This window comes from Carya illinoinensis, chromosome 16 (genome assembly GCF_018687715.1).
Source record: "Carya illinoinensis cultivar Pawnee chromosome 16, C.illinoinensisPawnee_v1, whole genome shotgun sequence".
Taxonomy (NCBI): domain Eukaryota; kingdom Viridiplantae; phylum Streptophyta; class Magnoliopsida; order Fagales; family Juglandaceae; genus Carya; species Carya illinoinensis.
In genome coordinates, this window is record NC_056767.1 from 4,468,504 (window position 1) to 4,540,592 (window position 72,089).

The 72,089-nt window shown below is 37.0% G+C and overlaps 3 protein-coding genes across 4 annotated transcripts; all 3 read left to right on the plus strand.

Moving 5' to 3' along the window:
• Positions 1–37,894: 37,894 nt before the first annotated feature.
• LOC122299553 (zinc transporter 4, chloroplastic-like) lies at positions 37,895–40,392 on the plus strand. The gene is made up of 4 exons (XM_043109924.1): positions 37,895–38,372; positions 38,475–38,532; positions 38,800–39,485; positions 39,602–40,392. The coding sequence occupies exons 1-4, from the start codon at positions 38,358–38,360 to the stop codon at positions 40,055–40,057; spliced, it is 1,215 nt and encodes a 404-aa protein (XP_042965858.1). The 5' UTR covers positions 37,895–38,357; the 3' UTR covers positions 40,058–40,392.
• A 5,715-nt stretch (positions 40,393–46,107) lies between these two features.
• LOC122299506 (putative GATA transcription factor 22) lies at positions 46,108–48,237 on the plus strand. Of its 2 annotated transcripts, none has more exons than XM_043109857.1 (3): positions 46,108–46,510; positions 46,980–47,330; positions 47,624–48,237. In XM_043109857.1, the coding sequence occupies exons 1-3, from the start codon at positions 46,295–46,297 to the stop codon at positions 48,026–48,028; spliced, it is 972 nt and encodes a 323-aa protein (XP_042965791.1). In that variant the 5' UTR covers positions 46,108–46,294; the 3' UTR covers positions 48,029–48,237. The 2 variants fall into 2 exon arrangements, with proteins under 2 accessions (XP_042965791.1, XP_042965792.1); XM_043109858.1 differs by having other exon boundaries at positions 46,119–46,510; positions 47,648–48,237.
• A 22,494-nt stretch (positions 48,238–70,731) lies between these two features.
• Positions 70,732–71,502, plus strand: LOC122298719. Its single transcript, XM_043108587.1, has one exon. The coding sequence runs from the start codon at positions 70,732–70,734 to the stop codon at positions 71,500–71,502; it is 771 nt and encodes a 256-aa protein (XP_042964521.1).
• Positions 71,503–72,089: the final 587 nt, after the last annotated feature.

Sequence of the window (72,089 nt, forward strand, 5' to 3'; positions counted from 1 at the left end):
ACTAATTGAACTCAATCAAGATAATACAACCTTATTTTATTCCAACTAGTAATTAGGTCCAAAAAATAAGAGCAAGAAATAAAGAATAAATTGACATGAGACTAAAGAATTTATACGAGAGAAAGAATAATTACAAGACAAGATATCCAAAATCCTCAATTTTCAGATTGCAAGTATTTCAAACAACTATACCAAATATCCTTTTCTTTCCCTTCCATTTTGTTTTTTCTTTTTTTGTTTTGTTTTGTTTTTTTTTTTTGAATTTTTCATTCCTTTCCTTCTCTTTTCTTTTCCTTTATTTTCTTTTCACACTAATTCAATCACAAACAATTGAATTCAAATACATAAAAATTGACAATGAAATAGAAGGTAATCAATAAAACGGCACTCTAAGTAATTGATAAACTTAGAGATGGAAGATATCCTAGGATTTAGAAACCCAAGACATGCAATTTTTCAGCCCCTAATCAATATGGCAGGCCAAGACTAAAACACAAATAACCCTAACGATAGAGTAATTCGGCAGCCCTAGAAATAAGGAAATTTCTACACTTTTTATTTTTATTTTTATTTTGCAACCCTAGAATAATGAAATCCTAAAATTAAATTTAAAGATGCAAGAATTAAAAGATAGAATCAGACCTGATTGGAAACTTTACTCTGAATATCAAATGATATGAACCCGCAAAACTGGAATCCTTTGAACCCACAATCAATTTAAAAATTCACCCAAGAAAGACAAAATCAAGTCAATGGATGGAAGAATCTAGACCCGTTGAGGAACACGTTTCAAGAACCTAGATTATATCAAAATCTATACCCATTGAAAAACTTGTCTTAAGAACCTAGATTACAAAGGAGGAACGCCACAAAGGTTGTGATTTACTTTTGATAAGTTCAAAAGTTCATTTAAGAACAAGAGGAAATAAACTCAACTCACAATGAATAAAATTCATCAATTTTCATAAACTTTCATAAACTTCAAGATGAGGCAATAAAGAGTATTTAAACTAAAATTTCATAAAACTCTAGGTAAAATAAAGTCTCATCTTCCAAAAATGCCCCTGAGTAAATAGTACTACGGCTATAGTACCACGCTACAACAACTTGGCTACAATGACCCTTTTGAAACCCTAGCTCTACAAAATAATAACTTTTCCAACATGCCCTTGAGTCATTTTCATAATAAATCTAATTATTCTAAACTAATAAAATAAGTCCTTTAAACGAATTAAATAAGTTGAAAATCTTCAAGTGCCCAAAGCCTTTAAATCATGTTGTTGCACTCTTCCATAGCTTGTATTAAATGAATCAAAATTAAATCTTCATCCTTCACACCTATCTTGAATGTTGGGCTCTTGCTAGACACGTTCTAAGTGGATTGCACTAATCCTTGCATTACTTCATTTATTGCTTCATTTCTCTTCTTAGGTCTCGATTTTCTCATTTGAAACTTGTAAATGATCTTTAAGACTTGGTCCACCTTAGTGCCCATCAAATTTCATGAACATGACCAACTTGTAATAATTTGAGAATGGGGAAACTTATCTCGTGTCCACCAAAATTTATATAACTTTATATCCATAAAATGGTTAAAATATCTAACGTCATAACAATACAAAATATAGTTATACAGTTGAAGTTATGAACATAAACAACATGAACAGTCTACAATGTCTTCTGCCATTTCTTAATAGTGAAAATGCAACAGTCTATTTCTTTCATCAATCATTGAGAGGGCCATGATATGCGAAGTTAAACTATTTTGTAAAAATCATGCAAAACTTGGCATTAGTTGTTCAAAATATAGACAAAATGGAATATTATTTAACATTTACCTAAGAAATAACACTTTTTGGTGTACCAGGCAATCCCGAAACAACACTTTGTGGTGTGCCATTCAGTATTACTGAATCTGTGGGATTTAATACATCATCTGTACTTGATGTTGCCTACATTTGAATACATTAACAAATTACATAACTTAACATTTTCTCTCTGTAGCTTGCCAACAGCTTTTTTGTTTTTGCTTTGCAACTTCCTTATTGTAGATTGTCTTTTCTTTGATCAGGGCCTCCCTTTACCTCTAACAACATGAGGACTCAGCACTTTTTTTCGAACTTCCAATCTTGGCATGAATGGAAGTTTGAGTACTAGCAACTGTGGTCTGGGGTTTCGATTTAGTGTAAATCAAATTCATTTCCTTTTGCTTCTGTGTCATATCTGAGGAATTATCTTCGCTTTCTGCTGCATTTGTAGCTACTTCATAACATAATTTTACCAAACTAGAGTACCGACTAGCAGCTGGTTTACCACTCAAGTCATCGTAACTGCATTGAATGAGAGTATATCTATGTTTAATGTCCTTTCTTCACCTATCTATAATGTACTTTTTCAACAATACTTGGACATCCCTTGCGGATAGGGCTATTCATCCGAGCCAAATTTTGTCAGGCCCGGCTTGGGACCCGAATAACTGGATTTCTGGTTACAAGTTTGTTACGGGTTCTGGTTCAGAATATATCCGGGCCAGTACCCATATGACTAAAACTGGTTTTATATGGTCTGGGTACCAGATTTTTAATCCAAAACCCGGATTTAACATCCGGTACCTGGGTTTTTTTTTAAACCTGTATAAAAAAGACATTGCCAAAATCCGCAAGGCTTGAAACCTTTCAGATTTCAGATTCTTAGGATTCCCACTCCTTCATATCTCTTTCTCTCTCTGTGCAACTTGCGCTAATGTCCTCTCTCACTCTCACTCTCACACTGAAACCCTAGCCTCCTTTCGCTCCGTCGTCTCCATCTCTCTCTCTCGGGTCATCAAGATTATGTGACCAGGTGAGGAAAATTTTTGTATTTTTTATCATGGGTTTGAGTTTTGGACTGTTAAGTGCCGAAACCATAGTCTTCCTCTACCGAGTGCCGAAACCCTAATACTCTTAGATCTAAGACGGGGCTTTGAGTTATTTTTGCTTTTTTATTCTAGATCTACTCTTAGATTTGATCCCATAATTTGCATTATATTTTCTATTTATTTGTAAATTTTAGAATCCTTGATGTGCTTTGATAACTAGGTTGTTTTTTTTTTTTGGGTTGTTTTTTAAATCATGGAGATCTGATATATGATTTTGATGCTCCTAGAAAATCAGTTTCTTGCATTATTTCGTGGAGATATGCTTTTCAAACAAAAAAACATAGTTTAAGAACATATGAATATGGGTTTTTGTTTTCAGTGCTAGCATTTTTCTGTTTATGAAGTCCATGAGTTTAAGTTCTTTGCCCTCTTGGTGCTGTCAAGATCTTGAGTTTCAGAAGGATGCCTCAAATGAATTGCAGCTTCTACTTATACATTTTTTATGCATCATAAAATTCATGTTGTATAAGCCCTTAAAAACAATGTAGTTGTAGTCCTCAAAACATATGTGGAGAGCTGCAAAGACAAGAAAATTGTGGTGCAGAGCCCATAACTCACCTCTGTTTGCTACCTTTTCATACATCCACTAGTGTTTTCTCTTATTTTTTTCTATTGGAATGTAACAACTTTGCCCTTCAGTTGGTGTTATCTTGTTCTTTAACAATAGCTATTATTTACTAGTAGTACCACTTTGTTGTGCTCTAAATTACTAATCTCGATGAAATTGTGGCTATAGCAAGCACCTTTTCTAATTTTCAGATTAAAATAGGATTTTTTGTTAATTTGCTTTAGGCATGGGATATATTAGTAAGACTAGTTTTGGTTCCACATGGTGCATGCAGCCTTTCGGCCACTTTGGTGGTAAGTCTTAGTAGCAGGAAGCATTTTTATAATATTTATTCTGTTTACATCCGTTGCATGTCATCCTCTATTTTTTCAACTTTTATGCAAACAAGTTGTGTGTGTTATCTTTTATAATAGATTTGTGCATACATTGGGCGGTGATGAGTAAACTTTTAAGATGCTTATTCATGAGGCTCTTTTTCAATCAGCACCGCTATGTCCAGTCAGGAATGGGAGACGGCGTGCAATCATTTGATTCAAGCATCAATGTTAATGAAAAAAAAAAAAAGCAAAACAAGAAGATTGAAGAAGAAGCACGATGAGATGTAGTTTCGGCAAAAAAATTGGATTCCAATTCTCCCAGATTTAGACTTTCTCCTAGTTTGGTTTAGAAACACTTTCTTCCAGATCTCTCTTGGTTCACAAACCCAATTTTAGTTCTCCCAAACCCACTTCGCAACTTTCTCCCAAGTTTCAGTTTACAAATACTTCGACTAATTTGCAAATCCATACACTTTCTTCCAATTCCAGTTTCAGAGTCAACATGCAATACACATTCAAGATTTCCATTTGTGGATAGCTGAAGATAAGATACCACTATGTCATCTTATGGAATCTGGCTTCTAATTTAACTCATAAAAATTAGGCTTACAAGATTGTGAAGATTGACAAGAAGCTGCTATAATTTCTCTTTCTGTAGTTTTAGAAAAAACAAACGGAAAATTTCTAGTAAAATACTAAACACATTATAAATATGAGCATGAATTGAAAAATATAGACAAATATTTACAAGAAAAAAATTGTTTTCAGGAACACAATTGCAAATTTCAAAAATGAAAATTTGAAAAACCATCAAAGTCAAACTTTGGCAAACACAGGAGAACACACTTGTGGGGTTAGTGGAGAGTGGGACTAAGTGTTAAGAGGTTATGGTACGGGACATACAATTACAACTGAAATAGAAATGAGAAAGAATAAAAGAAATAATAAGGAACTCTAATTGTAGAAAAATTTCACTTATAGCAAAAGGATTACAAGAATTTCTCTCTTGAATAAGGAGAGCACAATTGACACTACTCTCTCTTATAAAAGGAGAAAAATACACTCTTTCTTATAAAAAGAAAGACAATATTTAGGAGAAACCTCACTATTTTTCTCTCTAAAACTCTCTCTCTTTCTCTATATTTTTCTTTTCAAAATAGGATAGGTTTTTAAGAGTAAAAACATGTATTTATAGGAGTTAAAAGAGGTGGTAGATGGCGGCTTGGAAATGTGAACGCAAGCTTGATATAGGTTGTCACTTAGCCACCATTTTTGACCCATAAAGGTGGCTTTGGCGGTGGAAGATGGTGAAAGCAAATGTGAACGCAAGCTTGATGTAGGTTGTCAACTAGCCACCATTTTTAACCCATATAAGTCCATAAAAGTGGCTTTACCACTACATATCTCCAACTTAAAGTCACTTTTGTAATCCTTCTATCTTTTCTATACTTTCCATCTCCATGCCGCTTACATATTTGCTAGGCCTAAGGAGGATCGACACCAGATAAACTTGTCATTATTAATTGGCTTTGTTAATATATCTGCTAGGTTGTCTTTTGTATGGATTTTTTGTATATTCACACTTCTTTCTTCCACCTTCTCATGAACGAAGTGATACTGAACTCGTATGTGCTTTGTCCTTGAATGAAATGCTGGATTTTTTGCCAGATGCAAAGCGCTCTGACTATCACAAAATAAATCAACCTTCTCTTGTACTTGTCCGAGCTCTTCCAGTAGCATTTGCAACCATATTGCCTCTTTGCTAGCTTGTGTAGCTGCGACATATTCTGCCTTCGTTGTAGAAGTAGCCACGATAGACTGCAATTTTGAAACCCAGCTTACAGCTCCTCCAGCAAGAGTAAACACATAACCTGAGGTGGACTTGCTCTTGTCAAGATCACTTGCATAATCTGAATCAACATAGCCTCTGACAGTAAAGTCTGATCCTTCATAACATAATGCGACATTTGAGGTACCCTTGACATATCTCAGGATCCTCTTTACAGCACTCCAATGCTCTTTACCAGGATTCGCCATGTATCGACTAACCACTCCCACTGATTGTGCAATGTCCTGTCTTGTACAAACCATAGCGAACATTAAGCTACCCACTGCTGATGCATACGGTACTCAAGACGTTTTCATCCTCTCTGCTTCATTGCTAGGACTCATACTTGTGGATAACTTGAAATTAATAGGAAGAGGGATAGAAATTGGCTTACAATCTTGCATGTTGAAGCGTCGCAAGATTTTCTTCAAATAATTTTTCTGAGAAAGCCATATCTTCCTATTATTTCTGTCTCGGTAAATTTGCATCCCTAGAATCTTGTTTGCTGGTCCCAAGTCCTTCATTTTAAACTCCCTAGCCAACTATGCCTTTAAGTCTGTAATACGATCTTTGTTGGGGCATGCTACCAACATGTCGTCAACATACAACAACAGAATAATGAAATTACCATCACCAAATCTCTTGTAGTAAACACAAGGATCTGAACTATGTCTGTTGTATCCAAGGCTCATGATAAAGGAATCAAATCTCTTATACCAACATCTCGGCGCCTGTTTTAGATCGTATAGAGATTTGTTCAACCTGCAAACCAAGTTCTCTTTTTCTTTTTCTTCAAAACCTTCTGGTTGGAGCATGTAAATCTCTTTTTCAATTTCTCCATGAAGAAATGCAGTTTTCACATCCAGTTGTTCTAAGTACAAGTCAAATGTAGCACACATCGCAAGGACTGCTCGAATCGTTGAGAGTCGAACAACAGGAGAGAATATTTCGTTGAAGTCTATGCCTTCTTTCTGAGCAAATCCTTTCATCACCAATCTAGCACGATACCAATCCACTTGATCATTGCCATTTCATTTGATCTTGTAAACCCATTTGTTTCCGATTGCCTTCCTTCCTTGTGGTAGTGGTACAAGATCCCATGTTTTGTTTTTATGGAGAGCTTCAATTTCTTCTTGCATTGCAACCATCCACAGAGAAGCTTCTTGACTATTTGTAGCCTCATGGAAATTTGACTGTTCTCCATCTTCTGTTAGTAGACAGTATGTGACATTTCCCTCCATGATGTACTCTGAGTGCCAAGCTGGTTCTCTTCTTTCCCAAGTTGACCGTCAAACTTGTGGAATTGCACACTCAGCTTGTTCTTGTTCTTCGTGCTCTGATATTGCTTCAGAAGAATTTGGAACTTCTAATTCTTGTCTTTCTTCAACTTGAACTGTAGTAGTCTCTGGTTTCTCTTTTGAAGCGCTATCATTTTCTTTTTCTTGTACCTTATCTTCTACAAATACAACATCGCTGCTGATTAGCACCTTGCGGGCAGTGGGATCCCACAGGCGATACCCCTTGACTCCATCAGCATATCCTAAGAAAATACATTTTCTAGATTTTGGATCTAGCTTTGATGTTTCTTGGGTATTGTACATAACATAAACAGGACTTCTAAATGTATGTAAGTGAGAATAATCAACTGGCTTATCAGTCCACATCTCTATCGGTGTTTTCAGATCAATTACGGTTGATGGTGACCGATTGATCACATAACAGGCAGTCTTGACTGCTTCTGCCCAAAATGACTTGGCCATTCCCACAGTTCTCAACATCACTCTTGTTCGTTCTAACAAGGTTCTATTCATTCGCTCTGCTACTCCATTTTGTTGTGGAGTGTATGCCACTGTGAGCTGTCTTTTGATACCTTCTTGTTGACAGAAGCTATCAAATTCACTACCAATATATTCTCCTCCATTATCTATCCTTAAACACTTGATCTTCTTTTCAAATTCAAGCTCAACTCGCGCTTTGAATATTTTGAAAACTGGAAATACATCTGCTTTATTTTTTATTGGATACACCCAACATCTCCTAGAGTAATCGTCAATAAATGACACAAAGTATTTTGCTCCTCCTAGGAACAAAACTGGTGCTTGCCAAACATCAGAATGGATTAGTTTTAAGATAGCTTTACTTCTAGCAGAGGAACTACTGAATTTCAATCTGTGCTGCTTACTAGTAACACAATGCTCACAAAAGGGTAATGAAACCTTTTTGAGTCCTGGAAGAAGCTTTCGTTCAGCAAGAATCTTCAAACTTCGTTCCGACACGTGGCCAAGCTTACGGTGCCACATCATTGTTAATTCTTCTGTCGAACTTGTCAACGCAGTGGATGCTTCTCCTTCTTGTTGTGTTTCTCCTTTAAGCATGTACAAATTTGCAACTATCTTTTCCACTTTCATCATTACAAGCGCGCCTTTAACTATTTTCATGATCCCATCTTGAATATGGGTTTTACACTTGAATATAGGTTTTACACCCATTATTATCTAATTGTCCTAAAGACAATAGATTTTTCTTCAGGCCTTTCACATGTCGTACCTCCTGAATGGTGTGAACTGTACCGTCACACATCTTTAATTTGATGGTACCAATACCAGCAATCTCCAAGGCATGATCGTCTCCCATGAACACAGATCCTCCTGAGATAGGTTCATATTGATGAAACCATTCTCTCCGGGGAGTCATATGCCATGTTGCTCCTGAGTCAATAAGCCATACATCAGCGAATCTTCTTCTACCTTCAGTAACTATTGTTACCTCACTGTATAAAATTTCACCATCATCTGAGGTGCTTGCTACACAACCCTGAGATTTTGACAACTCAGGGCCTTTTCCTTTGGCTTCTTCGTTCTTCTTGAGATGCCAACACTCCTTTTTGTAGTGCCCGTTCTTGCCACAGTGATGACACTTGACATTCTTCTTACTTCTGGATTTTGATCTACTCTGATTTTGACTCCCACTGGGGCCATGTTCCATTGATCTCCCTCTCGTCATTACCAAAGCTTCGGCTTGTTATGAACCTCTTGGTTTATCTTTTTTGCTTTTGCGTCGACTTTCTTCTTTAAGAACCGCAGCTGCAATATCATCGAAGACTAGAACTTCAATGTTGTTGGTTAAGTTGATGATGAGTTGATCATATGAATTAGGTAGACTTTGAAGTAGAATTTCAGCACGTTCACCCGTCTCTATGTTATGCCCCATTGCTGTGAGCTGTGAAAATAAAGTGTTGAGGGTGTTGATGTGGTCTGTCACCATAGTTGACTCCATCATCCGAAGGGTGTAGAGTTTTCTTCTCAAGAAAATTTTGTTGTATAGTGATTTGGCCTTGTACAATTTTGTCAGAGTATCCCATATCTCTTTTGTTGTCTTTTTCTCCGCCACACTTGACAATGCTCCATCAGCTAGTGCTAGGTGTAGATTAGCAATAGCATTGCCATCCATCTCGTTCCACTTGCCGTCGTCAGTGATCTCATCGGGCCTATCTCCAATTGCCGTCAAGCAATTATCTTTCCTCAAAATTGCTTTTATTCTCATTTTCCACAATGAGAAACTACTCCCATTGAACTTCTCTATTTCCTACTTCATTGTCATTATTGAAGATGCTTCCTTTCCACTAACTGGATCTAATTATAGCACGAAAACCGGCTATAAACCAGATGCTCTGATACCACTGTTAGGAGGTTGTGGTACGGGGCATACAATTACAACTGAAGTAGAAATGAGAACGAATAAAAGAAATAATAAGGATCTCCAATTGTAGAAGAATTTCACTTATAGCAAAAGGATTACAAGAATTTCTTTCTTGAATAAGGAGAACACAATTGACAATACTCTCTCTTATAAAAGGAGAAAAATACACTCTTTCTTATAAAAGGAAAGACAATATTTAGGAGAAACCTCACTATTTTTCTCTCTAAAACTCTCTCTTTTTCTCTATATTTTTCTTTTCAAAATGGGATAGGTTTTTAAGAGTAAAAACATGTATTTATAGGAGTTAAAGGAAGTGGAAGATGGCGGCTTGGAAATGTGAATGTAAGCTTGATATAGGTTGTCACTTAGCCACCATTTTTTACCATAAAGGTGGCTTTGGCGGTGGAAGATGGCGGAAGTAAATGTGAACGCAAGCTTAATATAGGTTGTCAACTAGCCACCATTTTTGACCCATAAAAGTCCATAAAAGTGACTTTACCGCTACACTAAGCAGGCTAGGAAGACTGAAAGCTGAGAAGGAGAGGGAGTTTCAGCTCTAGTGGCACTGTTGATGATGATCCTCAATGGGTTTGTGGGATTCAGCCTTGGCACCCTTGACAAGTGAAAATTTTCATGATTATTGCTCACACATTTTATTGAAACACTACATAAATCAAGGAGAAATGAGATAGTTGGAGCTTAAGAGTTTATGTTGACTGAGATGAAGAGGGAGAGAGGTTGAAGGAGAAGGGGGAGGGGGCTTATACGGGAAGTAAAATTTGTCCAAAACAACGTGTTTAATCTTTTCATCCAAAAAAAAAATGTTATTTTTTTATTTATGAAATGGGATGGTTTTATTAAAGTCACGTGGGACCTTGACTACACCACGGTTGCAAAGAGCGACTGCATTTAGCTTCTTCTTTTTTTCAATTAACCATGTTTCCATTTAAAATGACTAGCTATGTGATGGTGTTGAATTTGTTGATGAGGATAATGAGTCTGCTAACTTTTGTTCTAGTTCACCATACAACATATGTACTCCCAATTTTCAATATATTTAATAACCTTCTACAGACTCGCTTCTCTTGGGGGACTACTTTTTTTGTGATTAGCAACATCTCAGTCCTTTTGCATTTGTCGACATTGTTTTGGTGACATACTTCTGATTGTTCGCCACTGGATGAGCTAATTTTTTTTTTCAATAATATATAAAAATTAGAAATGAGGTAAAGATCTTGTACATCATTGTCGGATGGTTTGCCAATTGAGAGTGGTTTTTTTCTTTAAATTATTATTAGTATTATTATGATCGTCGTGCTCTAAGAGTGGGATATTGAGTGAACTTTATATTGAGTATAACTAAAAGTTTCATGTGATGTTTATTAGGTGAGTTGATACTTTGACTATGAAGATCCAAATGGAGCAGGGAAGGAGAACTGGATCTGGCAGAGTAGTGCAATAGCTCTTTCTGACCGAATTGATGATAATACAATGGCTTTGTAATTTTGTATTTTATAATGGAATTAAATACCAAATAATGTAATATGAAGTGGGTTGTATTATGTGATGCAAGCATTTTATATTATAAATACTGAATTTCTATTTTTTAGATGCATTTAGTTAAAAAGATAATTAGTTTTCTATATAAAAAAATAAAATAAAATAAAAAGAGAAAATTTTTTCAAATGTAATAGAATATAGGCTTTAGATTTTTTTTTTTTTAAATTGCTTTACAACATCTTTTTCTGGAACAAAATTTAATAGTATATAGCCTTTGTAGTAAAAAAAAAAGAAAAAAAAAAAAGAAAAAAAGAAAAAGAAAAGGGTACAACCCGGAACCCAAATTCATCTGGATTTCAGATCGGGTGATAACCCGGGTATATCTGAGTCGGAACCCAGCCTAGTTTTGGAATTTAGGTTTTGGGTCGGGTATACCCGGATACCTGATCTGAAACCTAGATGAACAGTCTTACTTGCAGGAAAAATTGAAAGAATGTGCCTACATATAATTCCTCTCATATCAAATAGTCCACACATGCACTTTGCCTCACACTCTTCTTCATTGAAGTATGCCTACAAAGTTGAATGTTTAATGCCGTCTTCAACTTCCCTTTGGTCATTAACTTGATATTTTGTAATCGCCCCTTCCGTTTTTATGAGAACATAATGAAAATAGATAATTTCCATAACTTCTAACTGCATTTCCTTAAATTTAGAATTCGTGTACACTTCTTGAAATTTTTTCTTCACGGGTAAATGAGATATACAATGGATTGTGCAATTGAATGAGTGGAAATCCGATGCCATCTCATTCTCTACCTTCTTCCCTAATGCATTATCAAATTGATCGATGAATTCTTTCAATGTAATCTCTGAATGTACAAATCCGTAAAAAAAGACATTCATGCTCTCACTTTTCTTAGTTGTGCTCATCCCGACCCAAAATATATCTTTCAAGTATAAAGAAACCCAATACATTTGCTCACTATAGAGACTCTGAAACCATGCATTTTCATGCAAATTGTAAGTGTCAATAAACACATCCCAAGACTTCTCAAACTCATCCAAAGATTGAGAATCATAAACACATCTCTACAATTCACTTTTCAAACCACACTTAAATTAATTTAGCATATGAGTTCAACTTCTCTGGGAGCTTCCTCATTAAGTGCCACAAACAGTATCTATGCCGGGTATTTGGAAAAACTATTGCAATAGCATTTTTCATGACTCTATCTTGATCATTTATAATAGCTTTTGGCTCTCTCTCATCCATACATTTTAACTAAGTCTCAAAGAACCAAACAAATGTTTTAGTATTTTCACTTGATATGAAGCCTGCTCCTAAAAGCATTGACTGTCTATGATGGTTAACACCAACAAATGGGGTAAATGGCATGCCATATCTATTTGTTAGGTATGTTATATCAAATGTCACTACATCCCCAAAATATCCATATGCTGCTCTGCTACGTGCATCGACCCAAAAGATATTTTTTAATCGTATATCATCATCCAAATTCATCGATGAGTAAAACACATCATTCTTATACTGCATCCTCTCAAAATAACCATGAAGTGCATCAGCACCTCCTTTGCCAAGTCTAAGGTATCGAGTTTTGTCAATATAATTCCTTACATCTTTCTCAATAAATGGAATTTAATCAAAGCCACTAGCCTTGACAACCAATGTGTAAAAATTTTGGCCATACCAATGCCTGTCTTGTTGGGAATATCTAACTGTCTCTTCACAGAATCATGAATTGCACAATTACATCTAAAAAATCTTGCCTTTTATGGAATTAACCTATGGTTGTGTGCATTATAGACAGTAATTACGCACAAGACATCATCAATCAAAATTACATTAATTATCACCTTACAATCAGTCTTCGTTGTCGGGCGTGGTTTAGAAAGGTTGGTAATACGTTTCCTTTCCTTACTACTACAAGCACAACCAAGTGTTACATATCTAATACTTCCACCATCTTCCATTTTACTTCTTTGGGTCATTATGCCGAGTCTAGTTTGCCTCCCATATTGCTTGTAATAGTAAATGAGTTTTTTCTCAGTTTTAAAAAACTTCTCGGCATTGGTTATGAAACCCCATCATCGTCATTTTTTGGCATTGGCTCTGAAACCTCCTCCTCATCATTTCTCGACATTGGCTCTAAAACTACATCATCATCATCATTCTCCAGCACTAGACCATGATCATCAATTACTTCCTCATCATCTCTCACATTTGGGCTATCCATATAACTACTGATTTCTAAAAAAAATAGTGATCGCCTAGTGGATACGCTTTCTTCCCCTTTCTCCATCAAGAACAATCTTGATAACAACATAAAAGTAATAAAAAAGTTATACAAGTACTCAAGTTAGGCAAGGAAAAGACAACTTTTTTACCCAACATTCGAAATCATAGGCTTCCCTATATTTGGTTCAAGCAATATGATATGCAAACCAGTTTACTAATTAAAAGAGAAAAAATTGTCCCAAGTGCCTTTCTTTCCTTATGACATAGTTTTGTTTTCTCACTAACCAAATAGGAGATAATCTCAAAGGGAAAAAAGAAGAAGAATAAAAGTTTGGGACCAAAATATTAGAGCATAAAGCACAGCATTTGAATAATACTTTTAAGCAGAAAGCATCATCTTTGCAATTAATTTGGATTTTTTATATTTCAAAATCAAAAAGTCAGGAGTTTTCAATGACTTTTAATCATTTAATCCTTCCCACTAGTTTTGAGTTTGAGTTCAAGCAACCAAGCAACGCATTAGAATTATTATATGTAAGTCACATTTTTTCTACGACATGAAACATCACCAAGGCATGCAGCCATTTAGGCCTTCCCTACCAAACTAGAACTGTGTCAAGTGATCTAGGAGAACTTAGCAAACTCAAGCAAATGATTTGCAATAGGATGGCCACTATCCTCGGGTCCAACTCTTGAGATCTTAGTATCGATCTCCCTCCTTATTTCCTAGAAAACAAGAATTGCAAACGACCAAATAGAAGAAAGTGAGGTAGAGCTAGAGAGCTAAAACCTTGTTATACCATATTAGGAAAGGGGAAGAAAACAAACAGCATGTAGGAAAACAAGAATAGAGAGGAGAATCACCTTTCAATGGAAGCTGTGCTCTGCGCCAATGGTGGACAATGAGGTTGTCGGCTATGGAGTATGTGACTCCATCAATGGTGGAGGAGATTGGGTTGGGGTGGTCGACGATGGTGGAGATTGGGTCAGGGGGTGTGGCAGAGGCGAAAATAAATTTTTTGCAATTTCAAATGTTTTGGATTTAGGTTGTAGAGGAAAGATGGGTAATGTAGTCAATTCAAGCCTAAAAATGGGGACAATTTGGTCATTTCATACATTGGGATTCCAATATAGTCCTCTTAGGGGTAATGTTGGTTAGGTGGATATTGTAGTGTAAGGCTTCTTTGTAGCATTTCTCTTAAATTAATAGTATTATGTAAAACAATGTTATTTTTGACAATGCTACTAATTTAAAACATGGTTGTCATGTAAAGAGTTGTTAAAAATGGTTGCATGTGTATCATTTTCCTATATATATGTATAAATATTATTTGAATTTTGTCTTGAATGATACTAGATACAGTTTTAAATTGTACAACCTCCAGGCACTTTCTTTGAAAAAAAGCAAGATCTTTCATTAAAAAAATAATTTTTACATGTGAGTCCCACATTTTTCTATTGCGAACGGAGTGCACGAGACTTGTACATTTTAAAACTACAAATATCATTTCTTTTTCTTTTTCTTCTTGATGAGTTTACACGCTATTTTATAAGAAATTATTTGTATAATTTTAAACAAGTCTCATGTAATCATTTTTTAAAAAAGTTAGTAAACATGGAACAATATTAAAAAATATCTAATTTTTACATTAGGTTCTATTTAAAAAAATAAAATTTATATATCATAAAACTTAAAATTATATATAGTATTACTTTATATTATATAATAAAATTATTTAATTTATGTAAAATAAATATGACATTTCACGTAGAAGTCAATATTCAAAGATAACAACACATCGTGTTCTCTTTTTGAGTGTTAAGGAGCAGATTGTCACCACAGCAAAAGAATCACAGCCAAAGGATTTTAGTAGAATCACGTAACGGCTTCACCTTCTCTGAATGAGTAGTGTGCATGTCATCCTTCTTGTAACAAACCCTACCTAGGCTACAATATTCTCTGTACAAAAACTTCTCTCTCATCGTAGCTATGCCTATAAAAAGGCATCACTGTAATGCTTTCTTATATACAAGAAAATACATGTTTGAAGCAGAGTTCATTTTCTTAAGCATGGTATCAAGAGCCTAAAAAGGACTAACGTCCATGGCCCCTCCCAAGCCTCAGAATTGTAATCCTTCCCTCGCCATTTCTGTCAAACTCACCCAAGAAAATTATCTTTTATGGAAAGTGCAGCTTGTGCCTTATCTTCATGGCCAACGCTTGTGCAAATACGTAGATGGCTCCTGCTCTGCCCCTAAAACTCAGCTTGACAATGGTGCTCCCAACCCTGAATATGATACTTGGATTGAGCAGGATCAACTAGTGATGTAAGTGCTCATCTCCTCCTTATCAGAACCTATCATGGCTGAAGTTGTGAGCTGTACTTCTGCTCGTGAAGTCTGGCTCACTCTCGAGTCAACACATGCCTCTCAATCTCGAATCCTCCAGACCCAACTCAAACTAGCCTCCCTCAAGAAAGGAACCGATACAGTCTCAATTTATTTTTGTAATGCTAAGATTTTAGCAAATACCATGGCTGCCGCGGGACGTCCTTTACCTCCCGAAGATTTTGTTCCTTATCTTCTTGCTAGTCTTGGACTTGAATATGATGGTCTTGTCACCTCTGTTACTTCTCGCGTCACTCCTATTTCTCCAAGTGAAATTCTTAGCCACCTGCTTGCCCATGAAGCTTGAATGATAGGCCACAATGCAAACAGCCTCTTTCCCACTGAAGCATCTGCTCAATACACGGCCAAAAATCAATGTGGTCAAGGCCAACGATGGGGTCGTAACAACCGTAGGCGTGGTCGTGAACCACCTGGAGGTAATTGTGGTAGCACTCAATTTTCACCTACTGACACTCGTTTGGTGTGCTAGGTTTATAACCACCAAGGGCACTCTGCCCTCACCTGCATTTACTGGTTCAACCAGACGTACACTTCCTCATCACCAACTTTTGCAAACTATACCTCCAACTATTCTTTAGATTCCAACTCGTATCCTGACACAACAGCAACGCACCATATCACAAGTGACTTGTCTAACTTGAATCTGCAGGCTTCCGAGTACCATGGTGATGATTCCTTGCGTGTTGGCGATGGATCCACAATTCCCATATCTCATTCCGGTTTTGCCTCATTTTCGTTCCCTACTTCTAGTTTTCTTTTAAACAAAATTCTTTGTGTTCCATCTTTTCAGAAAAACCTTGTCTCCGTTCGTCAATTTTGTCTTGACAATGATGTTTTTTTTGAATTCTTTGCTGATGCTTTTTTTTTTTTTTTGTTAAGGAAAGAACAACGGGGAAGCCTCTACTTCGCAAAACCTAACATAATGGGCTTTACTCCTTCACGCCTCCGCTGCCGCCTTCAGCTCATACAACTTCTCTCTCAATTCCAAGATGGCATTCAAGACTCGGGCATCCCTCCACTAAACTTGTCCATTCCATTTTACAGCATTATAATCTTCCTTATGATCCTTTAATACTGCCATCCTTTTGTAATGCATGTGCTCAAGGAAAGTCCCATAGACAGCCTGCACTCACTAGGCGTCACAAGTCTATCTCCCCCTTTCAACTTGTGTTTTCTGATCTATGGGGTCCTTCCCCACATGTATCTCATGATGGACATAAATATTATATCAGTTTTATGGATGATTATTCCCGTTACACTTGACTATTCCCTCTCAAAACTAAATCTCAAGCTCTCGATACTTTCATTAAATTTAAAACTCAGGTTGAACTTCAATTTCAAACAAAAATTAAACAATTTCAATCTGATTGGGGTGGTGAATTCCAAACCTTCTCTCAATACTTAGCAACTCATGGAATCATACATCGAATAAGATGCCCTCATACTCACACACAAAATGGCATTATTGAACGGAAACACTGTCACATTGTGGATACGAGCTTGGCCCTTCTAGCGCATGCTTCAATTCCACTCTATTTCTGGCCTTTTTCATTCGCGCACGCCGTTTATTTAATCAACATTTTACCCTCCCCATCTCTTAGTAATTCATCCCCTTATTTTCTACTTCATAAAAAACATCCAGATTAGAAAGCCCTTCGTGTGTTTGGTTTGGAATGCTGGCCACTTACCTCCCCTTATAACTCTCACAAATTTAATTACCGATCCATTCCATGTGTTTATCTTGGTCTCAGCCCATCTCACAAGGGGTTCATCTGTTATAATTTGTCTATGGGTCGCACGTTTACATCCATTGATGTTCAAATTAATGAGACAATTTTTCCCTTTGCAAATACTAAACCCAAGCCCATTTCTCCTCCAACACACGGACCTCTCTCTTTTTCACTCAAATACTTCTCCAACTGAATTTGTACCTAATTCCTCCTCCATCTTGGTCCCACCTCCATCATCCTCTACCTCTCATTCATCTCGTTCATCACTAAGCATGCAGGACTCTCGTTCATTTGCTACGCCGCAGCCTGCACATCCAATGATCACAAGGTCATGCACCAATGCTCTCCGCCCACGTCAGTACACCGATGGAACGATCAAGTGGCCACCTCCTCATGCTCTCATTTCCATCTCCTCTGATATTCCAAAAACACCAACCAGCTATACGGTTGCTCAGCAGCATCATGAGTGGTGGGAAGCCATGGCCCAAGAGTTTAATGCTCTTCTTGCCAATCGAACGTGGTCCTTAGTCCCATCAACCGAAGCGTCCAACATTGTTACCTGTAAATGGGTTTTTTGAACAAAACGGCATGCCGATGGATCTCTTCAACGACAGAAAGCCCGCCTTGTTCAACAGTCAGGCACTGATTTTGACGAGACTTTCAGCCCTGTCATGAAGCCAACCATTGTCCGACTTGTCCTTGCACTTGCTGTTACAAATCACTGGCCAATACGTCAATATGACGTTCAAAACGCTTTCTTGCATGGACCATTACAGGAGACTATTTTCATGACTCAACCACCTGGTTTTTCTTATCTCCAATTTCTCTCTCATGTTTGCAGGTTACATAAAGCTCTCTATGGGCTCCGACAGTCACCACGTGCATGGTACTCCCGCCTAAGTAATCGCTTGGTTGATCTTGGTTTTAATATCTCTACTGCCGATCCTTCTCTGTTTTTGCTCACTACTTCAAACAGCAAGCTATGTGTCCTTGTGTACGTGGATGACCTGTTAATTACAGGATCCTCAATTCAGCAAATCTCTGATCTTGTTGCAGCTTTATGAAGTGATTTTCCTATCACTGATCTTGGCGTTTTACGGTATTTTTTGGCTGTCGAAGTCACATCGAATTCCAAAAGCTTACTTCTTACACAATAGAAGTATATCCTTGATTTGCTTCAATAGACAAATATGTCCCTAGCAAAACCGGTAAAGACCCCAATGGCTACAGTAGAGAAACTAAGTGCCTTCACTGATAATCTTTTTGAAGACCCCTCTCTGTATCACAGCACTGTTGGATCATTGCAATATCTTTCATTCACACGGCTTGACTTAGCCTACGTCGTTGGCAAGGTTTGCCAGTACATGCATAATCCCCGAGTTCCCCATTGGCAAGCTGTAAAATGAATCTTGAGGTAGTTGAAACATACATCAACTACTGGATTGCAAATTTTGCCATCCTCAACCTTCAAGCTCACTGCCTTTTTCGATGCCGATTGGGCAGGCTGCCCCGATGACCAGCATTCCACAAGTGGGTTTTGTGTCTTTCTTGGTGCAAATTTAGTTTCTTGGTCATCTAAGAAACAACCCACAATCGCTCGCTCCTCCACTGAAGTGGAATTCAAAGCTGTCGCCAATGCCACCATCGAAGTAATATGGCTCCAACATCTCTGCCATGATCTGGAAATTCCTCTTAACTGCCCACCTGTCGTCTACTGTGATAATATGGGTGCCATGTACCTCTCATCAAATCCGGTTTTTCATGCTCGCACGAATCATGTTGAAATCGACTTTCATTTTGTGCGTAATCATGTAATTAACAAATCTCTCCTAGTGGCCTTCGTTTCTAGAAAAGACGAAGTTGTCGATGTTCTCACAAAACCATTATCTGGAACACGCTTTGCTCTTCTCTGTTCAAGTCTACGTCTGCATGCTCACTCACTGCTTGACTTGAAGGGGGATGTTAAGGAGCAGACTATCACCATAGCAAAAGAATCACAACCAAAGGTTTTAGTAGAATCACGTGACGGCTTCACCTTCTCTGCATGAGTAGCGTGCATGTCATCCTTCTTGTAACAAACCCACTACAACATAATGGGCCTGTTGCCACGAGTTCTTTTCCCACGAGAAATCATACTGAGAATTTCTTGTGTTATCAGACCAATCAATTTTGTGGAAAATAACGTAATATGTTGCAGCGACATGGGCAGCCACGTGAGTGTTTTGGTGGTTAAATTAGCTTTTAACGGCGAAAGTGTGTTGCTACAATAATATTCCTTAAAATATTCACTATTGTAAAGAGTAAAGCTTTTCTGGACAAAAACATTTTGTGAACAAATCTCTCCTATTCAATCATAACCCTTTTCTGCGGGGAGAATAGAGTCTTCCCTCCCAATCTCATTCATTTTGGCTTTTCGGTGCAAACCAACAGAAGATCGACTACACGGGCAGGCGTTAAACTTGTGGGTTGTGCAAATTAGGGTTGAGAAAATTTGGGTTGATCGATTTGGGCTTCAATAATTTTCCTGTGACCAGAGTGTTGGTGTCCATGAGTTCGGCATCTCCCACGGCCAACGTTCGCCCTTTCAGTTCCCTCCCCTGTATTGCAAGAAGACACGAATCTCCTTTCCAATGAGGCTTCATGTAAACGGAAGGAAAAACAGAGAAGGTAGATAAGCTTATGATGCGTTTTGTTGAGCACGGGTACATTGTATCTAAGTGTCAAGAGCATCTGGGAAGCTAGTGGTACTATAGATCTAATCTTTTCATCATAATTACTTGTTGCTATCATCATGTGCTTTATCATGGTAAACCTCTTCTTCCATCATCACGTGATTAATTTAATGTAGACACTCAATTAGATACGTCATTCCAAGTCCCAGGTTTGGTCTCTTTTGTCATAACAAGAAATTTTAGAATTGAGGCATTAGTTGTTACTCTCAAGAGGTTCAGACAACTAAAACTTGTACTAGTTCACCAATCACTAGTCTGAATGTTAATATTTAAATTTTGATTTTTTAGATAAATCTGTTGGATCAATTTAGGTTCTCTTAGATTCATTTTACACTTTCAATTATATAGATGGTCCTCATGTCTTCTACCATAAAAATTAACTCGTATTATTCTTAGATTTGATGACTAATGGATGTATTGATCTGTCATGATTTTTCTCTTTTTGTTGTCCTTGAAAATTAACTGTACATCTTCCTCTTAATAATGTGACTACAGACGTTACCAACTTAAAAAAATATATTTTTTTTTTACCACAGATGTGTGTTCTTATTTCCTCTTACTAAATTGCCTACATATGTGTCTATGAGTGTTTATTTATTTTTTGTTTGGCCTTGGCCGAAAAATTATATTTTTTTTTATAAAATAAATTTGGGGGGAAAATGATTTTTAAACTGGTTAGTGAAGATTTTAAAGAATATTGATTTTGTCCCATGATCTTAATTTTGGCTATCAATTCAATGAAATTTTTAAAAGCCTTATATAGTTGCACACAATCCAGTTTATTTTCATGAATTATATATAGGTCCATCAATTGATTGTAGTAACATATGTACTAAATATCACAATAAGAAGAAGTGAGTTAAACATCTTATATAGCACATAGAATACATAGATAATGACACACCAATAACAATTAATAAAACTCTGCTGCTGTTGTGGATCATGCCCTTACTCAATTTGCATAAGGTTTATTGTGGCCTTTTTTGTTCTCTTCGATAGGCTAAGTTGATAAGGCCATTTACAACTTAATAAAATACTAATGAGTAGTATGTGATTGTTCTTTGTAAGGTTTAATTTTTTCTTAGAGTATGCGAAACTTGATTAGGAGTATGTGAAGTTAAAATGGGGAAATTATTGAGGAGCCTAACATGCGCAGGGCTTTTTATTTTTTTGTGTCATTTTTACTTTTATTTTTTTTATTTTTTTTATTTTGAAAAGGGAAAACCTTCATTCATTAACCTTCAACCATACAAAGTTTATCATCCAAAACAATAGATAAGACCTCAAGAGGTCCATCTTCTAACCAAACTTTCTCACTATCTGCTATAATAGCCAACTTTGCTGCTGTATGGGCAGCTTTTTTACCAGAACTATGACAGTTTTTGAGCCTCCACACTGATTTGCTTTCCATCACTTGCTGCAAGTCCTCTGTGACTTGGCCAAGCCAAGAATTATCCTCCATCTTCAAGTTGACAGCATCAATAACAGCGTTGGCATCTCCCTAAAAAACAACTTGGTTAAAACCCAACTCAACATACAGTTCCATAACTCTGTAAAGAGCAATACTTTCTGCTTGAAAAGCTAACATAACATGGTCCTTAGAGGCAATCAAGCATGCTTGCAGTTCCCCTACAGATTCCCTGATGACTACTCCTATTCCCATTTTTTCATTGTCTTTATCCAAAGCAGCATTGAAGTTGACTTTGCAAATTTATAACTAAGGTGGCATCCAAATCTACATAAATACCTCTCACCTTATCCTCTTCAGCTCTAGCCGCACCTTCCTGATTGACCTCCTTAAACATAGTTAGGTATGTCTTAGCCATTTCTAAAACCACAGCAGGACTTTTAAACTGATTTTCAAATGTCCTGCTGCACCCTTCTTCTGCATGAAAACAAATGCATAACATGGTAGGTACGAGTATGAAATGGGCATTAGGGTTATCCTACTTCTCATCCTCAATGAAATTGCTGCCCAAAATCTTCAAGCACTACTCCCCTCCCCTCACCTCCCGAAGCCCCCCCCCCCCCCCCCCCCCCCCCCCCCCACAAAAAAAAAAAAAAAAACAAATCTGTCATATTTGGTCATATTTATTCCCAAAGTTTTTTTTTCCCCTAGTTGTAGAGGATCTTAGCAAATATTTATAGTCTAAGAATATATGTACTTTTTTTCTTGGAAAAATAAGGTAAATATCATACATAAAAAAATGTCTAAGTTGAATTGTAGACCTTGCACTTTTTTAATTGCGCACGAGAGTGTTCTCACCTAACTTATATAATATTACTCTTAAAATCCTCTCAATCTCACATCACAAACCACTCCATGGGTGACCTTTTGCTTTTTTGTAAGTTGTTCACATACTCAATTAATCAACCCTTTTTAATTCCAACTGGCTGCCTGAATCTGTTGCACAAATAGTGGATCACCAATATGCAACCAGCATTCAAACAGGAGGTAGTTTTCCTCTGTGGCTCATCAATTGACAATCCTACCATATACTTTTAAGGCGTATGGTGGTGGTTGTATATGGGTCTCTTGTTGGTATTTCTTGATGTATTTGGCCTTGTTGCTTCAGTGGCCTGTACAAATCTCTTACAAAATAATTTCTGCATGTATGAAGTACTAACTATATGGTCATGTGTCTGGTATAAAACATGGATAATTCACTAACTGCTTTCCTTCTTGGTCATTCATTTGAATAGTGTGGGGAGTGCTTTTTCCTTTGTGTAATCAATTTAATTTAGTTGTGAATTTATTTATGTCACAGATATCTATAGCTACCCATGAGGGATACAGCTCGGCCTCGGATGCATGTCTAACATCTAGATTTCACAGCAATACAAGCATTTCCTCTTCCTGATTACCAATTATCTGAATATCCATGTAAGATTTCTGCATTAATTAATTTGCTATCCCTTACTCAGGGCGAATTTCATTTATTTTCTTCTTGCCCACTCCTAACATTCATTTCCTACACCTAACTATGGCCCATTAATGGACAATTTGGTACTATAATAACTATGCATTTTGATTCTGTGTACAACAAATAGATGAAAACGTGCATGTTTATTAAAAAAACTCTTGATTATACCATCATAAAGTATATTTTCAGCCTGAAATATTTCCCCTTGGGTTGAGTTTCTCAGAATCTTCATCTGGTATAAATGCTTTCATATTTACTTTTTTAGATCATAGTGATATATATGTATAATTAATTGTTGAGGGTGATGTTTTCATACTTGGTGAGTAAGTTAGTGTGAAACAGGGTTTTATAATAAAACTATAAGGCAAAGGGCCTATAACAAGTCTATTGAGCTCTTACAATGAATTTTTATGTTGATATGGACAAGCCACGTTTATATAATTGAAATTATTTAGTGTCCATTGTGAGCCTCTCTCTCTTCTCTATGATTGTAGTTAAGAGCCTTTTGGCTACATAATTTTTCAATACCATAACGAGAGAGCCTAGCATGCATAACACTTACATACTAAATTTTATCCATCTAAGGCCTTCCACTTTGGATTCCAAATACATTAGGAAACACACATCATGATTTGTCATCATTAAGACCCAACCTAGGTTTTAACTAGTTTAAAGAGAACTTCAATGGCCATAGAAAACATATGTCTTTGTCAATATCCCAAAACTATCATTGTAAGGTAGTTATCTAATCTCATATTATTTGTGGAATGTCCAATTTTATACCAAACCCTTTTTAGCCCTTTAGACTACATTTACCTTTGTCAATGATTATCGCAAGATAATCCATCTATGTGCGTTTTTGGTGGAAATTGCAATTTTGTTGTTTTCACCCTTAGTAACTATAGTGTTTTCCAACCAGAATTAGATGGATAAAACATGGATGCATGTTGAAGATATATTGCAGTCTAATGAATATGGTGAAGGTGTTAGACAATTCATGGCTTTGGCACAGGCCAATTCACTGGGATCAGATCGCATCCGGTGTCCATGTAAGCGATGCCGAAATAGAGCTTTCCAGCCTTTTAATCTGGTGGAAAATCACTTGTTTATCATAGGGATTGATCCAAACTATACTGAATGGATATTCCATGGAGAAGATGATCCGTTCCTACACACTACATTTTCTGATGATGAAGGTGATGATGCATCAGATGTTGATGAGTATATTGATGATGTGGACAATCTTTTAGATGACATTCGGATGGGGTCGTTTATGGATAATACAGCTACAAATGATGGAGATGTAGACATTGATGATGAACCACACACTTCGACTACTCCATCCTTCCTGAGTTTCGAGGAGTTGGTTGTCGATGCACAACGTCCACTTTATCCTTCATGTTCAAAGTTCTCAAAGCTGTCATTTATAGTGAAGTTGCTTCACATCAAGACAATCGGTGGTTGGACGGTGAAGTCCTTTAATATGGTTATCAAGTTATTGCAAGCCGCATTCTCGGAAGCTGTTTTCCCTAACTCATATAACGACGCCCGCCAATTGGAGCGTGGTTTAGGATTTAGTTACGAAAAAATTGATGTTTGTCCAAATGATTGTGCCTTATTTGGAAAGAAAATGCTGAGTACAATGAATGCCCTAAATGTAGTGCATCTAGATGGATTTCAAGCACAAGTAACCAACGGCGAATACCCCAAAAAGTTCTCCAATATTTCCCTCTGAAGCTGCGTCTACAAAGGCTTTTTATGTCAAAGAAGACAGCTAAAGCCATGAGATGGCATGTAGAAGAACGTGTTGACGATCCAACTTGTATGACATATCCAGTTGATTCTAGGATATGGAAAGACTTTGATACTAGACATGGGTGGTTTTCTCAAGATCCTCGAAATGTTAGACTTGGTCTAGCAAGTGATGGTTTTAACCCATTCAACAACATGAGCAAATTGTACAGCATTTGGCTGGTATTACTCGTTCCTTACAACTTGCCCCATTGGTCATGCATGAAAGATCCATACACCATGTTGTCATTATTAATTCCGGGCCCTAAGGCACTAGGAAATGATATTGATGTATTCTTGTGCCCTCTTATTGATGAGTTGATGAAGTTATGGGAAGAGGGTATTAATACATATGATGCATACAATGGGCAAACATTTAAATTGCATGCTTCATTGCTTTGGACTATCAATGACTTCCCCGCATATGCCAATCTTTCTGGGTGGAGCACAAAGGGCAAGATGGCATGCCTTGCATGTACAGTTGACAAAGATTCCATGTGGTTGGGGTATGGCCACAAACATTGCTTTATGGGTCATCGACGATGGTTGCCGCGAGACCACAATTGGAGACCAAAAAAAAGGTGCTTTTAATGGGTACGTTGAGCACTGGCTCCAACCATCTAAGGTTTCTGGAGAGGATTTACTCCAACAGTTACTAGGGGTCTCACATGTTCAGTTTGGTTAATCATCAACGAAGAGGAAACGGATGCCTAGTGAACTTAATTGGACAAAAAAAAGTATCTTCTTTGAGCTTCCCTATTGGCTAGACTTGGGATTGAGACATAATCTCGATGTCATGCATATTGAGAAAAATATATGCGATAATGTTTTGAAAACGTTGATGAATATTGAAGGAAAAAGTAAGGACTTTGCTAATGCCCGTAGGGATTTGGCTAATCTTGGGATAAGGAAAGAATTACACCTACAACATGAGGGTGATTGTGTGTCTATGAGTCTTCCATGCTATATGTTAAACTTGAATGAGCGACGGAGATTCTGTGCGTGATTGTCAGAAGTCAAATTTCCTGATGGTTTTGCCGCTAATATTGCCCGGTGCATCAATGTTAGTGAAGGAAAAATCAAAGGAATGAAGAGCTATGATTGTCATATATTTATGCAAACACTGCTGCCGGTTGTGATTGGTGGGTTTTTATGACTCGATGTTCGTCAAGCTTTGGTAGAGCTAAGCTCGTTTTTCAAGGAGTTATGTTCACGAACTTTGACCTACTCAGTGTTGCATCAGCTTGAAGCTAACATCCCTATTATTCTTTGTAAATTAGAGATGATTTTCCCTCCTGCATTTTTTGATATCATGGTGCACCTTGCAATTTACTTGCCAGAGGAGGCATTACTAGCAGGGCCTGTGCAGTATAGATGGATGTACCCGTTTGAGAGGTATTTAGGGAAGTTTAAGCGGTACGTTCATAATAGAGCCCGTCCAGAAGGCTCAATTGCTGAGGCATATGTTCATCTTGAGTGTCTAACATTTTACTCTATGTACCTTCATGATATTGAGACTAGATATAATCGAGGTGAACGCAATAGTGATTTGGCCATCAACTCAACTGAGTCCAGCAGAGGTCCACATTTATCGTTTTTTTCACAAAAGGTCTACCCATTGGGGAAATTTATCTCTCATAGATTACCAGGCACACAAATGGCAAAGGCCCGGTGGTATGTTCTTAATAATTGCATGGAGGTTGAACAATACATTGAGTAAGTATACCTTTATTGATGTCATATAATGTTATCCTTCCCCTTGCAACATTTAGGACATATGTTATCCTACCCCTTCATTGATGTCATATAATGTTATCCTTGCCCTTGATTGATGTAGGGAGCACTATAACAAGATCAAAGAGGAGGACCCCAATAACATCGATAGTAGGCACCAAAATCAATTCCCATCGTAGTTTAGATCACGCGTAAGATTTATTAATCTATCTTTCTCTACATTTCTATTTTATTAATATAGCGAGTTTGTCACACGCCCTATCTTCTGTCCATGCTTTTTCCAAGCAGATTCGAGAGTTGCGTGCATTTAGTCTAGGTGACGTCACCGATGACATCTATGTATTAGCATGTGGTCTCGATCTGTGGGTTGGTTCATATGGCGGATGTATAATGAATGGAATTCGGTTTCATTTGAAAGAGCGTGAAAAGCATCGTTGCACCCAAAACAATGGGGTGGTGGTCAATGGCAAGCATCAAGGAACCCCTGTTGACTACTACAGTGTATTGAATGACATTATAGAATTTCGCTATATGGGTTGGCGTAAGGTTTAATTGTTTAGCTGTGCTTGGTGGGACATGGGGGACCCAAGGAGAGGGATACGTGTTAGGGACCATCTAAATAGTGTGAATATGGCTAGGCAATTATATAAAGATGAGCCTTTTGCCTTAGCATGCCAAGCATTGCAAGTGTTTTACCTAAAAGACCCGACCTTTGGGGGAAGTTGGCATGTTGTACATAAGATTACAAGTAGGAATATTTTCAACATTCGGTTGATGACCCCTAGAGAGGATGAGGATGATGACGACGAATCCTCTAGGGGTCAATCGAAAGATGAAGGTGACGCTAATGGCAACAACTATGGGCCTGTTATGGAGAGTGACTCAGGCATACCGAATCCATTGCATCGAGTCGATGAACAACATTTGCCCATTGATCCATCTATTCTATCACGTCGACACCTTACCCAACCAGTTGACGATGATGTCTTTATTGATGATGACATGCATGACAATGAGGATGGGATGATTAACATAAATGATGAGAATAACTATTTTGATTACTTATAAAAAAAAAATGATGAGAATAACTCTGGTAGTGAGTCCGATCATCAACATGATCAAGACTCAGATGATGATGATGGTATTTCTTTCCCATATATACATGATGATTATATATATGCCATGTGGTTATACAAAGGTACTCGTAACTAATTTTGTGCATGTTCTTTGTAGTTTCTACATGACTTCAAAAGGCTATGGTGGGAATTGCATAGATGTTGCGTGACTTCACATGACGGGGATTGGATCCACCATGTTTGACATGTAAGCGTCCAAACTCAGTAATAAAACAAATATATGTGCAAAACCAAGCTTGTTTCTTCAAGTACATACCCTTTACTTATTAGTATTGGTCTATTTTTTCCTGATTTGGGGTCTTCTCAATTGATATGACCAAATACCATATATGGGTGGGTTATTCAAGCAGAAAGATGGACCTGGTTTGGCCACTTTTCCCCTCATTAATGTGGCTGATATTATTTTGGGAATGAGCATAAGAAACATACTAATGAAACAACAAGAGGTATAGTGGTTTGACAAAAGCAATACGCTTCTTTCCATTTGGATAAGTTCAAAGGGGTGAGGTCTTTGATTAACTGTCTAGTACAAATGTCCATATATTCACAGTATACTTCCCGTCTGTCATTAATAGAACATGACAGACAAGAGGTGTATGAAATTATTTCTTGAGAGTCACGAGAGCTACTCATAAGATCTTTATCGCAAAGCACAAAAGCCTAGTTTAACTAGTTGAAACTAGCAGGCTAAGCAATTTGGGCTTAGCTGAGATCTTGACATTAGAAATAATTATGAGTTTTTTATCCAAACCATAGTTTAGCTATAATTTTATCGGAGATTTGTATAGCAGTTTCCTTTTCCAAGACAGTTAATAGCCATAGAAATTATTGGAAAAAACAGAGCTAAGATAGGCATATATTGCTTAATTTTGCCTACTTACCAATCACAAATAATCATGGTTATGTATAGGAAGTAGTAATGTACTCACAGGTTTAAATATTGGATGCAGATGAACTGGTCTATCACATACTAACATTGTGATAGACCTAAAATATCAACTTACCAACCATGCATGTTTATGGAGGTCAATGCTGGACATGGAGGAGGCATTATTGCTGGGGAGTGAAAATTTATATTGAGGCAATTATATGATATGGGGGTCAATGATGAATATTAGAGATGAGATTTAAATGGTGTACTGAAAAATCAGATTGAGCCATGATGTTAGTGTATGCTAAAACATAACATTATCCACTGAAATTAATGCATTAACTGGAAATAGAACCAAGTGCTGGAAATCACATGTTAATCCACATAGAAAATAGAAACAAATGGTGTAAAACAGCAACACAGGATTATAATTAAGCAGTTATAAGCCATGTGTTTCTGTTAAGCAGTTCTAATTAAAATGTTAAGCGGTTACAGCAGCAACACAGCATCACATGTAGCAGATTTTAATTAAAATGTGCTTGGTATAGGAGCTTCAATGGCCCAGTACCAATTATAAAACATAGTGTGACTTTATGGACATACAATTCCCCATGGAGATGACACTAAACTCAAATTTTTTGTCAAACAGTCAATATATTTTATTGAGAAATAAAACTTGGTAAATTTTATTGAGAATAAAAGGTAAATCCAAATTGTTCCTGCACAATGACTAAAAGTGTTATTTTGGTCAACAAAAGAAAAATCCAAGTATTATTTTGGGCAACAAGTTAAATGTGCAAGGATGTTAAAAGACAACAAGTGAGCTTTTTTCCAACAAGTAATAAAACTTGGACGTTGTTTAATTTTTCTTGCAATTAGAATAAATTCATATGCAGCACTATGCATATGGTTGTTACAATTGTGGTTGGGAGTGTTGTCACTTTTATTACTATCACATTTAATACTTAATTTTACTACCCAAATAAAAGAGGCGGGAACTCTATTGAGGGGCGAGATGGTAAAATTTGGGAATACAAGTGAACTGGCGCCAGGGTCACTTCTCAAGTAAGAACAAATGGGGACAGCTGTACTCTTACCTATCCATTGGGTCCATATCACACTTGCTTTGATATATTTTCTCATTGGTTTTTTACTAACTGTACGTGCTGGAGATAAGAAGACTGAGCTCTCACCTAGTGTGTTTTCAGAGACTACAAGCCTTCGATCTTCAGTAAGTAACAAAAAGCTTGAGGCTTCTCCTAGGGGTATCCATTGCTGAGTGAGTTGTACAAGAATACCTACACATTTTTCCCCCTTTGTCATTTCACAAAGTTACTCTATTTTTGGATTTCCTTACTAGTTTTGGGCCTTAGCTTTTCAGCAAAATATAAAGGTACATGTTTTCCCAAATCCTATAAAGCATCTCCAGGATTTTTTAGTATATGTTTTTTGCACAAAATTCTGTTTTGGCCTGCATGACACAAAATTATTACACTTTGTTCACATTTAGCAACCTGTAATATGATCTTGTCATGTTTGAAGGGTTTGAAATCACATATATTTATTTAGCCAATAGAAAGTTACAGTTTTGAAACATGTTATTGTTTATATCGAGTAAGATTCTAGTTTATTCAATGAGTTAAAAGAAAAAAGCTTGAGGCATGTCCTAGGAGTATCCATTACTGAGTGAGAGCTACAAGAATAGTATGACAGTTTTTCCCTCTTAGCCATTTCACAAAGTTACTTGATTTATGGATTTTCTCACTGGTTTTGAGCCTTAACTTTTCAGCTACCACAAAACTCAGCAAAATACAAAGGTACATGTTTTCCCAAATCCTGGAAAATATCTTCTGGATTTTTAAGTATATGTTATCTGCATCTCTTCTGATTTGGGCTTGCATGACATTTCTAAATTATTGCACATTGCTCACATTTAGCAACCTGGTAATCTAATCTTGTCATTTTTGGGGGGTTTTAAATCACGTCCACTTTATTTAGCCAAGAGAAAGTTATAGTCTGCTAAACCTAAGATTTGATAAGATTTATGAATAAAGCATGAGAGTGTTTCCTACTTAGTGCTACCTAGTTGGTGAGGAAGGAAGAATAGTGGAGGTGGAAGCTTGTTTGTTGAGCTTCTTTATACACAATTATGGTAAATAGGTCATATGGTTAATAAAGTGGACAGGTTGCTTCAGTAATATTTTTAGACTTGATAATGTATTTGTCTCAAACATGGTATCTTAGTTTTACATCTACTGTCACTAGAGATCTATTTCTACCATCTTTTCATACAATATCTCAGCTTACCATATATTGTTTTATAACTTTACAAAACAACCTATTTATCTAACATTGATGTAAGTATGTAAGGCATTGTTGAGGGGGAATATATTGCTGAGGAAAACCACCAGCAAGCACAGCGTATTTAAATTTTTATGTTACATCATTTTTGTCTAATTGGTAATGTTTATGGATTGCATGTTTAATTTTAATTTGGATCCAAGTTGGGTAAAAGATGTGGCGAACTATAAATGGAGGAAGGAGGGGACAACGGGGTAGCCACAAAAGAGCATCAATAACTGCACATAGCAGCCCAGCTGCACCTAACTATGGCCCAGCTACACAAGATCTGCCTCCAGGTAGGAATTCCCGAGATGATTTGGAAGTATTCATGAATGACTCGACCAAAGCACAAGTAGGAGATGTAGGCATACAACAATCGGGAGATATAGGACAAGCTGCACATAGCAGTTTGGGTACACGTAGCAGCCCAGCTGCACAAGATACACCTCGAAGTAGAAATTTACGGGATGAGGAGGAAGCATTCATGAATGACTCGACCCAAGCACAAGGGACAGATGTGGGCATACAACAGTTTATGGCTGTAGGAGAAGCTGGAGAGGGTAATATTATTTCAGGTCTGACAGCTATTAAAATAAATGTTATACCTTTTTTTTACTCATTTGTTGAAGCTAAACAGCTAGGGTAGGATTTATTGGGTAGTTATACATCAATAAAGTCTTAAATAGTTAAATCCTTGGTTTGTTTTTTGTGATACAGCTTCACTCATTAAAAAGCGTGGTCGAGGGCCTGCTAGGGGCACGGAATTCGAACGCCTAAGGAAAATGGATAAGATACCTTTGGTAATACAAGATGGACATAGAGGTCCATCATGCGAGAATTCATCAATCTTTAGTAGTCGAGTGATGTCAATCGTTAAAGTACATGCTGAACTAAGGCATGAAAGCTGGGGTTTAGTAACTGATGAGGAGAAACAAGAGTTGATCGATCGCGTTAGGGTAGGAATTTTTTTATAATGGTAACTATTTACTTCCTTATTTTAATGTGCTATCGTTGATTCATAACGTTTATATAAATCTGTTGGGTTGCATTCAAATTTTGTCTTAGATTGGACAAAAGAAAATCACCGTGAAATGGTGTGTACATATCTAGCTGATAAGTACAACGCCTATCACTATGAACTCCACAAAGTTTATTTAAAGTATAGATCTCATGAGGAGGCCCTTGATGGTGGGGCATGTATGGTGGACAACAGTGTTTCGAAGTGGCTTTGTGAGCGGTGGGCAAGTGGAACATTCAAGGTATATTAGTACTAGTTTTAAGAATATTATCACATAGCTTTTACATTCATCTATATAAATAATTTTAAATGTTAGACTTCTATATGATTAATTTTTCAACCTTTTTAATTTTCAGCTTATAAGTCGAAAAACCATTAAATTGATAAATTCTTGTATATTCAAGAGCAATCTCGAAGGGCTACTGCAAATAGGAAGAAATTAAAGGTCAAGCATACGGGTGGAAGAAAATCCTTTGTCAGGATTTTGGAAGAAAATGTATGTACAGTCAAGCATTTTTCCTTTAATATGTACTACAACTAGTTTATGAATTTTATCATTAACTGTTACTGGTTGATGCTAGTGTGAAACTGCACCCAATCTGGTTGCTTTTTATAAAGAGACACACTGGTCAAAGCAAAAGGGCAAATTTATCAATGCTACAACTGAACATAACTATGTAAGATTGGTTTTCATTTAGTTCATGTATTGGACTTAGTATTGCATGAAATCTAACTACTTATTGTGAAGTTTTTTCTTAATTCAGAATCTTATGTTGGAGCAATTGCATGAGAAGGACCCTGAAGAGGAGAATATTGTTGAAGCAACTGAGGTTGTTTTCAAAGATGTTTTGGGATATAGATCTGGGTATGCACAGGGGCTAAGGCACTCGGTCATTCCTGACCCTTCTCCATCAATGCAGAAGAACAAGGTTTTTAAACATCTATACTAGAAGAATGAACGGAACAAGAGTTTTGCAAATATGTATAAGGAAAAACTAGAGCAAATAATGGAGAATTTGGAGGCTATGCAACATAATTTCTCAGAGTATGAGAAAACAATGAACTTCCGAGTGTCTGAGTTGGAGGGAAATAGTGAGTCTCATAAGGAGACTCAAAGAGATGCTTAGGCATCTCTATCCATGCATATTTTGGTAGTTTTTTGTGAATTTTTGGTGGATTGTGACAATCCTGTAACCATGGCAGTGTGCAAAGAGGTAGAACAGAGAAATTTTGATGTGTAATGTGGGGTGTTTTAGGATTGAAGTTTACAACAAGTGGTTTTGTTATGATCCTAGTTTTATGAGGTGGTTGTACAATTTTTGTGAAGGTGTTTAATCCAATTTTTTTAGTCTTCTGCATATAAATGCAGGGTATGAAGGGGTGATTTTCCTTAAACCTAGTGCTTTTTTCCAGGATCAAGAGATGACTTTCTTAATGCTGGACTTAAAAACTCTCAAGAGGTATTTTGTCTAAGTTTCTTTGACAGTTGTGATTATGTATGCTGGAGCTTTTATTGTATTTCCCAAATTTTTTGTGTGAACTTAATAAATCTGTTTATTCTATACAGGTTCCACAAATGGATGGGATCTTTTCTTCACTTGGTGTACACCATTGATGACACCTGACTTGATATCACTAGCATGCATGTAGAAGAGTAAGAGATTGGCGGCAAGAAACTAATTACTCTAAATTAACAGAGTAAGTTTGTGATACCCCGTTTTTACGTGTATTTTCACTGAATGGTTGTTTTTAATTTGAATAATATATTGGTTTATTTATTTTAAATTAATGTGTTTTAATTGGTTTTAATTTATTTGATGTGTTTAATTTATTTTAGTCGTTTTACGGTTTTTAATATCGTTTTCGGCGGATCGGTTTTTGGTCTCCGGAGTGAGGATTGGACCTCATTTCTTTTCTTTCCTCTTTTTCTTTTTCCCTTTTTTCCGTTTCTTTTTCCTTCTTTTTCTTTCTTTTTCTTTCTTTTCTTCTTCTTTCTTCTCCTTTCTCTCCCACGTACGCCCAGCTGCCCCTTTTTCTCATTCCCGTCGCCGCCACTTTGACCGGCCAGTTCTCCGCCGTCCGGCCACCGTTTGGTGCGCCGTCACCACCATTCTCTTCCCCTTCCACCATAGATCATCCCCACCAATTTTCAGAGCCATCGGACCATCCGTTAGCTTTCGAGAGCCACCGGAAGTCGCTGCACCTGCTTTGTTTTTGCCCCTGTTGCCGGTTGCTTTCGCAGTCCAGAACCGCCGCTCGCCGGTGGCGTGGCCGACACCACCCACCCAGTTTTCTTCCCCTCTCACCAGTGAACATCCCCACCAAGTTTCACCTCCATCCGAGCCACCGTTAGCCGCCACGAGCTCCTCCAAGCCATACGGTTTTTCACCGTTTCCGGCGCCGTCGCACCACCTCCGGCCACCATCTTTTCACAGCTTCTTCCCCTACCTCTTGCCGACCTAAACCACCCATTTCCGGCCTCGATCCGTTGCCGGAGCAGCTCCCACGAGCTCAACTCCGTTCAGCCATTTTTTGGCCTTCGACCGCCATTTCCACCACCACCCACGGCCAAAACTCATTTCCCTTAACTTCATAAATATCTTAAGGTCATTCCCTATCAATCCCGAGCCTTGATTTGTCCCCGTTCGAAAATGGGTAATTTATTACCCACGACAACAGTGTAAATTACACTGTTACGTTGTTTTTTCTCCGCCGTTTGCAACGCCGGGTGTTTTCTAAAATTGCCATATAGCGCTGTAAGTATTTTCCAAACCCTATTTTCAGATTTAAATATATATTGCTCATTCAATTATTTTATCTGCTGGTTGGTTGATTCCGGACTGAGTCCGAGGAGTTCGGGGGTCGGATGGATGGAGGACGGAGTTGCCTGTTTATTTATTTTATGTTGTTGGATTATTTTATTATGCATTGATATGGCATTACATGGTGCATGCACGTGTGTTTTTGTTTATGTGTGAAAAGCCTGTGTATTGGCGTAAGTGGTCTTACGGGTGCGTGTGTATCACGACCCCAAGCCGGGATGGGGTATTATCCCGGTGGAGCTCCTCTGGTCACTCGGGAGCGGAATAAATTGAGTGATGTCCCCTGAGTTGTCGCTAGACGACGGGAGCGGGGGCTAGGGGTTGCTTGGCTACGAACGCGCCGGGCGTGGAACTGGGCATCGCTCTACGCACCGACTCTGTGGCCCTTCGCTGGTGAGGGCTAGAAGATGCTTGGCTACGAACGTGCGGGGCACAGAACTGGGCATCGCTCGTTAGGTGTCACATGCGTGGTGGTACTCTGCGGTGTGGCACTGGAGCCAGGGTGTGCGGATGACCCCTAGGGGAGGTCATGGTGCATACGGTTAATATGGATAATGGTTTGAGATGGATAAAGGCCAAATGTGACTTTTGGCGTGTTTTTCGGAAAGGATGTGTTTTTGGGCCAAATGGGTTTTTGGCGTGTGTGGAAAATTATGTTTTTGGGTTTTGTGCATCGGGCATGCTTCATGCATTTTGTTTGAGTTCTATGTGTTTTTATCTGGTAGTGTTTGGGTTTTACTTACCTGTGGTACCATTTTGGTTCCGTAGCTTTTGGTGCAGAGTTGGAGGACGAAGAGGAGGAGGCTGAGCCCGAGGATGCGGCTCCACCGGGTTGCTGATGCTATGCTTTATATTTGGTTTAAAACTGTATTTGTGTTTTTGTAATATTTTATCTATGTATGTTTTATACAGCTTGTATTACGTTAAGAAAAATTCTGGTACTTAGTTATGACTTTCGTTATCCGCTGCGTGTTTCTTTGTACACTTATGTTGCCTTGCACACACTTGACACCCGTCGATAGGATGGTGACCCGGGTTGTCACCATCCGGACGTCTCGATTTTCCCGTGTTCGGGCGTGGGGATTTGGTGGCGTCACAAAGTTACCAACTTTGTTATAGATCTTGAGTTTGTCATAGCTGAAATACATTATAGGATTTTATTAGCTACTTGATAACTGGTTGCTGGATATAAGGTGAGCAATACTAATTGGGTATGATCATTATATAAATAACTATATAGAGTTGGATTGAATTTGGGTTAGCCAAAGGGTTTGTATTCATAAGGATTTATGGATATTTCATTGTAGTTTGGTTTATATAATTAATGAATATAGAAAAGTATGCACTGGCTTTAAGACATATTTATATTAAAAAGTGCTGGTAAAAAAAAGGGTAAAAGCAGGAAAAATGTATGGAAGAAAACACATTTAGAGTCTGCAGTGTATGGGTGGGTTTGTAAATCCAAATCTGGTTATTATTATGATGTTGGAGTTTGGTCATTATATAAATAAATATATATATCAAATAGTGGTTGGAATATGATTAAAATGTGCTTGATGGTGCACCTTGGATATATGTAAAAGATGGTAGTATTATTCTTTTTGGAATTAGCCTCCCATGGAGTTCAGTAACAGCTTTAGTACACAAATACCCTATGTTCCTAGTTTATAATATTGTGTGGTTGTATGTTTGATATGATAAATTCCACTGGAGTCATTACTTAAAAAGATAAATTCCACTAGAGTTATGATATAGATGGTTTACGTGATTACTTGTGGCACAATAGCTCCTAATAAAAAAAAAAGAGTGTGTTCATATATGGTTAACATGTGCAGTGGGCTTAACAGCAAGATGTATTAGTTGATGTAGTAGAACTGATCAGCATATAAACTGGTGGAATATTAAACTGTTATTTCATATGATTTTCAGGTATTGAGAATAGCAAGATGTATGGATGAAGAGTAATGTTTGGGCAAAGTTTTACTGGGAAGATGAAGTGGAACTGGATCTTGTGAATCTGATATGTGTCTGGAACCCAAAATATTATGTATGCGTGGATTATATTAATCATTTTGGGTTCTATTAGTTGATTAGGCTATTGTGATGCTCAAAAATGTAGTCTTCCCTCTTGTACTCCCTACTTTACAAACATTGATGTATTTCTCACCATTGATTGATGTATTTCAATATTGGCATGATGTTTTAAATTTCAAAGTGTGATATATATATATACAAGGGTGCAACCAAAAAATTTGGATCCAATAACTTTGCAATAGTTATGTTATATATGTGTGTGTGTGTGTGTGATAGCAGATTCATTAATATTCATTTTCAGCCTATATATATAGCATTTTGAATTCAGCAGGATATTATGAGAAAAGACCATGATAGGAAGAGTGAGAAATGGTAATAAAATTACTACATTTTGTTGTAGTATTCCCCACAAAGAAATAGGTGACAAAAACTGTATTCCAACTAAGCCATACAATGAGAAACTGTAACCCGACTAAGCCACCAAATGGAAGGGTGGCAAAATATCAATTTCAATACAACACTCTAAGTGGGCAAATTGTTTTTCCCACAAACAAATATCATGAACAATACTCTTTATTGACGAAATCAAATAGTCCAAAAAAATATATTTCCAACTTTTACTCACAAAATCAAATAATAGGAAAGTATGTATTGCTAGGAAACAATGTCATGCAAAAAAATCTTTACCTACGGGTTTAGTAGGTGGGAAATAGTATAATTTCATCCGTTATTGACAATGGACTTTGGTTGGAAAAGATTTATTTCCACGAAATACGTTCATAAAAAATATAAATGCCACCAAATCATTTAGTGTGAAAACAAGTATTTCCCACTAGTCAAAACTGATTTTAGTCACCTTTTGCTACGAAATTTATTCACTTTCTCTACTACTTATTTGGTGAAAAAATGTAAGCATTTCCCACTAATTTACTAATTAGTGAGAAAAAACACTTAGTGTCACCAACTTTAAGTCACTAATCTTCCACGGATAGATTTAGTAGAAAAAGAGCATTTCCCACTACGAGTATAGTTTTTCCGAGTAAATACCCTCGTGGGGGAAAACTAACAAATGTTGTAGTGACCGTACCTAGGCTAGAATATTCTCAATTCAAAAACTTCTCTCTCATTGTAGCTATGCCTATAAAAAGGCATCACTGTAACGCTTTCATATATACAAGAAAATACAAGTTTGAAGCAAAGTTCATTTTCTTAAGCATTGAGGCTTTAAAATAGAAACATATCCCCAAACGGCAAAAGCGGAAGAAATCTCAATCGAAACTCGAGTCCAAATCGGGCATGAATTACTGACATTCCAAAACAGTCGTAAAAATAGTTATGATTGTAGGTAAAAGTGTGGACACTAATCCCCTCATTCTCATGCGCAAACTCTGAACCGGATTCCTTCACCTTCCTATGCTGTTGCCACCTCTTTTTGGTCAAACTATGTCGACACTCTCTCTATATTCTCACTCTCCTGTAACTTCCTCCTTCGGCAATATTCAACCAAGTCTGTTGCGGACTCTCCAACGACTAAGGTTATGATGGTTTGAAGTTGGTAGGAGAAACGATTCTCCACCAATCCTCGGACACAATATCACATCTCTAAACTCCAACTTTTCGTGTAAAAAATCCTAGATTCATGTTCATCAGGATAAGCCAGGCCCTTTCCGTATATGCGAGAGTTGTTTTCTAACGCCCTCTCTTAAGTTTCTCCATCTCTTACGATGACTTTCATTGAGGTTCGTTGTTCGAGACCCATTTCATTTTTTCTCTCTCTGATTTTATTGTTTTCTTTCCATTAACGATGATGATGATGTTCTGGTTTTTGGGTTTCTTTTTAGAATTTCTGGTCCTTTCTCCGCCTTGAAGGTATCAAAAAAAGAGCTGAAGTTTTCTCAGGTAATTGAACTCTATTTGGCCAAATGTTTGAATTTAGTTCAAGTGGCATGCAACAATTGTGTACCATTTTAGTCTAAAACTATACAAAATTCAATTTTTGTTGGTGTTCTTGTACATGAAAGTTATCCTTTTATATGTTTTTTTTTTTTTTTTAATTTTGCATTTTCCCTGCAACCAAACGATTTCAACCTTAATTCTACGGAAAAATGGTTTGTATTTTGATTGTATTTAAAATTCGGACATTCTTTGTTTTTGGACGGACCAAAGAGTCAAACTTCCCCACAATGTCGGAAACCATGGCCAATACGAGCTGTAGAGGTACCAATTTAGAGAGCTGCCGAGACGAACCAGCCGCACTTGTCCTCAAAACCATCGCCATTGTGTCGATCCTCATCGCTGGATCCGTCGGAATCTCCTTCCCCATCGTGGGAAAGAACAGCCGCTTCCTCCGAACTGACAGCATTCTCTTCGTATTCGTTAAGTCATTCGCCGCCGGCATCATCCTTGCCACCGGGTTCGTACACATGCTCCCAGCCGGATTGGACGCCCTCAACGGCGAATGCCTGCCCAATTACCCATGGTCCAAGTTCCCCTTCGCTAGCTTTTTCACCATGATGGCTGCGCTCCTCATCCTCCTCGTCGATTTCTTGGGAACCCAGTATTACGAGCGCAAACAAGGGATGATTCGGTCTACCAAGGGGATTGTCCGGGTCGAATCCTTCGATGTGGGACTGGAGACGGGGATTATGCGGGCGGTGGAGGGTAAGGAGAGGAACGAGAAGATGTTTGGGGAAGAGAGAGGTGGCGGGATGCACATTGTCGGGATTCATGCACACGCTGCGCGCGCTGCGCACGACAGACACAGTCCATATGAGGGGCACTCTGCTGGAGACGGGCATGGATATTGTGGTGGGGAAGATGATGGTGCTGCTCGGCACGTTGTCGTTTCGCAGGTGATTTTTTTTCTTTTTTTCTTGGCTTAGTTTTTTTTTGGGTGTTCCTAAGCATTCCTTATGCAAGGATTAAAATAATATATTCCCTTTTCTCTGCAGGTTTTTTTTCTCTGCAGGTTTTGGAACTTGGGATTGTATCACATTCAGTTATCGTCGGTCTATCACTAGGAGTTTCTAATAGTCCCTGTGCCATAAGACCCTTAATTGCAACATTATGTCTTCATCAATTCTTTGAAGGATTTGCCCTTGGAGGTTGCATCTCCCAAGCACACTTTAGCAATCTATCTGCAACACTAATGGCTTGTTTTTTTGCCATCACTACCCCGGCAGGCATCGGCATCGGGATCTCCATTGCTTCATTTTACAACGGGAGCAGCCCCGGTGCTCGGATCACTGAAGGCATCCTGGATTCCATGTCTGCTGGAATTCCGATTTACATGGCTTTGGTGGAACTAATTGCTGCTGATTTTCTCAATAAGAGGATGAGATGCAACTACAGACTGCAATTAACAACCTACTTTATGCTCTTTTTTGGGGCTGGATCGATGTCTGCACTAGCAATCTGGGCTTAGATTGTTGAAGCAACTGTTCCTTTTTGGCAATGCATCACAAAATTCATTCAATTTTTTATTAACACGTTTGGTAAGTAAGTTCTTTAAGATTGATGGATAACAAAACTTCACAGAACACATGACTGGTTGTCTAGATTCGGTTTGAAAAATGTAACATCTGAGTACGTATAAACTATTAATACCTAGGTTGACCTTTGTGTCTATCACTTTTGGCTAGCTACAACTGGTCGTGTGTTTTGTTAGAAACTTCGAAGTAGTGTTGTGATGAAGCTTAATTATAGTAATGTATATTACATCTACTTTATAATAAAAATTATTTTACAATTTCCTAATCATGTTTAGAGAGTGTGTGCACAAACCCTCTATTATTATAACTAATACGACAAGAAAGAAAAAAAAAAAAGTAATGCTACTAGATATAGGAGGTTGCAACCCCATCATAACTAAAAAAATGATTTTTCTTGTGGGTTTAAGATTTATTCACTTTCTTCAAAAGAAGTGTGCAGAATTTCTAATATCATTTCTTAAAAAAATATTGTAAGATAAATGAATCCTTACAAGTATAGGACATCAGTTCCAGAGGGATGGGATCCTAAATATAGAATCCCGTTATCCATTTCCACTTTGCCTAAAACAACAAGAAGTTAAGGATTCAAACTCTAAAAAAAAAAAGAACAGTACCAATTTTGGTAAACCCCAGAATTTATCAAAGTTGAACAATCACTGAATCATTTCTCATGCTCCAGATCTCCAACACTTCACAATTCTTTTCTAAGTTACAGGGATTCTAACTTCTAACATTTATGTTGAGGCAACAAGATAGGAAACTGAAATTACAAAAAGAAAAAGGAAAATGATTTGTACAATCTAGGACATTGTAGGTTATAAATATTCCGTACACTCTCTTTAAAAAAAAAAAAAATAGAAAAAATTTAAGATTTACATGAAAAATTAAAAATTATGAGTACTACATACTATTTTTTACATGAAGTGCATGATTTATACATCTCAAGAAAATATTTAATATTATTCTTATTTCTCTAAAAAATAGAAACTATTTGTATTTTGAAGACCACGAGAAATCAGTAATTGAGCTTTAAAAAAAAAAAAATTAAGTTTTGCTCAAAACTCCTTATCTTTGGGTGGCTAATCAATTTATCACTTTTTTTCTTTTGTTTTATTCTTGTCTCAATGTTTGAATATATCTTTGACAAATGATATTTGTAATCGTAGAGTGCGTAATTAAGCGTCGCACAATTCTTTTAAAAAAATGAGTAAATAATATATCTACATGAAAAAATAATAAATTTTTAATAATTAATCACACTCTTTTTCAAAATTATTGTACGGCTCTTATGCACTTCATCACAATTATATGTAACATTATTCTATATATTTTGAATAATGTACGTGTACTTGAATTTCACCACTTTTTGAGCCTGAATAAAATTTCACTTGCCAAAAGACGTGGCCATTATCATTTTTTCATAGATACTGTTCACTCTCTTGTTTTATTTTAACACGCGCGTCTCAATGATTTTTCATATATTTTTGTCAATCTAACGGTTAGAAGAATTCCGATTCTCTATTAGAATATATTGAATAGTAAAATCTAATAAATACAGATTTTATAATATTTAGAGGCCGGGTTGTTTGGACAATGATATTTGATGAGATGATTTTAGATAAAAGTCGAAATTTAAATAAAATATTATTTTTTTAATATTAATATGAGTAGTGAGAACCCATCGAGAAAGGCAAAAACAAGTTTTTTTTTCCATTCATTTTTTTATATTTTTAAATATTTTTTTAAAAATAAAAAAAATTCACAACATTACTAAAAAAATACTTCCTTAATCACTAAGTTAAAAAAAATAAAAATAAAAATTGGGACTCAAATTTGGGACCCACATTTGGTACATTTATGTGTTAGTATTATTTTGGAATTTGAAAAAGTTGAATTGTTTATTATATTTTATGTAAAACTTAATTTGAAAAAGTTATAATAATATGATGAGATGAGATGAGATGGGTTGAGAGTATTTCTCAATTCAAACGGCCTCTTAATATTATTCACGCGTTATCTAGGATAGGGCATGCGAGTCTCGTATACTTGTCTTTTTTAAAATTGAACCATCTAATTTAGTTAGCTATTTAAAAAATGTCTCAATCAGATATATATATATATATATATTTATATATATATATATAACTATATGAGAAATGATATTTATAATGTGTGCCGCGTAATTTTTTTTTAAAAGTGAGTAAATAAGAGACCCACATGAAAAAAGAAAATTAATTAATTTTTTTAATAATAAACCTCCCTCTTATTCAAATCGATTGCGTATCACTTGCACATTACACGACTATAAATAAAATTACTCATAGTTATAATATATAAAAATTTTACGTGCAGTCACTTTTGCATATTTTTAATTTGTGCATTCAATTAATATGATTGCTTGTATCACTATTTTTATTCTAAAATAATTCTTTTGGCTAATCACATTAGTAGAGTGTGTAAAGAGTATACAAAAATAATTATATAGTATAATTCTTATATATATTATATCGATTTTATCGACAAAGATGTGACCATTTCTACCAAAAAAAAACTACTGCAAAATATAAATCTTAAAAAAAAAAAAAGGTATTTTTCGATGGAGAATAGAAACCGTTGGTAAATAGTACAGTGATTTTGGGAGTGTGCATGGGTTGGCTGTAGTTGTGGAATAATTTTCTGTCTTTTTGTCTGGATGAGTAATATCTCAACACTTTTTTTTGTTTGTCTTGATAGTCATGGAACTGCAGAATTAATGTGGATATTGTGAAAAGAGACGAAAAATGTCAATTGCAATTATAACAAACATGGCCCATTTCCATTAATAACATTGTCATCTACTTCCAAGATGACATATTAATTCTCCTGTTTGGACAACCAAAATAGATCTAGAAAATCACTGCCATTGAAAGGATCACACAAATTTTTCCTGCAATGCTATCTTAATGCATGCCACACATGCAATCTCGATCTGTCACCACAGATGGGTTTTGTTACAATTTTTTTTTTTTTTTAATTTATGAGAAGTACTGCTAGATACAGCTACAAAAGATTTTACAAAAGTAAACTCATAAGCTGACATAGTTTCATATCACATATGTTAGATCATCTACTTTACAATAAAAATAACTTTATAATCTAATATATTATATCAAATCGCGCAACAAAAAAAATGACTTTTTGCTTCAACTAAATTTGTTCAAAAAATAAAAAGTTGCTAACAAATAATCGCAATGCTTTTTATGTTTTTTGCAATGAATTTAGGTAATGCAAAACGCAATTTTCTTGTAACGGACTGCACACGTATCAGTTTGTAAGTCTACAGATGTATTTGTTACTAAAGCGTCTCTCTTCCTACATATATATCCTAATTTGATCATGACCTCAAATAGAAAAAAGAGCGATTATAAACACATGAATTAAGTCCTACAATGATTATAAACACACGATACGTAGCACCTGCAGTACTCTTCATCATATAATTACATCAAGCATGCTTCAATATTTTTGTCAACATCATATATCGATATGGACTTTAAACTTCTGGTGATCAGTGGTTCCAAAGTGAAGAGCTTCGCGATTCACTTATTTCTCCAAGTCGCCACAGTACTATCAAATAGTGATATATAAGGATAACCAATTTTGTCCGTCTTGTTCGATCTAATGATGTTGAAGACTAGATTCATTTGGAAAGCCTCTAGGAATTAATTTGTAGGAATTAGATTCACTAATTCCATTGCAAGTCCTTGTAAAAAGATGAGTTTAGGGGTTAGGACTGAAAATGTTTTAGAATGAGATCACATCATTATTATAAATATATAGATAGTGTATGTATACAAAAAAAAATAAGCATTTATAATGAGTTATTCAAGACGAAAATGATTGTTTATGACGAGAATAGATTTATTTTAATAAAAAATAGTCATTTTCGTAATAAATAACTGATAGCAAATAAACAGTTTTCTTGCATACTCTATATGAGAAATGATACATTCTTCATATTTATAATTTTTATCATCTCAAGTATACTCACAATTGTTGTCGCGACATATTATATATATTTTAAATGCTCTTATTGATAGTTTAGGTGGAAAAAATATATATATATATAACTTCTTAAAATGCCAAAAATCAGCAAGTATAATTGAGGATGATAAGATTTAGGATGAAAATTAATATTGCTAAAAAAAAAATTCATATTTTTCTCCATCTCTCAATATTCTTCTGCCTTAAATATTTTATTAGAATATCATTGATGCACTCTGAATAAAACCACATATTATCTTTTTAATTGCTTTTTTGGGCTACTGCAGATTATCTTTATTTTCCAAAAAAAACATAATGGGTTAAAAGGGTGAAGAAAATGCAATATAAATCCCGGAGAAAGTACTGTCATTATAAGAAAAGTGTCTATTTATAATTGATTATTTCTTGTCAAAATAAATCTATTTTCATAGCAAATAGTTATTCTTGTTGAAAATAACTCGCCATGCAATGTTACTATAACAAATATCTTCCATACTTGTTATAATGATTTTGATGTGAGCGCGCTACTTTGAAAACAGGATAACTAAATACCATAATTTTCAATTAATCTTGAGCTTAATTATTAGGTAATTTCTTCCACATCTGAGGCAAAGAACAACCATATATACATATATAAAGCTATATTTTACATGATGCAGAGAGATCTCGGCCTTCTTGATATCTGTGCTTTCTCTGATCAGGGCACAAATGGGAAGAAATCAAAATGACAGACAAGCTGAAAACGAAAAGGCTGGGCAATTTGATGATCTTTAGCCAAGGCCTGCAAAAGTACTAAAACAAAATGAAAAGAAAGCATGGAATAAATTAAATTAGGATCGAAGGTGTCTAAAGACGTTGTGGGGACAAGAGGACGTTGTATTTGTCCCAAGCTAGCCTGCCTGTAAGAATTTATGGTTTTTGGCAACCCAAGCCTATTTTGGGTGGAAGATGATCATACCCTGCAGAACTTCGTCCTCCAGGCAATATATCTTTTTAAGTTCATGCATATGAAACCGATTGATAAACTGTTAAAAATGATATAAATAATTAAATATACATCTTTCTATCCGCTTAAAATTTTAGGATAAGTGGTCATCATTTCACATAGTATTAGAGCATACATCATCCTGATCTGTTAACTAAATATTACACGTGATAATAAAATATATAGGGTTTATAATTTCTTAGTAGCTATCAATTTGTCTGCCATATATATTGATGATCAATTTCTCAGATAGATGTCCAGGAATCAAGTCGACATGCTGCATGATATATATATATATATATATATATATATATGCATCGATCCCACCCCATAATGCTCCTATAAAATTAAGAAAAAAAGAAAAAAGAAAAAATCGTATTGAACCTGTAAAGTACCGGTGACATGCATGGGCACCAGATAATTCTTACACAGAAAAATCTGGAGCCAAATCGATCACCATGATCTGTTTGGTGGTCCCCTGATGATCAGCTTGATGCATCATGTAGAAAATGGTAAATTCAAATAACTTCAAGAAACTCGTGAAAAGACTGATCAGATCTTGTTAATTGAGAACTTGGTTACAATTAATGTCTGTTTATATATATATATATATATAGATCAAAGAATCAGAAAAAAAAATGTAAAACTTATAACAAAACTGCAATAATCTGAAGCACTAAAACTCAAGCTGATCATAAATAAAGCACGAAAAAAGTTATGAAAAAGATCAAGATTTCATCATCTTGTTGATCAGTATAGATTAATGTCAGTGAGAGATAAAAGTATACATGCATGTTGAATAGATGGTTATATATATTTACAATGATCCGTATGCATGTCATGTATTTGAACAGGTTTGAGAGAGAGGGCGGGGGGGGGGAACTGTTGAGAGGGGATCCTTGTCATGATATATACCGAGTAGGACTCAACGTGATCATGAGTAGTGGCATTCTACACCACCTTTTGGTTAATTTGTCTTTTCCAAACTTGTTTTGCTTGGGTGACATGAAGTCACGTGAATAACTTTCAGACCTCTCTTCTTTCCCTTTCTCTCCTTTGTAAGGCCTTCACCAGCCTTTGATCTGTCCCTTTAGCTTTGTTATTCTTTAGCTAGCCTATCCTACGTTGTCCATCTTTACTGGACAACAGCTCTCTCTCCCTTATGACTCCAGCCTATCTGAACCCACCATCTTCTCCATGCCCTCTTGTATATCAAAGAGAAGATGATCATCAACGTGACATAAAACTCTCTATCTCAACACATATTATTCAAGCTTCATCTTCTCTCTCAACATCATCATGTCCTACTTTCTTTGACAGGGCCAAAGATGAAATAGGGAGTATATTTGAAGATCAGTCACAAGAACATGATGAAAAGGCAAGCGTTTTAACTTAGTTTGATTTCTTTTCATCTTATTCCTTGATAATTTATTTTATCCTTTTATCAAAAAGTCCAGGCGCCAGTGCTAATTAATAATAGTACCTATATGCATGCTACTGTGGGGCTCTAAATTTATGTCCTAAGGATATATGATCCACCCCCCTCCCCAAAAAAAAAAAAAAAAAAAAAAACTGGTTTGGGTTTGTTTTCCCAGTTAACTTTCGATCTAATTTCTTGGATCTTTTGTTATCATGACCTTGATCTTACTACAGATGATCATAGAGTTTAGTATTCTCTGATCTGATTTCTTGGTAATATATTTCTAGGTCATGATCAGCTGAAGATTACCTCTTCAATTTGTTGGTCTTAAATTATAATTTGATCTCGTTGATCATAGGATGATGATAAGCCCATATTGTTGCATGCATAACGTAATGATCAAGCATTTTCGTTTTCTTCATTTCAGAAGTCTGTGGAGGAAGATGGTAACATTAATCCCCATAAATTATCCTCATGTCAAAGGGAGGAATATGGAGATCCAAGTAAAAATACTGCTCATGGTGGACCTGTACAGTACTCATGTATGTCCTCAAAGATGAGGTGGATGCAAAAAATGATGGACCCAAATTGCCCAGCTACAAATAATAAGCCAGTGAGATCAATTATCAAGAAGTCCCAAAATAATCTGCAGAATGGTGATTCAGATCAACTAAGCTCACCGAATTGCAGCAGCAACAGTACTTCCAACGCTCGGGTTTGCGCCGACTGTAACACCACCACCACCCCTCTTTGGAGGGGTGGCCCTAGAGGTCCTAAGGTAATTTCATTTCCTCCGTTTAAATTAATTTGTCCAAAAACTAGCACTTCTGATATTGAATGCTCTTGATCATCTTCATCCTAATACTTGTCATTTCAAGCCACACAGTGATCATCTGACATATTTCAAGTGGATGCACGCTATTAATTGATTGATATAATTACCAAACTCATTCTTATAAGAAGCCACTTGAAATATCAAATATGGCATTCAACATATGTGGCTGAGGATGACAAGTTTTGGGAAGAAGAGTAGTAGCTGTTTGTTGATATATATTTGAGTTACTTTCTTAGGATCCAGCCTGTTTGTTGATGCAGTCACTTTGTAATGCCTGTGGCATTCGGCAGAGGAAGGCAAGACGAGCCATGGCAGAAGCTGCAGCAGCGGCAGCTGCTGCAAATGGCATGGGAGTTGCTCCAGATATCTCGAAGAAGAAGAAGAAGATCAGTAAGTTGCACAAGAAGGAAAATAAATCGGGTACAAAAAATCTGCTTGCTGCACATGAATACAAGAAGTACTGCAAGTTGAAGTGCCCCTCTCACAGTGAGATGATGAGCGAGAGGAAGCAGCTTTCTTTCAAGGACTTAGCTCTAAATTTGAGAAACAGTTCAGCTCTTGGACGAGTGTTTCCGCAGGACGAGGCAGAAGCAGCAATCTTGCTAATGGAACTATCTTGTGGCGCCCTTGTTCACAGTTAATTTATATTTTTTTTTTCCATTACTTAATTTCTTCTTGATCATCTATTAGGAAGTTTATTATAATTATAATCTGTTCTTATGTGCGTGCATGTATGAAGAGATCATTATCCTCTAAAGCTTTTTGTGAACCAAAATGTCGGTTTGCTATTATATAAATGGTTATCAACAAAATCAGAAGAATAAAAGGTTCAAATCTAGAGTTTTTCAAAGTTACGTTCTTAGTTCTTCGAATGATCCAGAATTTTATCATCTCTAATCATACTAAAACCTGCCGCCGAGGCCATTCGGTGTCTCCATAGAATGGGGATATCATCATATCAGGAAGCAGATAGGGGCCTGTCATGTAAACCTTCAGACGTCTCATTCAGAGTTTTTGCTGAAAAAAGAAGCCGGCGAAATGCCATGGGATTCCCAGGTCATGTGAAGAACTCAGTACGTACAGCTGGGTGGTCCATGTAAAATTTAGGACCAATAGACATTAATTCTGACTGAATGGCCGACTGGCCTGACAATATTCTCTTATAAATGATGTATGATATTGAGCATCTTTTGGTGTTTGGGCTTTTGCAACAATATTAATTGGATTTAAAAGCATGCAATCGTCCAGCTAGCTGATCAACATGGCACAAAACTCTCTATCCATTCATAGTACTTTGTGTGGCCAAGAAAACAGTACTGAGGAAAATGTTGTCTACACAGACTTGCTACAAAAGCTATTTACACTGACTTAGTACCAATGTTTTGAATACCGCACCATATTGGCCGGTATGGTTGAAATTTATCATGCTGGAACTGTAATCAGTATGGGAAGGTAAGTGTCGAGGTGGCAATATGTTACACAACTCATTAACTCAATACGAACACGACACGATAATAGCAGGTTATGGTTTAGTCTTAACAGGTTCTGGTCAAAATGGATTGATTCGTTAAGACACGATTGCTTAACGGGTTGATAACGGGTCAACCCATTTTGACCCGCTATGACACGTTTGGATTGACCCGTTAAGAAAGTTAAAATTACAATTATACCCTTATACCTAAAAGTAAAATTGTTAGAATTTTAATTTTGATATTTTTATTGGTTGGATTGTAATTTTAGACTTATAGTTAGTTTTATAATTTTTATAGATATTATGATTTTAACATTTATATAAAATTATATTAAATTTAATCAGGTCAAACAGGTTAATTTATGACATATTCAACTTATTTACATTAACATTTTGAAACGTGTCATATTGTGTCGTATTAACTTATTTGGTATTATTTACTAATAGGTCAAAATGAGTTGACACAACATGACCCGTTATGCTAATGGGTTGTGTTAGGATTTGAAATTTTGACACAATAAGTTTAACAAGTTAGATTAGGGTTGACCTATATAATATAATATGCATGTTATAACATGATCCGTCAACACGATTTGACATCCCTAGGTAAGTGTTTCGTACCGGATCAAATACCGGTCATTTCAATGCATTTCGGTCAATATCAACTGGATTTCAGTGTATTAGCCAATTTTTGGTGTACTAACCGAAATTGATTTTTTTTGTAATTAATGTAAAAATATTAGCTTTTTCATAATTTTCACTCTAATTCTCACATCTAAAGATTATTTTCTTAAATTTTTTTAATCCCTTTTTCTCGAGGACTAAAAATCAAATCCCTACTCTCATTTTCGTGATGAAGATGAGTACTTTTTTTAATAGTTAGATTGAAAACTTAAAAGTATTATTAAGTTTTATAAATATGTATTTTAGCTTTTTAAAACTTGCATTGATATTATTTTTAAATATAATATATACATATATAATAAATTTATATATATAGATTATCCTAAAATGGTATCAGTACCAAAATATTTTGTTTTAGTGGTACATCGAGACGGTACTTCTATGCCTTAACCGAAATGGTACATCGAAATACTCCGTTTCAGTGCCTGAACCGAAATGGTTATTGGAACAAAATAAATTAACCTCATTTTATCGTGCAAATCATATGTTTAATGAAACCCTAAATCCTTAAGAATGCAACATTAATGGAATATCCCTCTTTTTTTCCTTCCAAACAGTGGTACTTACTGAAATAAGTGCTCATTGCGTGATTATAAACTGGAAATGAAATACATTAAAACATAATTAAATTGTTACAGGAAATAGAATGAAACTTAAGGTGGGTCCTTGCCACTGTGAAATTCCAGCATGCAGTCTGGAAGTTGATGAGGGGTATTTCTCCAAAAAGGTTGTTTGAAGAAACCCATTGTGCCAAGATATGCGTGCACTGATTCTGAGTCCGGTGTATTTTAACTGCCTCCCATTTATCAAAGTTGTTGAGGGTTATTCTTGTATCCCGTATCCTTCCTTCAATGGTCCAATTTGAGATTTGCTGAGGATTATTAAGAACTGAAATTACCACCTGTGAGTCTCCTTCAATGATTACATTCTTCCATTGTCTTCCTACTGCCATAGAGATACCAATAAAAGCCATTAGAGCTTCTCCACCATTTGGATTACAAATGGGATAGAATTTAGTAATGCAACCTAGAATGTTACTAAGGTAATCCCTACAGACAGCTGCTGCTATGCTAACATTTTTTTTATCGAAACATCAAAGGCTACAGAAATTTGTCCTATAGCAGGGGGTTTCCAAGTGGGGTTCTCTTGAGAAATCCTAAAGTCCCAGGCAGACTTATGTTCTTGATAGAGTGTCAACGTCCTAGCTACAAAATGATCTAAGGGAATTGGCTAGGAACCATGAATTATTTGATTTCTGTGAAACCAGACACAATCCATAGCAAGAATCGCAAATAGTTGGAAACTTTGGATTTCATTAGGATCAAGATTTAGTTTATCCCCTGGATCCAGGATAATCTGAATCCAATTAATGATATCATTCCTAGCTGAGAGTTCAATGTTTAGAGGCCAAAAAGATTGCCTCCAAATGATTCTTGAGAGAGAGCAACTAAGGAACAAATGAGAAGTTGTTTCCTCTGTGGTTTGACAAAAAGGACAAAGAGCCTGGTCATCACTGAGAGAAAGGCACTGTTTTAATAATGATCTTGTGGGGAGAATGTTATTCAAAATTTTCCAGGTAAGAAGTTTAATTTTGTCTTGAATCTTTAGAGACCAAAGCTTCTTCCAAGTAGTAGGAGTCAAAGACACATTCACTTGTCTATGCGAATCAGAAGTAATAACTACATAAGCTGATTTGACAAAGAAGTTACCAAAAGAGTGATGGAGCCATTTGAGCCTATCCCTCACATTACGAAAATTATGGAGCATAAAAGGGATTTTAGAAATCTCTCTTACCGTGGATTCCGAGAAAAGAGATTGAAAAAGAAGAGTATTCCACCTCCTTGGTTCCTCTAAGTGTAAGTTCAGAGACTCTCATAGCAGGATCTTGAAAGATTTCAAGTGAGGAGGGGGTTGGCCTCATAGGGAGAATAGAAGAAATCCAAGGGTCTTTCCACACATAGGTACTAACCCCATTGTTGATCTAATGACAAAAGCTGTTGGCAAGAAATTCCCTTTGTTTTGCCAAATCTTTCCAGAATCTAGAGTCATTCTTTTTTATGGGGACAGATAACCATGAGTGTGTTTTAGAGTAAATGCTTGATAAAACCTGTTTCTAGAGACTGTGATCTTTTTGGAGAAAAGACCATCCTAACTTGCTTAGAAGAGCTTTATTAAAATTCGAGGTGAGTCTCAAGCCCATTCCTCCCATGGACTTTGGCTTACAGATAGAGCTCCAAGCTTTAAGAGTGAAGTTGTGAGTCTTTTTCAAATCAAATCCCCACCAAAATCTCATTAGAGCTTTGTCAATATTGCTTGCAATTTGGTTTGGGATAAGAATGCTAGACATCATGTAAGCAGGGATGGAGCTTGCAATAGATCTTATAAGAGTTGTTCTACCAGATTGAGACAAAAGCTTGGCTTTCCAACCAGATAATTTCCCTTGAATTTTTCCTTTGACTTCATCAAAGAAGGATCTATTGTTTTTGTTCTGAGTTAGAGTGAGACCTAGATACTTAGGATTTCTTGAATGAGAGTTATATCCTAGGATAGATCGGATGTCTCTAATGGAAGTGGGAGGGGTCTTTGCACTGAAGTGAATAGAGGATTTGTTTCTATTAACCTTTTTGGCCTAACCAAGCAGAGTATTTTTCTAGACATCTAATGAAAGAATTTGCATTCTCACTAGAGGCCAAACCAAATAAAATAAGATCATTTGCAAACAGGAGGTGGGTGATCAGAGGACCCCCTCTTCCCATTCTGATACCTCTTATATTACCATTAATGGTTTCCTCCCTTTTAATTAGTCTTGAAAGAACCTCCTTGCCAATTATAAACAGGAAAGGAGAGGGGGAGTCACCTTGCCTTAGTCCCCAATTAGGCAAAAGGTTTCCACAAGGCTCTCCATTTATCAAGATAGAAAAAGAGATCGTGGTGATGCAAGTTTTAATCCAGCTAATCCATTTATCATGAAATCCTAAACAATTGAGAACTTTTAGAAGAAAATCCCATTCCATAAAGTCAAAGGCTTTTTCCATATCAATTTTAATGGCCTTGAAACCTTTTCATCTTCTGGTTTTTTTTATGAAATGAAAAATTTCTTGGGCCACAATTGTGTTTTGTTGGATCACTTTGCTAGGGATGAAAGCTGATTGATAGGGCGAGATGAAGGTATTGAGAACCTTTTTGAGTCTATGGGCAAAAATGTTTGCAATGATTTTCTAGCACACATTAGAAAGACTAATTGGCCTAAACTGATAAACAGTGTTAGGTGAGTCCTTCTTTGGAATTAAGGCAATATGAGTGTGATTCATTTCTTGTAGAAAATGACCATTTTCAAAGAAATGTTTGATAACCCTGTTAATATCATCTTTAATAATTTCCCAAAAGTGTTTGTAAAATAAACCCGTAAAACCATCAAGCCCAAGAGCTTTCTAGGAGGGAATTTGCTTGATGGTTTCTAGGATTTCCTCTTCCTTGGATATCTTACAAAGATTAGCATTATCTTTAGCAGAGATTTTCTTAGGAAATAGGTTTTCAAGATCCTGTGGAAAGATTGGTTGTGTAGATTGGTAGATTTGACTAAAATGATCAAGGAACAACATTTTGATTGAATGTGGGTCATTGATCCATTGATTTGCAGAGTTTTTAAGGTAGGAAATATTGTTCCTTCTTCTACGCATTGTGGAGGTCATATGAAAGAACTTCGTATTAAGATCTGTGATGGTCAGCCACTGGAGCCTTGATTTTTGCCTCCAAAGAATTTCTTCCCTTTCCAATTGTTCCGAAAGACAAATTTTCAACTTTTCTTCTATGTGAATGGAGTAATCAGAGGGATCCTCAAATTGGAGTTGGGCTAATTGGTAGTTTAACTCTTTGATAGAATTCTGAATATGACCAAAGTTGAACCTGTTCCAGATTTTGAGAGCTTTCTTCACCGCTTTAAGTTTTTGAGAGAGAATTGAAGATGGTGACCCAAAAGCTCTAATGTCCCAATTTTTCTTAATAACATTGAAACAGCTCGGATCCCTAGCCCAGAATTCCTCAAATTTGAAGGAGTGACAAACTTTTTTTTTTGAAGCCGCTGTCTTTAGGAGTAAAGGAGCGTAATCCAAGGTATGAATAGGCAAGTGCAAGATCTTTGTGTCAGGGAACAAAAGAGTCCAATTGGAGTTAGTTATTCCTTTATCAAGCCTTTCTTGAATAAGACCAAAGCCACTTCTTTTATTAGTCCAGGTAAATTTGGAGCCTTCATATCCTAAGTCTCCAAGTCCATGGTTATTCATGAAGAGTTTAAGACTCGAAGGTTTTGAGGGAGATGCAAAGGAACTACCACCAAATTTTTCTGATTGGGTTATGATAAAGTTAAAATCCCCTAAACCTAGAATAGGACCAGGATAGGTTGATGCTATGGAATTAATAAGAGCCCAAAAGTTCAGTTTGTCATGTAATTGAGCAGTGCAGTATACTAATAAAAGCAGCCAGGGTATATGCGCAGGATCCTAATACACCAACAAAGCCATAACATTGCTATTAACATAAACGGGTTCAACATCAACCCCAAGACGCCACATACAAAGTAGGCCTCCCCATTTCTTCGGTGGAGGGATATGTAAATACAAGTTAAACCCAAGCATATTTACAACACTAGCAGTATTATTATCCGAAAGTAGAGTTTCTGAAAGGAAAATTAAATTAGGGTGGTGAGACCTAATTTGTGCCCTCAAACTACGCATTGCAGGAGGCCGGACAATGTGTCTGCAATTCCAAGCTATAAGCCTCATATCTGGGGTGGTGGCAAGTTAGGGCCCGCCACTTCAGCCACATCAATTTCAGTCAGAGCATGTTTCAAAGAGGGATTTTCATTACCGGCCTCTGGTTGTCGATCTACAGTGACGGTTCTTTTCTTCTGCTTCGGCTTCTCTTTTTTGATTATCTTCCGAAGCCCATATCCTTTTGCCATTGCTAGTAGGATCTCACCCATATCTTCTATATCACCAATATCTGCTTGCAGTGGGGGGCAGGACACAATGAGATGCCGGACTGTTGCTCTCTTCTTCGGGGGGATCTCGGCATCTATGTGGGTTAGGTTTCTCTTACTATTTTGCAAATGAATTTCCCTTAAGTTTTTTGGTTAGATGGGGTTAAGGTTGGCTCTAGGGGGCATGAGATTGATGATTTTGAGCAGAGTGTTTTCGGGTTAAGAGAATCGGTCTGGATTGGAACATGGGTTAAGGATTTCGGATTTGGGTTTTGGTCATAGATGTTGGCTTCTTTGGTTTCTTCAGTTTCTGCTACAGAGGATTCTTCCAAATTTGAAGCTGAGCTCAGGTTCTTTTTCAGAGGCAGTAAAGGGTGAGGGGCTGGGCCATTAGACTCCATAGGGTCAGTTTTTTGGGCTCCCATGAGATACTAGTCCAAGTTGAGTTTTCTGCAGGCCTTTTGTGAGTTAGAAGATCTTGAGTGCTAGGCCTAGTTAGATTACAGTTTTGAGCTCCATAGGTTGGGCCATTCGGAAAGTCAAATGTCTGCAGAATTTTATTGTATATTGATGGGCCTGAGGTGGCTTGACTGCTGGGCTTTTGAAGGATTGCTGGGCTTAGGTCAGGCTTGTTAGATCTTAGCAAAGTGCATGGGCCCCTCAGGCTAGGAGACGCTGGCCCATTGACTAAACTTAATTCTTGATGGGACTGGTAGCCGCTGCAGTGCATGGCCTCCTATTCCATGGGTTATTGCGATTGAAGGGCTCAAGAGATTTTTTGTGTTAGAAGAAATAAATTGTGGGTTGGTAGGAATTAATGGGTTGATTGTCTTGGCCCACTGTTCATCTTCACCCTCATGCAGCTTGTGTTTGTGTTCAGTGGCCATTGAAGGTTTGCTACCTATTTCTTCATTCCAGGTTTCCAGTCCAGACATTCCAGCAAATATATTGATTGTGTTGCCACTATTCTCTAGCTTTGAAAAACAATTTACTTTATCCACATACATTTTCCTTTTTCCCTTGCTAAAGAATGTTTTTTCCATATAAGTCTTTGCCTGAGAGTTGCTTGTAATTGGTTCTCTAATTCTTACTGGTGGAAGCACATTTCTAGGCTAATTAGTGTTAGAGTTGGCTTTCGTGCGATGGACTTCCTACGCCGCAATCTGCCTGACTTCCTCTTTGAGAATCATTCCATTCATTGTTCATGAAGCTTGCATTTTGCATTGGTGTCGAGTTCGCTGCAGCTGGTTGCAATGTCAGCAACGGAGCAATCATTGGTACTGGTTGAAACAGTGCTTGGAGTTGCCTAGGATTGCTTTTGAAATTTGAGTTCTCCACACGCATCCAGGGGCCATATTTTGAGCTAACTGATATATATGCATGCAAAGGACAGACTTAAACCACATGGCCTAGGTGGCCACAGCCATAACAGAAGTCGGATAGTCTTTCGTATTTGAAGAGAATCTTTTTTGGAATTCTACTAGGTCAATTAAAATTGAAACCCTCAAGCAGTGGGTTCTCTATGTTTATATCTACACTTATGCGCAGATATCTCCTCAACGTTATACCAAAGATAGATGCACGGTCAACTTCCATTAACCTACCAAGAACATTCCCTATCCTTTTTGTGTTTTGGTTGGTAAGCATATCCATCGGGAGACCATGAACTTGCACCCAAAAAATTGAGGTTTTAAAGCTTACCTCATGTATACTTAAACCTGGAGGCCAGTTTTTCAACACCATATGGAAGCCTTTGAAATTCCATGGCCTATTTCCTAAAACCCTATCTTTGCCTTGTTGCGTTGGGAACATGAATAGAAATGTATTTGTATCTACATCTTCAATCATAAGACCCAGCACAAAGCTCCAAACCGCTTTGATCATGACATGAAATGTGTTTTTATTGAGAGGCTTGGACGATAAAAGCTTACCAACTAGAGTCAATTTTGAGTAGTGCTTGGCAACATTGTCTTCTGACTCAAGTTGCAGGTCCTCCCAAGATAACGCTTTTGCCTTTATGATGAGGTTGTCTATTTCTTTCTGACTTGCAAACATTGTGATTTTGGGGTTAGGTTTCAAAGTGTGGGGTAACCGGGGAGATAAGGATGTGGATTTGGAGAAGGATTACGAGTGGGAAATCTGGTGAGGATGGCTAGATTCCTTACAAAGGAATCTTGGAGGTGGGATTGGTGGGGTTTAGATGTTGACAGCAGAGGGTTTGGGATGGATGGAGAGTTGAAACCTTTGCTTGGCAAAGGGATGGAGAGATTGATTAGGATGATTGGATTCCTCAAAAGGAAACTTTGAGGTGGGAATGATAGGCTTAGATGTTTACTCAAGATAACTTTATGAAAACTAACAGGAAACTACTAAGAGGAGCTTAACTCACTTTCAGAGCCGGAGATCTCTGTCCATGGAATATCCTTAATTAGATGTATAAGTACTCATCATATACTTTTTCAGTAATGGGGTAGACGATTGTAATTCATGGCTTTGAGGTTCTAATCAGTCATCACTCCCTTTTGCAATCAATTTTTTTTTTTATAGTTTACTTATTATCTTTGTATTTTGCTTTGGCTTAGACCTATAGGTTACACCTATCGAGGCAAGCCATTGAATGTTAATTCACTATAGGAATTTTGCTTCTCACGGGGAGTAAGATCCTTGCAATTTTCCTGTTTTCTCGCAACAAATTTTCAAAAACTGCAATTTTCATTCATCACTAATTGGTCGAAAGTAAAACGTCTACTCAGAGGAGTTTCGTGAGAAATCATGGGTAGTCGCAATTGTTGTAGCTAACTCAGCCGACAAAACTTGCAGCAAAATCTCCTAGCCAAGTTGAGATTCGAGGGAATTACGATGAGGAGACATTCCATATTTGGGTCATTTTACAGCGATTTTGGGGCTGGTGATAAGAAATTTTGTTCCCAATTGTGGTGAATTAGATGATGATGCAATTTCAGATATTCTATATATTGTGAATTTGTAGATGCTGCAATTTCGGAGATTCTATGGTGAAATCGTAGGCACTGCAATTCCAAACCTTGTTCATTATGCAGGGAAATGCCAAAACCACCGCTTGCAATTCCCTTGTACGTATATCATCTTGGAATATTGATGATGCCGCCAATCATAAAATAAATGTTTAAATCTAATGTCAATTGACCAATCATAAAAAATTTTGCTTCTTTACCAATAGCAAATTGATATATCTTTGAGGTTCCTCTCATTTTTGTACTCTAAGCCTGTATTTGAAGACTTTTTGTTTTAGATTTAATATATAAAATCAAACACCATATATTTCACCTCCATTTTCATGTACATGTCATCTAGTTTTCATACAAAGCTTGAATGCAAACATTTGATTTACTTTCACATCATACATTATAGCAGGTATCTAATTGTCATGCAATTGCTTAAATTCCTAAAAATGTCTAATGCCACTAAACACATAAATATGTGCTACTCATTGAAATTGTCAACATGGCTATTCATTTAAACCTAGGAGTGAAGTATATATGTAGCATCCAACAAGCTCATTGGTGCATCAAAAAATTACACTTGGTTTTTTTTTTTTTTTTAAGAAGAGAATGGTACCCCAATTTTATTTATAGCCCTCACTTATGGCGGAGGAAAACCATCTCAGACTCTTGGAAATTACAAGTAAGAGCAAGAAACAAATCCCAGTCATCAAAAAAAGCCTAAGTCTATTAAACCAACAAATTACAAAGGGTCCAAACATAAGAAATAAAAACTCAACTAGTAAACCCATAGAACCAAACCAAACCTGCAAAAACAACACACATACAATTAAAGAGAAAATTATTAGATATGAGAGAAGCAAGCAAACCTGGGATAAAATCTATGAAGTACGCAAATAAGGAAGACCAATTATGCCCATTCTAAGAAGACCTCGTAACTGGCTTGACATGTGATCATTATCAGTCTACCAATCCTAATCAACACCCCTAGATCCTCTTTTAGCTAGAAAATCCGCCATAGCATTACCCTCACGATAAACATGCTTCACATGATACTCCATGCAAGCTAAATAAGCAAATAATTCATCCCAAAAATCCTCAAGGTACCAAATACTACATTCACCTTTAGTAATCCAATTAACTAGAAGCTGAGAGTCCGTCTCAATATGACCCTGAGGAAAACCTAACTGAGAACACCTCTTAACCCCCTTCAACAAGCTTCTCATTTCAGCAAAATTATTAGAACCCTAACCTATAAAAACAGAGAAAGCCGCTCGAATCCTACCAGAGCTATCACAAATAATACCCCAAGCACCCGTCGGCCCAGGATTTCCCAAGCCACTACCATCAATGTTCAGTTTCACCCAACCCTGCAGGTGTTTTGACCACCTCACCGCACGAACAATCTTAGGCTTAGGATAAACAGCAGGAATATCCAATATGTTCAAAATAGCAACATCTTTATTAGAAACATAAGAGACTTTCATATTCAAGTTCATGAGCTTACGAATCCAATATTTAATAGCCTGCCAAACAAAAGCAACTGACTCCACCTTATTATCATATCGAGCTTTGCATTGCCTATTCCAGAGTTGCCAAGAAATTAAAGAAGAGAGAATACCAAAAATAATGCAGAGTTGAGAAGACTTACCTGCACGATGAAACCAAAAGTTAATCTGTTCATTCCAAGTCCGGAAAACACCCATTTGCACACCAACCTGAGTGGTAGCCATACACCAAATATGTCTAGTGAAATCACCAGTGCAAAGCACGTGATTCAACCCCTCAATGTGACGCACAAGGCAACAATCGCACTTAGAAACTAAAGGAATACCAATTGACCTGATTTTCTCATCAACACTCAGACAATTGTTGTAAGCCTTCCACATCATAATGGATATTTTCTTAGGAAGAGAGTTCTGCCAAATCCACTGAGCCCAGGGTAAAAGAGAAGCTCTCACTTGGATACAATCCCAAGCACTACTAGTCAAAAATTTGCCATCACTATCCTTCAACCAAATTAAGACATCCTGTCCATCCTTCCTCCTAGCCAGGAACTGACACAATTCAGAAGCTTTTTAATGACCCACAAGCCTCTCCAATAAAGGGATATCCCAACCATTATCAATACGACAATCTTTAATTTTTAGTAGAGGCTACTCAATAAATGGATACTGGGTATTGAGAGGACCCTCCTCATCCCAATTGTCAAACCAGAAGGAGATGTTCCCTTCACACACTAGCCATTTAGAATTAGTTAATACATCCGAGATACAACGAACAATGGATTTCCAAAACCAAGTGCCCTTTTTAGGCGTTAGAAGAGATAAATGATTGTTCTGAATATATTTAACTCTAAAGAAATCAGCCCATAAAGACTTACCTGTAAAAAGTCGCCAAACAAATTTCATAAGAGCCTTTTGCATATCCTCAAAATCATGAATATCCAAACCACCTTCCTCAATAGGCATACAGATATTTTTTCAAGAAACCTATTTTCTTTTACCTTTACCTTCAGATTCACCCCAAAAGAAAGAACTCATAAGCCTATTCAAAGTCTTGAGCACAATATGGGGGACATTTAAAACTGCCATAAGATGAATAGCAATGCTCGAGAGGACATGTCGAAGAAGAATAATCCGACCACCAACAGAGAATATTTTCATTTTCCAGCCCACAAGTTTCTTATTAATTTTACCAATCAACTCACCAAAATCACTAGCTTTGAGTCTCCCCACCACAATAGGAACACCCAAATATATAAAAGGGAAAAGACCCTTAGAAAAGCCAGTGGTGCAAAGAATAGAAGATTTCTAATAATTAGTGATTTTTTTAGAGAAAAAAATAGCACTCTTTTCTTTTCTAAGCAATTGACTAGACCAAGATTCATAAAGATTTAAGACTTTCATCAAATTTCTCATGGACCTATTACCCCCATTAGCAAAAATGACAATATCATCCATATACATAAGATGAGAAATAGGGGGATTGCCACAAGCTTGAGAAACATTCCAATTTTACCACTCTCACAAGACTTCCTTAGTAAGCGAGAAAGCACCTCTTGCATAATAATGAATAAATAGGGCAAGAGTGGATCGCCTTGCCTCAACCTGCATTCACTTTTAAAAAAACCCAAGTACCATTCATCATAATCGAAAACCAAGTCGTAGATATGCAAGATTTAAAAAGATCACAAGCATTGGGAGAAAAACCAAAAGCCTTCAAGACATGTAACAAAAAATTCTAGTCGACCCTATCATAAGCCTTAAACATGTCAAGTTTCACTAAAACATTACCCCCATTAGATATCTTGTGAATCGAATGAACTATCTCCTGGGTAAGACTAATATTTTCAAAAATACTCTGACTAGAAATAAAAACCCCTTACTCCTGAGAAATCATCTTATTAAGCAAATTCGTCATACAATCCACCATAATCTTAGCACAAATCTTATAGACCACCGAACAAAGACTAATAGGTCTAAATTTATCAAAACCACTAGGTTTATCTACCTTAGGAATCAAGACTATATAAGCAGCCGTCAAATATCTAGGAATCGAGTGGTTTTGAAAAAACTTAGAAATGGCTTCCAATAAATCATCTTTAATTAGATCCCAACCAACCCTTAAAAAACCAAACCCAAAACCATCCGGACCAGGGGTATTGTCAATGGGAATACTGAAAAGAGCCTCTTTAACTTCCTCGATGGAAGGGAGACTACAAATCACAAGATTATCGGCAGTAGTGATCACAAGAGATATCAAATGATTTGAATAGTGCAAATCTCTAGTGCTCCGGATACCCAAAAACTGAGTAAAATAATCAGCAACAGCTTGATGAATTTTGAAAGGGGAATTCAGAAAAGTACCATCCAATAAATTCATATCCTCCTTCACCCTATTATAAATCTTGGCATTTAGATAAGCATGAAAAAATTTTGAATTTTGGTCTCCATCATTCAACCGAGTCTTCTTGGCCATGTGCGAGAGACGCAAGTTCTCTCTACTATTCCAAGTATGAAGTTCCATTTTGGCCATCAATAGATCATTATCATCCTCTACAGAAAAGCTAGCTTGAAGACGATTCTCTAACCATTCAATGTGATGTTCTAAATCATTTATGATGGTATTAGTCCTCCCAAAAACATTATTATTCCAATCCCTTAAGGCCACTTTAACCCGTTTCATTTTATAAGAGAGCTTTTGAAGACTCGAACCAAAAGCCTCTTGTTGCCACACCCCTCCCCCAATCATACGAAGAAAATCCTCATGATCGGTCCACATGTGCTGAAAATGAAAAGGACTAGTGTCATACCTAAAAAGATCCTCACTTGTTTGAATCACCAAAGGGGAATGATCTGAGGTAGTTCGAGCTAAAACCTAGTAAAACACATTTGGAAACAGATTAAGAAAGTTAGAGTCAATAAAACATCTATCTAACATTGCCCAATTGGGAGCCAAACCGCTTTGACCGTTGCACCAAGTCATACGAGAGCCTTTATAAGCCATGTCTAGTATGCCGCAAGTTTGAATCCACATGTTGAAATCTTCCATTGCCTCAAAATGTCAGGGATGACCGCCTCTCCTTTTTGAATCATCTATAATAATACTGAAATCACCACAAATAATCCAAGGAAGATCTCCAATGCCATTATCAACTAACTCCTCCTAGAGCAACTTCCGTTGTAATTGATTGCACTTAGCATAGACAATGGTCAAAACATAAGTATGCCCATTCTCTACTACTTTAATCGAAAGGAATTGGTTAGATCCAGCAATCCACTGAACAGAGATGACAGAGTTCCACAACAACCATATTTTCCCGCGTGCATTTCATTGGTAACAAAAGAGTCACAACTAAACCTTCCCAAAAATTTTGGAATTTTCTCCTCCAACAAAAATGGCTCAGCCAAAGCTAATATATTAGGCTTAAACTTTTTTATGAGTTTTTTCAAATGCATATGAGAAGCGCCAACTCCCCTAATATTCCAAAAAATAATCGGACTAATCATAAATTAAATTTGGATGGGCGGATAACCACCCTAGTAGAGCTCATTTTTTGTAACATACCACCCTTGTTGTTAGGTCCATCCGAATATGTAGTATAATCTTTTTTCAAGTCTTCATACATCCTATCTCTTTCAAGTTCAAGATCGGATTGGGATTCTTCCCTCAATTCATTTTCAACATAAACAACATTATTAACCACACCAAACTGCCCCTGTCAAAACCATTTTAGATTCATGCACAGCTGGGGACTCATTCCCCAATGCATTTTCAACACCACCCGCATTGTTAACATTACTAGCATTTTCTAAATTAACACCAACCTGGTCCTCTATCAAAGCCATTTGCACATTCTAATTCAAGATGGGCCGATTCTCCTCCAGGTCCAGATTGACTATAGGACTCCAACTCCTGTATCTTGCTCCTTCATCTGCTCATCTTGGCCTAACACCAGCACCGCACATGATATTTCCCTTTGCCCAGACAACGGCAAGCCATTTTCGGGCCCATTATCTTGAGACCCATTGGTCACAGTAGTCATCATCATACCCAAATCATGCATCTCCTTTGTTCCTGAACACGACGCCTCCATATTTTCCAGGCCATCCTTCGATTCGGGATCAGCAGTAACGCCTCCAACCGCAACCACCACAGCATCCAGATTCTCTTACAAATCATCTACCCTTGAGTCTTCCATCACTGCACCTTCAAATAGGACCGAACTTTTTTCTGCATTCACTGGAGCATGCTTGGCATTATTACCAGTATCATGATCTTTTTTTACGTCATTTTTATCTCCTTTGATAACCCATATTTTTCCACCATACGGCTTGTTAATCTGCTCCTTACCTTTTCTACAGGTGCGCTGGTTATGTCCTTGATAATGGCAAGAAGAACAGTAAGCGGGTAATGTCTCAAATTCAACCATCTGCTTCCTGCTCCGAGGCATCCCAGGCTGACCAATCCAGAAATGAGAGATCGGTTCTTTGGAAGAATCCACTCCTAAGACCCTAGCCCCGTCAGTTTGAGTCGCGCATTTCGTCGAATTATCACATCGTATAAATCTCCCTATCGACACTGTGAGCATTTTCAGCATGGATGCATGATAAAAGTTTGGTGGAAGACCCAGCAGAAACACCTATACCGGGACTGTCGGGGATTCAAAGTCCTCGTCAAAGTCTGGTTTCCATGAAAAGGGGCAATAAGGAACTCCATCTATATCACATGACTCTCTTGACATTGCCTTGTTGAAATCATTCTCGTTGGCCATACGTATAAAAGCATGTCTAGGTCGGTACATAGCAGAAACTATAGGAACGCTAGACAGGCCCCAATGACTTGATATGAATGCTCTAATGGAGTCTAATGATGGTCGCTGCCACATAAATTTTAGAACCATTGAATACCAAAATGGTTCGGCGGTTCATTCAATCTCCTCCATTGAAAAAGAGAAAAACAACTCTCCGTCCATGGCTTTTGGTTAACGAAAAGGAATAACAATCTCTGGTAAAGGTTGTGGCATTGCCGAGACGAGTTCGACAAACGACCAAGGAGGCCCAGCCGTGGGAGGCTGGCCATCAACGGCCGCCATGCAGCCAAGGTTAGGAGAACCCTAGCAGAGCAAGTTTTCACGTAGAAGGAAAGTTTTCACTTGGTTGATATCAACATTTGAGAGCTTATGTCTACATGCCAAATATAGAGATTCAAACAATTATTGATGTGCTTGAAGTAATTATGATGTCTACCTACAAATTACAAAGATTCAAACAAAAATTAAACTTATGCCTATCATTGCATGCACAAACAAAACAAAAATTAACCTGTAACGATGGCCAAAAAATAATTTGACGAAGTTGTAATCCCTAATTCATGCATTGAACAAGAATATAGTAATTCACAAATTGGGTTTCATAAGTTGTTGAAGTTGGCTGGATATCATAACACTCACTTAGTATGTGTGTCTAAATTACCACATCTATACCCATTCACTGCATCTTGATGGAAGCTGGAATGATGATCAAAATCTATTGTATCACAGTCCCAAGAATCAAGAATAGATACACATCTCCCAAATAATTATCGTAAGTGGCTACATTTGGTCTTAAAATGTTACGAGGTCACCTAGTTGGTTGTTTGCAACAATTACCTCTACTACAGGATAATGTTGTTTCACTAAAAGTTGAACACTATCCTACATTAATGAACGTTTTTCTTTCCCCTGCATAATTTATACAAAATCTTAAATTTGAAGAAATATTGTATGGCAATACCACATTGTCAAGTTATAAATGTCAAGAAGATATAAATTATAATAAGCAAAAGCCTCCAAAAATTCATTAAAAAATCTACAAGTCATCCATATTTCATTGGAAGGCAGAAGATGCATTAGGCAATGGCATGAATTTTTCGAGTTTAGTTCCAGCTCAATGTCGATTACCCTTTTGTGTTTATCAATGTACAAACATAAAAATTTTGATGCATGATCTCCGGGAGGGGAACATATCAACCCTAAACCAAACTCAAATTAGATTATCAATGGTCAAAACTCAACCATCTGTACGGTGAGAAAATTAAATTTTCAGCCCTATCATATGAAAACTACATTTTCAAGCACACACCAAGTATATAGCCTATCCAAAAACATGGGAATAAATGGTGGAAATTACCACCTGAGCACAAAATTTTGGGAAACGATATCTTCATACCCTTTTTGTTTCTTCCACATACACCACAGATATGGAAATAGTGCTACCAGTTAGTTTTCTTAAGCCAGATAATTATGTATGCACGCAAGGACTAATTTATCAATGATAAACAAAAGAAAACACCAATCTGGTGAAAAGATTCCCTGTAAGGACAAGCCAAACCTAACTCTTCATTAAAAAAAAAATCTTGTTGACCCCACCATAAATCCCATTTGATAGACAGTATTATTTTTTAAGTTTACATAAATACTCTCAAAGAGTGGCCCAATGACATGTTCTTGTGAAGAAATATTGTTAGACCTAATTAAAAAATCTCCTAATATAATGCAAAACTTCACAATGACTTCTAATACTAGCCAAGTTATTCAAATGACAACAGAGGATTAAATCTCTTAAACTTTACATGCATATTCAACATAAATCTCTACCTATAGTCTATTACAAGAAAAATTATCAAACATTTCTTTGTACCTAGTATACATCTTTCAACTTGTAGGGTTTTAATATCACCAGCATCATAACTAATCTTATAGAATACAATGAACAACTCTTTTAACCATTGCAGACAAGACATGGGTTTTAAAGCATACTTACAAAGTTTTCTCGTAACCTTTATTTGTTGCAATCCCACCAAAATATTGTAGCCCAAGACTTTTTATAGTTCCACTAAGCAACATCCAGCAAGTATAACTAATGTCGAAATCCTACACCATTTACTATACAACTAATAAACAAAATATGTCTGCTAGCAAAAGGTAGCAAAATATCAAAAAATCCCAATTTAGAAGCCCATCCACCTAAATATTTCCTAGAGTGTCTGTATTAGACACTCTTTCATATGACAAGCCAGATAGGTTCATCCTCTAGTCATACAATTTTTGCCAAACCAATAATTGATGTACATCCATTTTCAAGTCATCCAATTGAGTCTTGTACATCATTACCTCATTTTTATATTTCTCATTTTCTTGGGCTAGGTGCTCAACTTTTGCCGACATATATGTTGATCTAGGCTCAGGTATAACTGAAGCACCAAGTCCTCTTGCATAATCAGATTTGTGTCCTAGCACATCTCTAAATATAATATTTGCAGCCTCATCCATGCTCAGGCCCTATCTCATCTAAATTTTCAATCATCGTATTTAGATGCAAAAATATATTTTATATCATTCATAATTAGGGGAAATAACTAAACTCTTTATTTAGTTATCTATGAATGGAACAACACAGTACAAAGTTGGTAAGTTAGAGAGCACGCACATAGAGTGTTTCTATCATAGGAGTGACAAATACCCATTTCTTCTTTGACCATCTTTTTTTTTTTTTTTAATAGAAGTTTACCAAGTTTGATGGGCTCGGACCCTTCAATTATATACATGAATATTAAGGACGTTCTTTTGTTTACACACTAGCACTAACCAATGAGCTTAGACTTGAAAATCACAATAATCTTACCATCTCTTGTATTAACCTCACAAATGACTTTTTGTTTGCTGTGTAGTTTACACACTGCCTTTTCCTATTGGCCTTATTTTGATTGGATATTTTTTGCAATTTTTATAAAGACAATGTTAGCAATACTCACACATATTACTTTCCAATAAATTGCATCAAATCTAAAGCTGTCTTATATTTTCAAACTTTTACACGTCACTTGTTATCTTGAATTTTTCACTACCTCATCTCCTACATACCTTTCTCCATATATCCCATTCCAACAACAAGGTTGATTTTACTAATGCCTCGTTGTGTGTTACACAACCCAAGTATATTTTATGAAGTTGAAGTGAAAGTCATTGAACTTCTTCCCGAGGTTCTTCTCAACCATCTTGCAATGATTCATTTTGCTTCAATCAGCCTAGAACATTAAACCAAAAGACATCAGTCCATAGACATAATATCTTTTAAAGTATGACTAGAATTTTGTCTATTTTCTCAATTTAATGAAAGCAGTTTAATACCCAGACACGATTTAGTCTATTTAGACATAACACTTACCCCTTCCATTTTTTGTAGCAAAAACTGCTTTTTCTTGTATTAACGTTAATACTGAACATATAAATCTTTTTTTTTTACAAACATTTTTTAAAACTTCTTAAACATTTAAAAAATCACAAATTCATTAAAAAAACACTTCATTTACCATTAAGTAAAAATCAAAATCAAAATAAAAAACAATTCGATACAAAATTCCGGTGGTCGGTATCCTCGATGGAAATAGAGTTTTCCATATATTAATTACCCAATTCTTTTATGTTGATTTAAGAGCAGAATTCAAGGTGCTCTTTTATTCATTATTTCTTTAAATTTGTATACTTCTTGTTTCCATTTTGAGCTTTTAAGCTACTAATTTCACAATTATCAGTCTCCTCTAACCGTTTCTCTCTCTTCGTCTTCCTGAAAGCGAAAAGAGTGTAAAGGCCAAGGTGGAGGAAATCTGCTTCTTTCACACTGGTGAGGGAATTGTGTGAGTATCTTGTTTGCCCTGGGTAAACAGAGAGGGTCGATGGAGGGGCTCGAAGATTTATGGGGGAATTTGACGTTGAATGAGGAAGGGTGAGAGCCAATCGAAGTCCCGATGAGGGATAATGTAGAACTTAAGAAGTTGGGGGAAAGAAACATACTCGGGAAGGTGTTTGCTGAGCGAAAGATTGGAGGTGAAATCATCATAATCAACATGGAAAAGATCTGGAAGGTGAGTAAGCCTCTAACTATTCGTGAACTTGGATCAAATTGTTTTGTGATTTCCTTGGTAAATAGAAAGGATAAGATGAAAGTGTTGAGGGGCTGCCCATGGTTGTTTGACAACCACCTATTTGCGTTAATGCCATACATAGGTAAGGCCTAGATTCAAATGGTGGATTTTTTCAAACAAAATTTTTGGATTCAGATGACTAATCCACCGCTTGACTATATGAATCGGGATATGGGAGTGCGATTGGGGGAATCCATTGGGAAAGTAAATGAGGTGGAAGTGTAAGATGGGGAAGTTGCGTGGGGTAAATTCCTGAGGGTGAATATAGAACTGGATATTAGGAAGCAGTTAGCGAGAGGAAGGACAGTGAATGTACAAGGTGAGAAGTTGTGGATACCTTTCCAATACGAGAAGTTACCAAGAATTTGCTTGACATGTGGCTGTATAGTTCATGGAGAGAAGGGGTGTATGCAGGCCAAAGGAGGGTCTGGACAATATGGCTCTTGGCTGAGAGCTAAACAGATTGGGAATGGGCGAGCTGAGTCAGTGAGTGAGGGGGAAGAGGAAGAAGAAGGGAATCGGGGTAGTTTTAATAATAATGAGGAGGGTGAGGGGTCTATGAATGTGGTTTCAGGGAAAACATTGAGTGAGCTGGGAAGGGATGGTATAGAGAAGAGAGGAGGGGAGTCAGTTTTGGGAATGGAGGAAGAGGAGGTGAGGGAAGGGGATTCTGATGTGCATGAATTGTCCTTAAATTTGTTAGTTAATGAAGGCCAGCTTAGTAGGGTGAGCATGGATGAGACTAGTCAAATGGAGCAAGGATATGGGGGGGGGGGGATGTGAGGGGGATAGTGGAGAAGGAAAAGGGGAAGAAGGGGAGTTGGAAATGGAAAGCTAGAGGTTTGGGCAATAGAGGGGGGTTCAGTTCTATCATTGCCAAAAGAGGGTACGAGGGTGGGGTAGAAAAGGAGAGTGAAGAGGGAATTAAAAAAAAAAAAGAATGGAGATAGCATGGAGTTATATGAAATCAAAGTTTTGCGAAGGCTGCAAGTAAGCCCCGCCAATCATTATGAGTTGTCTAAGTTGGAACTGTCGAGGGTTGGACAATTCTCATACAGTTCAAGACCTTTGTCGTATGGTAAAGAATAATAAGCCCAGTTTGGTGTTTCTTATAGAAATAAAAATAAAGGCGGGAAGGGTGGAAGCTTTAAAGGGTAGGTTGGATATGGAATGGTGTTTAGTAGTGGAACCTAGGGGATTAAAACGGGGACTAGCACAGTTTTGGGGTAGAAATATGGAGCTTGAAATCTTAAGTTATTCTTAATGGCATATAAGTAGTAAAATAAAAGAGGAAAGGAAAAAAGAATGGTATTTTACTAGTTTCTATGGCCATCCTAAGGCTTCAAGGAGGAGTTTGTCTTGGGATTTACTAAATGTTCTGGAACCAAAGGCTGGTGAGGCTTGGTGTGTAGCTGGGGATTTTAATGAGATTTTGTTTCAAGCCTGAGAAATTTTTTTTTTGGGGGGAGGGGGGGAAGCAAAGAGAGGAAAAAGGGATGAGGCAGTTTCGGGAGGTGCTGGAAGAAAAAAGGTTTGCTGACTTAGGCTATGTGGGATGTCCCTACACATGGAGTAATAAGCACATGGACAGTACTTTCACCAAAGAGAGACTGGATAGATTTGTTGCCAATCCAGAATGGAAAAACATCTTCAAAAAAGTGAGAGTGGAGGGGTTGACAGCTCTTAGTTCTGACCATAACCCTATTTTACTTAAGACTTTTGGTACCCATGATGGAGCTATTAGGAAGGAGAGCAGTTTCAGGTTTGAGGCTGCATGGGTTAAAGATGTGGAATGTGAGGAGGTGATAAGGGAAGGATGGGTTAATCAAGGGGGTGTAGCAGAGCCATTGAGTGGGGTACAACTCCTATTACAATCATGTAGTGGCAGATTGAAGAAGTGGGCCAGAATAAAAGATAGAGAGAGAGGGAAGGAAATCAATAGGTTGACAGGGGAAATAAAGAAGTTACAAGTAGAAGAGGGACCAGAAAAAGTAGAGATTATTATGGAGCTTCAACAACAGGCAGGGAATTTACTAGCTCAAAAGGATATAAAATGGAGACAGGGGGCAAAAAAGAATTGGTATAAACTTGGTGATAAAAACACTAAATTTTTTCATGCATGTGCATCTCAGAGAAGAATGAGAAATCAGATTGAAAGGGTGATAGATACGGATGGGAGGGTATGGGACGAACAGAAGGATTTAGAAGGGGCTTTCTACAATCATTACCAGTCGGTGTATAAGTCTACTTACCCCTCAAGGGAGGATATTGAGCTGTGTCTTTCTGCAATGGATAATGGACTAATAGCTGAGATGAATGAAGAGTTGCAGAGAGATTTTACCAGAGAAGAGGTGGAAGTTGCTGTAAATCAAATAGGGCCTATGAAATCACCAGGCCCAAATGGTTTTGGGGCAGCCTTCTATCAATCCTATTGGAAAGTGGTGGGGGAGAAGGTGACAGAAGCAGTGTTGAGTGTGCTGAGGGAAGAAGGCAATTTGAGGATATGCAATCTACGCATGTGGTCTTGATTCCTAAGGTAAAGGAGCCAAAAACAGTGGGGATTTTAGGCCAATTAGTCTTTGCAATGTGTTGTATAAAATCATTGCAAAGATTCTAGAAAATAGATTGAAGGGAGTGCTCGATTAGATTATATCATCAAACCAAAGCGCATTCATACCTGGCAGGCTTATTACAAATAACATAGTGGCAGCCTATAAAATTGTATATTCAATGAAAGTGAAGCATAAGGGGAAAAAATGAAGCATGGCTTTAAAGCTAGATATCTCAAATGCATATGATACGGTTGAATGGGACTTCTTGAGAGCAGTAATGGTTAAATTGGGCTTTGGGGGAAGGTGGGTGGATCTCATTATGGAGTGTGTACAATCTGTTTCCTATGCTATACTGGTAAATGGAAAGGCAAGTAATTCTTTTGTCCCTTCTCGAGGCTTGAGGCAAGGAGACTCATTATCTCCCTATCTCTTTCTTCTTTGTGTTGAGAGCTTGAGTTCTCTTATTAATCAGGCTGAAAGGCAAAAAGTTTTAAGAGGGGTTTTAGTGGCTAGAGGGGGGATAAGGGTGACACATTTGCTATTTGCATATGACTGTGTTGTGTTTGGTCAAGCTTCTTGGCAGGAATGGTTAAAGATAAAGCAGTTACTTGAGATCTATGAGAAGGCATCAGGACAATGTTTAAATAGGCAGAAAACATCCTTGTTTTTTAGCACAAATGTTAGGGATGATATAAAGAGAAGGATAAGGAAGGATATAGGGGCTGGAATGCAAAACAATTGTGAGAAATATTTAGGGTTGACGATAATGGTTGGAAAGTCCCAATATAATACTTTCAGAGGAATTAAGGATAGGGTTTGGAATAAAATCAGCAACTGGAAGAACCTTTTCCTTTCCCCAGCTGGTAAAGAAGTTTTGCTGAAGGCTGTGATACAGGCGATACCCACATATCACATGAATGTTTTTAAGCTCTCGATTAAACTTTATAAAGAAATTGCTGCCTTAATGGACAAGTTCTGGTAGGGCTCTCAGCAAAATGGAAATAAGATACAATGGAGGAGCTGGGCTAAGATGGGGGCTGCAAAGTCTAAAGGGGGGTTGGTTCAGGGAGCTTCAGTGTTTCAATAAGGCTCTCCTTGCAAAACAATGTTGGAGGGTCATAACTATGCCTAACTCAGTTGCTGCCAAAGTGCTTAAAGATAAGTATTTAAAAAATTCAAAACTGTTAAAAGCAAAGCTTAGTAATAGACCTTCTAAAATATAGAAGAGTTTGTGGGGGTCCCTTAATTTATTAAAGGAAGGGTTGGTTTGGAGAGTGGGGAATGGGGAGCAGATCCATATATAGGGGGATAAATGGGTTCCACGACCTTCTCAATTTTGTATCCAATCTCCAAAGGAAAATACAAGGTCTGAGACAAAAGTCAAGGAATTGTTGATTGGTGGAAGATGGAATACCAGGCTGGTGAGAGAATTGTTGTTAGAAGAGGAAGCTGATTTAGTGTGTGGAATTCCAGTTAGTCAAGCTAATGCAGAAGATAAGGATATGGGCTTTCACAGGAGATGGGAAGTACAGTGTGAAAAGTGGTTATCACCTGGAGAGGGCTCAAAGA

Coding starts and splice junctions, on each gene's coding strand:
- LOC122299506 (XM_043109857.1), top strand. CDS start 46,295: ATGACTCCAGCCTATCTGAACCCACCATCTTCTCCATGCCCTCTTGTA. Junction 46,511..46,979: donor CACAAGAACATGATGAAAAG/GCAAGCGTTTTA, acceptor TCTTCATTTCAG/AAGTCTGTGGAGGAAGATGG. Junction 47,331..47,623: donor GTGGCCCTAGAGGTCCTAAG/GTAATTTCATTT, acceptor TTACTTTCTTAG/GATCCAGCCTGTTTGTTGAT.
- LOC122299553 (XM_043109924.1), top strand. Junction 38,533..38,799: donor AAGAGCTGAAGTTTTCTCAG/GTAATTGAACTC, acceptor GACGGACCAAAG/AGTCAAACTTCCCCACAATG. Junction 39,486..39,601: donor GGCACGTTGTCGTTTCGCAG/GTGATTTTTTTT, acceptor TTTTCTCTGCAG/GTTTTGGAACTTGGGATTGT.
- LOC122298719 (XM_043108587.1), top strand. CDS start 70,732: ATGGCTTTAAAGCTAGATATCTCAAATGCATATGATACGGTTGAATGG.